General features: G+C 35.4%; 1 protein-coding gene across 1 annotated transcript; it reads left to right on the forward strand.

The window, feature by feature from the left end:
* The first annotated feature begins 6,678 nt into the window (after positions 1 to 6,678).
* LOC133324489 (protein furry) lies at positions 6,679 to 59,761 on the forward strand. The gene is made up of 15 exons (XM_061533322.1): positions 6,679 to 7,585; positions 7,660 to 7,797; positions 12,787 to 13,127; positions 13,321 to 13,459; positions 13,536 to 14,660; positions 15,121 to 15,247; positions 15,325 to 15,550; positions 17,018 to 17,200; positions 42,217 to 42,384; positions 48,393 to 48,542; positions 52,636 to 52,805; positions 52,992 to 53,149; positions 53,234 to 53,344; positions 53,461 to 53,615; positions 59,581 to 59,761. Exons 1-15 carry the CDS (start codon positions 6,686 to 6,688, stop codon positions 59,759 to 59,761), a joined length of 4,272 nt encoding a protein of 1,423 aa, XP_061389306.1. The 5' UTR covers positions 6,679 to 6,685.
* Positions 59,762 to 63,184: the final 3,423 nt, after the last annotated feature.

Below are 63,184 nucleotides of genomic sequence, written 5' to 3' on the forward strand. Positions count from 1 at the left end.
TATTGCAGATATTTTCAAATGCTGGTGGTGGTAATGGTGGTTCTGCCGACGGAGGTATTCTGAAATTCTAATTCCAATTCTTTGATTGTGACATTCGAAGTATATTTAGGCTTTTGAAGTATTTTGGTTTCATTCTTCTTCTTCTTGTTCTCCACTGATTATCGTTGTTAATGTAATTTGTCCAATACTGTTTTGTTTATCGCTAAAAAACAAAAATTATATACGATTACTGATATCACTTTATTAGTTGAGTATTTGTTGTAATGTGTTGTTATTATATTATTCAATACCATTGTCATTTCGTTGTATTTCATAAACATTCAATCAATGTCATATCGCAAGACACACATATTGTTAAATATCATAAATTTATCATCACCATACAAATATACGTATATATGTATATAGAAAAGACACACAATATAAATTTATATACCCCAGGGTCATGAAATAAAATATACAGTCGAAAACGCTTATAACGACGGTCAAGGAAACGGCGAAATTGGTCTCTAAAAACTATAGTAAAAAAAGCATAACTATTTTCGGGATATTTGGAATTTTTGAAAACTTTGGCAGATATATTGCATGTGAAGCGACTTCAGAGTAAGAGACATAGATACTCTATCCTTACAGATATTTCCCCATAAATTGCAGCGTATATTAAATTTCCATTTGTTTTTCCAACCCCTCCGTAATATTCGATACCACTGCCCATTTTCGTTACTTTGATCGTTTTGTTCGCAACTCCAAACCGAATGGATTATTTTGTGTATTTGAAATACATCTTTGCAAAAAAATTTCAATATGAGTTCAAAATTTTAATATAGCCATGTTTTAATATAGGTCTCATCCCGTTATAAGCCTTTTGAGAATTCCATCTCGAAAGAGAAATTTATAAAAACACTAGAAAAGTGCCCGCTACTTCGTATGCGGAAAGGAATACAAAAATAATAATATTTCATATGGAAATCGTGAATACGGTATAATTTGTTGTACCCTAGTTCTATATAGTTCCACTTCTATTCCTACAGCTAATAGCATGTTTATTAACATTCAGTACTCTTCATACACATAATCACTATATTCCGAAATCTCATTCCTATTTCCATTACACATTAAAAATAGATCAGAATTCCTATCAAAATGTAATGCATTTTATATTTATTTCTATTTATTTATTTATATTTATTTCTACTATTCGTACACATAAATTTCCAATGTTGTCTCCATAGCGTAATACCACACTTTAAAGTAATATAAATCCCACATCTAAGGTTTCAACCAATTCACATCCATAAATAAAAATGTTTAAAACTACATTAATCCTACACTCCAACAGTAATCTTAATCCCACCAAAGTCCAAAGTGTACCATTCTGTACTTTTCGTATCCATATTTCAAACCTACCTCAATATTCCAAACCTGCTTTTAAATAGTAATCAATAAGTCGAAATTTAAAAATTTCAGTTCTGTATTTTCACTAAATTGTACCAGATTTGTAACATTCTGTAATTTTCCTACACTCCCAACCTAAGTTGCAACTTTCGGGATTCTAGTTCTACCCGTTCACCAAAGTAAAATTGTACCAAATTTTGTGCTTTTCGTACCCATAAGTACGAATTTCGATAACTACCTTAGTCATGCACTCCAATAATACCCTTAAGATTACGTTTAAAGATTCCAGCTCTATCCGTTCACAAACATCCAAATTGTACCAAATTTGGTACCATTTATTACTTTTCGTAGACATAAGTACGAGTTTCTAAAACTGCCTCAATTCCACACTGCAACATTAATGTTAATCATAAATTTCAGGATCCCAGCCCTATCTTTTCACATAGATCCAAATTGTACCATATTTAGTACCATTTAGTACTTTTCCTATTTATGAGTTTTAATTTCCAACACTGTCTTAATCCTATACTCTAACAGTAATTTTATTTTCAATTATAAGTTTTCCATATCCATCCTTCACTCAAATCTAAATTGTACTAAATAATTACGCATTTTCAAAACTACCACCATGTCTCAATCCTACACTCCAACCTTAATTTTAATTCCAAATTTTAGGATTCCCGTTCACACAAAACGAATTGTACCATATTTAGTACTATTTAGTGCTTCACGTATCCATAAGTACGAAATTCCAATAATACAATAACCCTGTCATTTTCATTCCAAATTTTATTCAAAATTTTCATCTCTATCCGTTCACCCAAATATAAATTTTGCCAAATTTAGTACCTATTAGTACACATATTTACGAATTTTCAATACTACCGGCATATCTCAATCCTGCTCTCCAACTGTAATTTAAAATCAAAATTGCAATTCTCAGCCCTATCCGTTCACACTAAAACATTTTGTAAACCATTTGGTACCAATTAGTACTTTTTGTTTCTATAATTAAAAATGCTCTAAACTACTTCAATCCTCCAACAGTAATTTTAATTCCAAAATTCTGGAGTATAGCTCTATCCGTTCACACTTAGTCAAGTTGTACCAAATATAGTACCATTTAGAACACATAAGTACTATGCTTCCATATCTCAATTCTATATTCCAACAGTAACCATTATTCCTAATTTTAGGTTTCCAGCTCTCTCCGTTCACCCAAATCCAAATTGTACCAAATCTAGTGCCGTTTAGTACTTTTCGTACACATAAATACGAACTTCCAAATATGTCTCTATAGCTTTATCTTCAACAGTAACCTAAATTTCAAATTTGAGGTTTTCAGCTCTATCCATTCAAACAAAATCAAAATTGTACTAAAGTTAGTACCATATAGTACTTTTCGTACCAATAAGTACGAATTTCCTAAACTACCTCAATCCAACACTCCAACAGTCATTTTAATTCCCAATTTGAAGACTACAGCTCTATCTGTTCACCTAAATCCAACTTGCACCAAATTTAGTACCATTTAGTACTTTTCGTACACATAAGTACGATTTTTTAAAGCTAACACATTCCTGTACTCCAATAGTAGTCCTAATTCATATTTTCAGGATTCCATCATTTTACACTCAACTAAATGCAAATAGTACCAAATTTAGTACCATTTTGTACTCTTTATATATGTAAAAAAAATTCGAATACGAGTTTCTTAAACCATTTCTATACAACAACATCACTTTCCAACCTGAATTCCACATAAAATTTCATGATTCTAACTATATATGTTCAATATATATACCACTAGTACTGAATTTAGTAATGTTTAGTACTTTTAGTACACTTATAGGTCGAATTTCCAAAAACCCTTTTGTACATCTTTCTAACTTTCCATCAGTGACCCACATTCCAAATTTCAGAATTCTAGCTCTCCCCGTTCGCCTAATACACAGGGTACCATTTTTGGTACATTTTAGTACTTTTCGTACCCTTCTAGTTCGAATTTCCAAAAACCCAGCCTTATCTCACGCCTATACACCAACAACAACCCACACTCAAAATTTCAAGCTTCTAGCTTTTGTCGTTTCGTCTGGGCGATGATCTGTCAGTCACTCACTTAACACTAAGCTCTTTTATATATATAGATATAATCAAGTTGTACCAAATATAGTACCATTAAGTACACATAAGTACTATGCTTCCATATCTCAATTATATATTTTAACAGCAACCATTGTTTCAAATTTAAGGTTTCCAGCTCTCCCCGTTCACCCAAATCCAAATTGTACCAAATCTAGTACCGTTTAGTACTTTTCGTACACATAAATACGAATTTCCAAATATGTCTCTCGGTATAGCTCAATCATTAACATAAATATTAATTCCAAATTTCATGTTTTCACATCTTTTCGTTCAAGCAAAATGCAAATAGTACTAAATTTAGTACCATTTAGTACTTTTTGTACCAATAATTACCCATTTCTTAAACACCTCAATCCTACACTCCAACAGTCAATTTGAAGACTCTATGTTCACGTAAATCCAACTTGCACCAAATTTAGTACCATTTGGTACTTTTCGTACACATAAGTACAATTTTTTAAAGCTACCTCATTCGTGTACTCCAATAGTAGTCCTAATTGATATTTTCAGGATTCCATCTATATACACTCAACTAAATGCAAATAGTACCAAATTTAGTACCATTTAGTACTTTTTAAAAAACATAAGTACGAAAATCTTAAACCATTTCCATACATCAACACCACTTCCCAACCTCTATTCCATATAAAATTTCAAGATTTTAGCTATATATGTTCAATATATATAAAATTAGAACTAAATTTAGTACTTTTAGTACACTTATAGGTCGAATTTCCAAAAATCCTTTTGTACATCTTGCTAACTTTACATCAGTGACCCACATTCCAAATTTCAGAATTCTAGCTCTTCCCGTTCGCCTAATACAAAGGGTACCATATTTGGTACATTTTAGTACTTTTCGTACCCTTCTAGTTCGAATTTCCAAAAACCCAGCCTTATCTCACGCCTACACACCAACACCAACCCACACTCAAAATTTCAAGCTTCTAGCTTTAGCCGTTTCGTCTGGGCGATGATCTGTCAGTCAGTCACTCACTCACTTAACACTAAGCTATTTTATATATATAGATTTACATGAATGATCCTTCACCCTAAAAAGCCATAAAACTCAAAAATTCTGCTGAGCCCGGCTGGGATTTGAACCCTGGTTCCCATGGCATCTGTTGATTGTTGTCCGGCGCCTTAACATTCAAAGCCACCCCCTTATCTTCCTAAGGTTGCACAATATGTAGTTGTATACCATTGAAGAAAAAATATTGTAGTCTGTATGGAAAAAAGTCCGTCCGTCACTACAAGAAAAATCTGCTCTGAAAAGGAATGTTCTGTATGATGCCAAATGTCCGAATCTTGACACGGTTGAATTTAATTCGTAGAAGCAATTTCGCAACAATATTCGGCGAATCGCGTCGCATAATGGTGGGAATGTAGTATCTCTCTGTCTTTCATTTTCATTGCAACTCCGATCATGTAGCTCATCTCGAAAGATAAATTAATAAAAACATTTACAGAGTCTTTTGACTGCAGGCAGGCCAAGTTCGAAGATGGCCTACATCAGTCCACCTTTAGGCATACCTCCCATATAAGGGTATCCCCCTATTTTCGGTAGTTTAAGGTTCTTGAGCGCATTTTTCAACCGATTTCTCTGAAATTTGCTAAATTAGGTTCTTAATGGGTACCAAATTTCTCCACTAAAAGTTTTAGGTCCACTTTTTTCTGATAGCCCACATATAACGTTACCCTACCATTTTCAGTATTTTGGAGGTTTTGATCGCATTTTTCAACCAAATTGGGTGAAATTTAATACTTTGAGTTCTTATTGGGTAGCAAATCTTTCCACTAAAAATTATAAATATAGACCCACTTTTTCCGGTACACCCCATATAAGGGCACCCCCCAATTTTCGGCATTTTGGGGTTCTTGAGCGCGTTTTCAACCGAATTCGCTAAAATTTGGTACATTGTGGTTTTTTTGGGTATACTTGGTACCCAAAAAAAAAAACATAGAAATAGGTCCACTTTTTCTGGTAGCCCTCATATAACGCTACCCCACAACTTTTCAGTATTTTGGCGGCTTTGATCGCATTTTTCAACCGAATTGGCTGAAATTTAGTACTTTGAGGTCTTATTGGGTAGCAAATCTTTCCACTAACAATTATAAATATAGGTTAATTTTTTTCTGGTAGCACCCATATTTTGGGGATCTTTAGCGCGTTTTTCAACCGAATTTGCTGTAATTTGGTATTTTGTAGTAGTATATGGTAACAAATCTCCCTCGCATTTTTTAGTATTTATATCATAGCAATTGTCAAATTTCATTATCTCAGTCAAATTATGATATATTCCATCATCAATGTATGTGCGAATGTTTGTTTGTAGCTCATCGGTCATTAGAACCCCGCCACATGAAAAACTACTTATAATTTAGATCATAATCTACAACTGATGTTCCCTTGTCATTTGTTCCTATATAACTATATATATATATATATATATATATTTCTTTTTTAAATCCTGTAAATTTACATTTTAATTTCACTTCTAAAAATTGTATCTCTTTGTTAATTCTTTTAGGTTTAAATGCAAACCAAAATGAAAATATAAATACCACATTGGGTAGTCCAACCGCCACAAATGCTCCTGAATCTCCGACAACCAGCAGTCCTATTATAGCTGGTGGATGTACGGCGGCTGGTGTTGGTGGATCAGGAGTTGCAACTATTTCCTCAGCTCCTGCTGCTGCTGCAGTATACGATGATACCCAATCTGTGACTACCACAACGACCACCTTGCCAACCGACAACAATGAAGTATGCGTAACACCACCGCAACGACATTCGCTTAACTCCAATGATTATCAAACATCGACACCAAAATCCTCAACTCGCAACTCATCGGCAGCTGCTAACAATTCGGGTGGTGTGGTTTGTTCAACATCGCCGGTAAATTGTGCCACTGCTGGGGATACTGTAAATAATAATACTGCAAATATTCTGACAAATGAGGAAAGTCCTTTGCCGCAACAATTCATGAACGTCGAGTGCAGCACCTTAAATGAGTCACAATTGATGGCAACGGGGTTGGTGGGTGCGGGTGTGGTCGAAACAGGTGGAATTACCGCCACTGCAGCAATCAGTGGAAATACTACCAACAACAACCAAATTGTAAATACGGCTGCGCCATCGACCATGCCGCCCACACAAAACCAACAAATTCTTAATAACTATCCTGGACTGGCCAATAGCCAAAATGGCTCAAATCGTAATTATAATCCCATACTTATACCCCAACGCCAATCCTTATTGCCCTGGGGTAGCCATTCAAGATCCTCAATAATCAATATTATGCCCTACAATACCTCGACCAGCACCAATGCTTCCCAACTCGACAACAATGCGGATAACAACATGTTAAGGCCCGGCGAAATTGTTATGCGTAATCTCTTTTCCGATTTCACCCAACAGGCTGAGAAGAAAATCGAATTGGTGATGTTGGAAAGTGCCGATAAACCTCTCTCCAAGCTATTGCAACGTGGGGAAGATCAACAATTCGATCAGCTACTCTCCGCTTTGGGCAATGTGGCCGAACATTGTTTGCCATCACTACTGCACACACTCTTGGCATGGCACAGACGCCAGTTGTCCGATGCTGAAATTAAAAATGATCTCAAGCGCATGGAGAAATCGGCCAATGCAAATGCCAAACCGCTAAGCTCACAAGAGCTTGAATTTCAATTGCAACGACGTGAAGCCGCAGTGGAGTTTATTTTCTGTCTAGCCCTCATTGAGATTCTCAAGCAACTTCCCTTCCATCCTGGCCACGAGGATTTGGTGCGTAGCATTGAAAATTTGGCCTTTAAACATTTCAAATACAAAGAAGGCCTACAGAATAATCCCAATGCCCATAATATACACATGATTGCCGATTTGTATGCCGAGGTAATTGGTGTTTTGGCCCAATCACGCTTCAGTTCGGTGCGAAAACGTTTCATGAGTGAACTCAAGGAGTTGCGCGCCAAAGAGCCATCCCCACATACCACACAAAGTATTATAAGTTTACTGATGGGCATGAAATTCTTTAGGGTTAAGGTAAGATTTGAAATATGGAAATTCTTAAAATTGAATGAATTCACATTTCTTATATTGTTTGTGTTTTTCATTAGATGGTGCCCATTGAAGAATTCGAAGCATCATTTCAATTTATGCACGAATGTGGCCAGTACTTTTTGGAATTAAAAGATAAGGATATTAAACATGCCTTGGCCGGTTTATTTGTGGAGATTTTAGTGCCAGTTGCAGCGGTAAGTTTATCATTTAAAAATTAAAAATTAATGTTACTTTCAGTATTCTTTTACAAAAATTATCTTTTTTATTTTCTGGAAAAGGAATAATAACTCAAAACTTGAGAATTCACCTTGAGGGCAATACGAATTCGAACTTTAATGAAGACCAGTATATTTTTCAGTATGTGAAGGAAGAAATGTCGGTTTATACTGACATTTATAATATGAAATCGATTGTTTAGTTAAAGAAAATATGCTTTTATTAAAGAAAATATATTAGTAGGATTTTAATGCTCAACTCAGGACCTTAAATATTTGCCAAACTGTAAAATAGTTTTCTCTTCCAGGCTAAAATATTCTAAATGGACATTATTCTATCCAGAAAACATTATTGTAATTTTAAACATATTTTAAGGGCCTTAGTTGAATAGTGTATTAGGTTTGTATATCATCTCTGCCTGCTCATTCTGCTGTGACTCAAATCGTAGATCATTATACATCGATATTGTCTAACCCACCTCATTTTTTAGGCGAATTCGCAACTTTCAAGTTTGTATTTAAATTTTTTTATTTGTTTTAATAAATATTTATTCTAAAAAAGGCCTCAATCGCCTAAAAAGGGCCTTTAAAGACTGAACAAGTCCTTCCATCGTCTAAGAAGGCCTTTTAAGTTTCCTATCGTCTGAAAATGTCCTTTAAAGACTTCTATCGTTTAAACATGCATTTAAAGTCTCCTATCGTTGTTAAAAGGCATTTAAAGACTTCTATCGTCTCAAAATGGTCTTTAAAGGCTTCTAACGTCGAAAAAATGTCTTCAAAGGCTTCTAAATGTCTTTAAGGCTTCTGTCGTCTTCAAAGGTCCTCTTAAGGCTTCTATCGTCGACATATAAATTTGGTACCTATCATAAATTGTAATGTTTATGATAAATATATAGACCTGCTTTCGCACCACTTTGTTAGGTTTGTTTCTATTTTTTGTGCCCCTATATATATATATATATATATAGGGGCACAAATATATATGGGCAATATTGCCAATTTTTTAATATTCCATTTTCAAAAAATCAGCTTTTTTGTTTTTGTGGCACATCAATGATTTTTGGTACACATATAGGGAAAAATGTTCTGACTCCGAAACCGTTCGCGATCAAATTTTTGGTTGATGCGCGCAAAAGTTATCGAGGTTTTAATTTTGGGCATAAGAAAAAAATCTTAAAATTACGCCGTTTATTATATAGACCAAAAACTTTGATATATATCTTCCTCCGTAAAATAAGAATATGAATATATTATAAAAATCGCGAAAAAGTTGCACATCTTCGCGAAATATGAGAAAAATAATGAAAATATAGGAGATTACGTAAATATTTTCATTATATTAATGACATACACACACCTAAAAATTAATTTAAAAATATCTACATAATCTAAACACCATGGTGAATCAAATGATATCAAAATCACACAAGTCCGTGTAGCTGTTTGTAAATCACAGCGACAACAAAACAAGATATTGAGGAAAATTATTTGTTTTTGGTTCGAAAAAATAATGTCATCACATTTATGTTTTTAATTGTATACAAGAAATTTCAGAAAAAAATGTTGGGGTTATTCTGCTATTTTACCCGAATTTCGCTGAAAAATTGACATATATAATAATAATCACTTTTTGTGTATAAGTATACGCCTTGCGGATTATATCAAGACCCTTCCGATAAATCTTAGGGTTCTATAAATAGGAATAAATCTTAAAATAAAATAATATTATGAAATATACATTTTAAATTGCGTCTAAGTCGCGTAATTCTCATAATCATTTGATGCGCATGCGGTTTCCAGGAAGTACTGAAGTTTATCTTCCAATCCATATATATTTTGCGAAATTTCATTTGACGGCTAAGATGTGCCGCACGTTACATTGAAGTACCCAAAAAACCGTAAAACGCGAATAATTTCCGAAAACTCCATATGTCATTAACGCGCATCCGATTTCAGTGTGCACCCAAAAAAAATTCATCGATCTATACCGATTTCAATGTGGTCCATTAAGAACCATGGATGTGCCAGCTCACACTATTTTTGAGATAAATTGCGTCTACATCGCGTAATTCTCAAAATCATTTGATGCGCATGCGGTTTCCAGGAAGTACTGAAGTTTATCTTCCAATCCATATATATTTTGCGAAATTTCATTTGACGGCTAAGATGTGCCGCACGTTACATTGAAGTACCCAAAAAACCGTAAAACGCGAATAATTTCCGAAAACTCCATATGTCATTAACGCGCATCCGATTTCAGTGTGCACCCTATAAAAATACATCGATCTATACCGATTTCAATGTGGTCCATTAAGAACCATGGATGTGCCATCACAATCTATTTTTGAGATAAATTGCGTACATCTCTCTTTCGGCTGAAGTTTTTAAAGTTCTCTTTTCGAAAAAGATCAAAATCCGTATGAGGTCATTTATTGAAGCGGAAATGATACACAGAAAACGCAAATAAATCCGCGATATTTTCAAAAACATTTTTTGCCAAATTTCGTGTTTTTGGAAGGCCAGTTCCCGCCGTTCTAGTAGATGGATTTTCACGAAGAAGATTTTATATCATCCGAAACGGAAAAAACCTTATTGATCGCGGGTACCCATATCATTCAGTTGACAGATCTAAAAATTTGGCCCGAAAAATAGGTTTTTTAGAAATTTGATCGCACAAAATTCGCACCTTCGGATGAGTATTACTCTGAAGCTGTGCATGCTACATACACAAAATACATATCAAATTACGCAGATTCGCGACTACAATAATCGTATAATCGATTTTTAGAAATTCCTGTTCGCGTATTAATGCTAGAACTAAAATTCAAAAAAAACTCAAAATCGAGCTTCAAAATGTCAGCATCATTTAAAGGTAGATGCAGTTAAAATTTTGAAAAATGATACATAAGGGGCGTAGTCCCCATTTTGTTGGCTTCTAGTTTTATTTTGACACGAAGGCCGTGCAATGAGTGGCTTAGTCACAAATCGATAGAGAATATAAAAAAATTGGTTCGCCTCAACCTGTTTTTACACATTTTTTTACATTAAAGTAGACACAGCTTCCACTGAAATAAAGTTTGGAGGTCAATATCATGAGCAGTTTGCAACGACAGATCAATTAACCCAAAACTATTCACTTTTTTTCATATACTTAAGTAGTTCCCGAGTTATAAAGGTGTGAACCTTGAAGCTGAGATTTGCAAGGTTATAACGCGCGAAATATGAACATATTGCATATAATTTAAATTCAATTCTATAAAATGAAGTGTTTTTGTCAAAATCTTAAAATATTGGTAATAAATAATAAGTTCGGTGGAAGTTGTGATGGTGGTAATGTAAAAAAATGGGTGAAAATGTGTTGAAGCCAACGAGTTTTTTTGTGTTCGTTCCTGATTTGTGACTAAACTACCCAACGCACGCACATGTGATCAGTGACTAAGTTGCAGAATACCCCATGGACAATATGGTTCTAATGTATGATTTTTCAATATAATCACTGCATCCACCCAAAATGGATGCTGACATTTTGAAGTCGGGTTTTCCGTGTTTTTTTAATTTTTCTTATAATTAGGATGCGCATCCAGATAATCGAATAAACTAATTATAGGATTGTAGAACTCGTGATTCTGCTTCGTTTAGTGTATATCTCATGAATGTGCTCACTGTAGCTTCCTTGCAATTGGGTTCCAAAGACGAAAATTTGGTGCGTAAATTTTCATAAAAAACATATTTTTTGAGTCTAAAATTAAGAAAGTCCATTCAAATTCCGTGGAACCCCGCGTGATTTTAGTTTTTTTACGTGCCGATTCTAATGAGCCCATCCATGTTCAATTCCGCCCAATAAAACGGCGGATATACCTTGAATGTGGGAAAAACTGCAAAAACTTATTTTGACAAATTCGCGTAAATAATCGCGGTTTTCTTCGAATTAATTTTACATGCATTTATGCTTGTATTGTCAAATTCGCGAATCTGCGTGGAAATAGTTCAAAAATACATTGATACGCGAATAATATGCGTATTTTATCCAAAATTGATTGTGGAGGCACATCCGCGGTTTTTAACCGATCCTTTTAAAATAGGTGTCCTTTTGTGTATTTTCATAGGAGATTACTGAAATCGGATGCGCATAAAAATCGTATGCACGTTGCGTGATTTTTAGCCATTTTTAGGGTTTTTGCATAGTAAAGTGCATCGAGCGGCACACTTTGACCGCTATATTAAACCTCGAAAAATTCATAATTATTGGAAGAGATTGATTTGGTTTATACGAAAAACGCATGCGCATTAACTGATTTCAACTAATTCGCGAATTGCAAGCTTTTCAATATTGATCATTTTTATGTATTGTAAGTGCAATATATTTAGCCATTAATGACGTCGAAACTCTTATCAGATGAATCTATCGATATTTAACAATCATATAAAAGAATTTGCAGAAGAAAGCGTCGTATATTTTAGAAGATTAAGGCAAAACCGTATCCTCTTAACCATACTAAAAAAATCGAAAATTTAAAAAAAAAAAATTTTTAATTCAAAAATTAATTTATTTTATTTTCCGATATCTTTATGTTTCTATTTGTTTTTCGCGACTATTAAACCGTATTTCAGTGTGATTTGACTAGTATGCAAAGAAAACAATGGTGTTTAAGCATTTGTGAAGAAATTCGCGAATTACAACGAATAGGAATCCATTTAATTTATATTTGAAATACAAGATTTAAAACCGCTATAACTTTTGTGCGCAGCATCCGAATTTGTGAACGCGAACAGATTTCGAATCAGCATATTTTTCTAAACCTATGTACCAAAAATCATAAATGTGCTCGCAAAAAAAATTTTCAAAATTTTTTTAATGGAATTTTAAAAGAATTTTGTAATTTCCCATATAAAGTAATTTGTAGAAAATGTCACTCCTAATATCAAAGAAAAAAATAATTTATTTCTATTTTTTCTTTCCATTTTCAGGCAGTTAAAAATGAAGTTAATGTCCCATGCGTTAAGAATTTCGTAGAATTATTGTATATGCAAACACTGGATGCTTCGACCAAGTCTAAACATCGCCTTGCCCTATTTCCGTTGGTCACCTGCCTACTGTGCGTGTCACAAAAAACCTTCTTCTTATCGAATTGGCATTATTTCCTCGCGATGTGTTTGAGTAATTTAAAGAATCGAGATGCCAAAATGAGTCGTGTCGCCTTGGAATCGTTGTATCGACTTTTATGGGTCTATATGATACGCATTAAATGCGAATCGAATTCGGCAACACATTCACGTCTACAAAGTATTGTGAATTCATTGTTTCCAAAGTAGGTATTCTAAAGGTCTGTTCTTGTGTTGCAAGAATCTATAACTTTTAGTACTGTAACGAATTTTCCTTATGATATCGAAGAAAATAGTAAAATATAGTAGATTCTTGCAGTACGGGAACAGACTAAAAATGTGATAACTAATAAAAAAACCAAACAACTAATACAATTTGAATTTTCGCAAAATTTTCAGAGGCTCAAAGGGTGTGGTACCACGTGATACTCCATTGAATATTTTTGTCAAAATTATACAATTTATTGCTCAAGAACGTTTGGATTTTGCCATGCGTGAAATTGTCTATGATCTGTTGTGTGTGGGTCGGCCAATAAAGGTGAGTTTAAAATGATTCCTCAAAAGAATCGTTAACCCATATTAACATCATATTCTCTGTTTGTTTTTGCTTTCAGTTAATCCTCAATCCGGAACGCATGAGCATTGGCCTGAGAGCTTTCCTTGTAGTTGCCGATTCGCTGCAGCAAAAAGATGGCGAACCCCCAATGCCACGCACCGTACCCGTCCTACCATCCGGCAATACACTGCGTGTCAAGAAAACCTACATCAATAAAATGCTAACCGATGACACAGCTCGCAGCATTGGCATGTCGACATATTTCCCCCATGTGCGTCGTGTTTTTGTTGATATTTTACGAGCTCTCGATGTTCACTATGGACGACCTCTGATGATGACAAATACCCAGAATCAAAATAAGGAACCTGACGAAATGCTATCGGGTGAACGTAAACCTCGCATTGATCTCTTCAGGACTTGTGTGGCAGCTGTGCCACGCTTAATACCCGACACAATGACACCGCAAGAACTTGTCGACTTGCTCTCGCGTCTCACCGTACACATGGACGAAGAGCTGCGCATGTTAACGCATCAGTCGTTGCAAACATTGGTTATAGATTTTCCGGATTGGCGTCAGGATGTCGTGCACGGTTACACACAGTTTCTGGTGCGCGATGTCACCGACACTTATCCGCAACTTTTGGAGAATTGTACACGAATGTTGTTTGTATTTTTGAATATATGGCGGTGTGCCATCAATGTGAATGGTAGCAATGGCAACAATGGCATGCTGAAGACACCCACCACAGCTACAAGTTCCCTAAACACCAATCAAGGGGCGACTGGCGCAACTCAGACAGCAACAGGTATTACTGCAACCGGTGCCAATAATATGGTGGGCAAAGATACCGCCACAAGTCAATTGTCCAGTGCCAGTAATGTCAAGAGTATAACAAATACAAATTCAAGTGCTACATCCAGTATTACCTCGAGTGGCATGTCAAGCATAACCCAGGCTACAGTTATTAACTTGGCTGAAAGTGGCAAGAAAAATGAAATTCCCCTGGCTACTACGCTGCATTTTGTTGAGGGGTATGCTTTGGTTCTGCTCTGCAATTATCGTCCATATCTGCGTAAATTAGCAGCTATGATTTTGAAAGAAGTAAAAAATCTTATGAAGGCATTGGGTATACCGGAAACTGAACCTCCGCTACTGGATGTTATTGATAAATGTTGTCCGCAGGTATGTTTATTTGTAATAAGTATTTATTTAGGAGATTCTGTAGCATTGGAATTAATTTTTTTATTATATTAAAAATTCAGAAGATGTTCTGTTTTTTCTCTTACTATTCAATCCCACACATCAAGATGTCATCCGAAAATATTAAAGATTCATTTGAAAGTCACTATACATTGCCTTTCAGATGAAACTCACATCAAGCCACTTGTCAGACTTGGTAATTTTAGTTCGCGATATTCTCCCAGGGATTCATTTATCATAATCTAATAATTGGATAACATCCCAACATTTTCCCATTTAGTTAAAAATTGCAATTGATACCTTCTTCGAATTGTATGTTCAAATCTGTACAACAAATTCCATGAAGATGTACATTTTGTCAAAACACACATCTACTTTCCAATCAGTGGTATTAATCCCTGCAATTATAATTACATTCATTTGAATTTGAATTCCATTTTAGGTATTGGATAAGTGTCTACCGCATCTACCTCAAACAGAAAAGACTGCTATTCTAAACGCTACACAAATTGATTTACAATGGATTGTGGAACGGTCAAGCGGTGTGTGGTTGGGTGGCCTAACCGATGGTGAGTATAATTGATTTAATAACATGCATCATTGTTCATTGTGCAACATTATTCTTATCGTATCGTTCGTTTTGCAGACAATTCTAAATCATCAACATCCACATTAAATCTCTCACAATCGAGTGGTGGTGGCGGCGTTGGCGGTTCACCGCAAACACAGCATCAATTCGATCCATGGTCGGTGTGTTTGTTTGGATTCTTGGAAAGAGATCGTATATTGCAAAAGTGTCCATCGGTAGTGGCACAGGCCTGGCCCATATGTTATGCACGTCTAACAACTCTGTACAGTGTTATTGATCCAACGTAAGTTTATGGATGTTAAGTAAGATTGTTTTGTTTTTTTTAGTTCACTGTACTTACCCACCGTGCAAAAAAAAAAAAAATATTTTTTTTTCTGATAATTATGGGGAAATTACAAAAAATTGAATATTAGACGTCAATTTAGGACAAACAATTCGAAAAATATGGGCAATTTTTTCATAGAAATTTTACTGTACCTTTTTCAACGAATTGTATGAAAGCAACATGAAACCTCATTTTTGTCCATAGTGTCAAAGGATGAAATATTTTACGTCAAATTTCACAAAGTATAATATTTAAATTCATCAGTTTTTTTTAGGAATTTAGGTAGAAAATGACCAATATTGCCAAAAAATTCTTTGTTGACTTAAGTGTTTATTAAACACCTTGCACAAATGTGTAAAAATCTTCAATGAGACTGCGTTATAGGAGTATTTCGTCAAAGACAAAATTATATATCAAATTTTACTATTAGTTGCAAAAGAAAAGATTTTCGTAAATTCGATATTTATTTGTAAAAAATTATCTCTAAATTTGGGTATGTACAGCAAATTTTATATTTTGATGAAATTTCGCACTTTTTGTAAATAAATTGAAAAGCATCATTGTAGAATTTGCATTTTAAAGATTTTAACCGCATTTCCCCAACGAATGGGTTGTAATTTGGCATTGCGGTTTCTTGTAGGGTGAGAAACATATTTGCAGTTGATTTTTTGATGTAGGTCTGCTTTTTTACATAGTCTCCATAAAAATGTTCCGCCCAATTTTCAATAATTTCTAAGTATTAGCTGAAAAAAAAAAAAAAAACTTCTGTCCACAACGTTTTCAATATAGGTCCACATTTTTGCATAGCCCAACGTTTTAGGCCAAGTTTCCAACATCTGCGATTTTCTTAGAACATACACTATTAACTAGCTGACAATTTACAGATATCAATTTATAGTGATATTAATATTAAATTTCTTAAAAATATAGATTAAGTTAGGGGTGAAATTTATGTGCATATATCACTGTCGGCAATATCACAATTACTTGTTTTAGTAGACTCTGAAGAAATATTTTTATAAATCCATTCCTATGTGTAGACCCTGAACATATTTTTATAAATTCACGCCTATGTGTAGACCCTGAAAAAATATTTTTATACTCCTAAGCCTATGCGTAGACCCTGACAAAATATTTTTATAAATCCAAGCCTATGTATAGACCCTGAAACAAATATTTTTATAAATCCAAGCCCATGTGTAGACCCTGAAAAAATAGTTTTATAAATCCAAGCCTATGTATAGGCCCTAAAAAATATTTTTATCAATAAAAATAAAAAATTAATTCGTTTTGATAAATTTGTCAGAATTCTTCATGGTGGTGGATGATATATAAATTTCGGCAGGATCGAATGTATTACTTTATTTAATTTTTTGTTTTATTATTTATAATTTAACTCTTAATATTTTCTATTTCATTTATTAGGCCGGTCAGTGATAATCGTGCCTCGTTGCTGCGTTCATCGGCACCAACAAAACGTGTACCCACCGAAAGTCAAAAGGATCTGTATCTGCGTATCTGGCGTAATCAGGTGGCAATGGCAATGCGTTTGGTACCACAAATATTGAGTGTGGCCATACGTTGTGCCTCGCCCGATTTAAGTTTAAGGTAAGTTCAACTACTTGCTAATGTAATTTGATTTCTACCTTTTTGTTTGTATTTCTTTTTTTAAATTAATTTCTAACATTCGTATGCCATATGCGTTTTTTTACATTCAAATCGATAACTATTGTTTGTACATTGATTTTCTATATATATTTATAGTCCATACAATATTATATATAAGTTAACATAATAACAAATACATTTTGTCCGTTGTATACACACCCACCCACACTCCAAACACAAAGTATATTTACCCCCCTTTATATGTATTCATTCTGGGAATTTTGTTTCGCTACCACATTTGTTTTTTTTTTAACCAAATCATAACATTGAGTTTATATTATTGTTCATTTGTGCATAACTTTTTATGTTCTTGTTTTAGTCGGATGTATTTTCAATTCATATCTGTTCACTTCAAATTCATTCTACATTTAATGAGTGGGTCTTTTTGAAAGTTGCTTTGATGAATATAGGGTTTGTCAATTATTATTTGTTTTTTTTTGTGTTTGCATGTTTAAGAACGAAATAAAGATGCAGTATAGTGGCTATAAACCTATTATAGTAGCATCGTACTGCGAGATGGGTGTGGCGAAGAACCACTCCACCCTTGAGATGGTTGTTATATTTAATATCTGATTAGAATGTGTATATCCTTATGTGTAGGGAAAATATCGAAAGACAATTGGCCAATAAACTTTACATTTTAGACAAATCTAAAATGCTGTGAGTTCCATGTTATATTGTTGTCTGTTCTACTTTGGAATCAAGTATTTTAACCACATTTTATGGTTGACAGATTGTAAGATTCATTAGAAGATAATTTTAGTACTGGATAATTGGTCTGTAATTTCGTTTCTGACAAGCCGCTTTGGATTGGAATTTCGTGCGAGGACTGTAGGATAGTACACTGATTGGTGGCTACATTCAAATTTTACACATACATTGAGATATATGGATTAGGGTGTAGGTATATGGATTAGGGTCGAGGTGTAGGTGCGAATGTATATATAATTGCAGTTGCAGCCGTCAGATTTCCTCCGTGATGAGAATCATTTGGACTAGCAAATGAATGTGATAAGCTTCATTGCTTCATAGTGGCGTTGAACCAATAGCAGATGACGGCATAGATTGTATACCACCTAGACAAGATGAGATCAGAATAACAATCGATCAGCTGAAGAACAATAAAGCAGCAGGTGCCGATGGATTACCAGCCGAACTATACAAGGCCGGTGGACAGATGCTGGTCAGAAACATACACCAGCAAATTAGTACAATTTGGCTAGAGGAATGCATGTCCAACGATTCGGCATCCTGTGTTCCGTGCACAAAAATTGAGACAAGACGATATGTGCCAACAATAGAGGAACTAGTCTCATTCCCATTGCATATAAAGTGCTATCCAGCGAACTGTGTGAACAACTGAAAATAATGGTCAATGACAATATCTATGCGGCTTTAGGCCAGGCAAATCCACCATTGACCACATTTTTACTTTGAGTCAGATCCTGGAAAAGCCCCACGAAAAACACATCGACACATTCCAACTATTCGTCGACTATAAAGCCGCATTGTTCAGAGGTGTTTAAAGTCATGACAGCATTCCGTCAAAATTAATACGGCTATGCAGGATAACTTTAAGTGATACAATGTCAGCAGTTAAAGTCGGAAAGGACCTCTCGGAGCCGTTTAATACCGAATGAGGAGTCAGACAAGGTGACAGTTTGTCATGTGACCTGTTTATCGTCCTGCTGGAAAAGGTCATAAGAGATACAAATGTGAACAGAAATGACACTTTGTACACCAAACGAATTTAGAAGGAGTTTGCCAAAGTGGGACTGGCAGTAAATGGCGAGAAGACGAAGCTGATGGCATGAACGCGTAAGGCATCCAGTAGACTCGGAACTTGAAAACTACAGTTTCGAGGTAGTGAACGATTTTATATACCTCTGTGCCGCAATAAACAAAACTAATAACATCAGCTCTGAAATCCGAAGGAGAATAGTGCTGGCCAACAGATGCTAATACGATCTAAGTAAGCAATTCAGAAAAAAGGTCATCTCTCGCCAGACCCATCTCGCACTCTACAAGACGCTGATACAACCCGTATTGTTGTATGGATGAGAGAAAAATTCTCCGAAATATCTATGGGCCCAACTGTGTTGACAATAAATATCGCCGTCGAATGAACCATGAGTTGTACTATCTATTCTAGGGCATCGACATAGTCAGACGGATCGAGCTGCAGCGACTACGTTGGCTAGGTCATGTTGCTCAAAAGTCATGTAAAAGCGAGCCAACTGATGGATCACGTAGAAGGGGAAGGCCACAAATTCGATGGAAAGATCAAGTGGAAGACAACATCTCGGAACACGGTCTTTCAAATTGGAAGGACTGCGTCTGAAAATATGTTTTAAGCTCGGCTTATGGAATAAATGTTCTGTCACAAGCCAGCTAAGTAAGTAAGTAAGCCTTAGGACGTCAAGAATACCTCTGGCCAAGTTAAAGACGTTATATAATTAATTATATGTGTGGACGCCATATGTGAAGTTCCGGAATAAGAGTTCAAAACTCATGCCATACGGCATTAAAATCATTAAGTATGCAGACCGTGGCGTTGAGTGATGTCGTTGATTTGACAGTTTTGTCCGGATTGTGTAGGTCTGCGACAATTAATACCAAAAACTATCCCAAAAATTCTCGGGCTAACATTCGATAGTATGTTTAAAATGTTCGCACAATATTACAGCTATCTACGAAAACTTAAAAAGTATGAACTAGGCCATCATGCCGTTTGCTGCTAGCTGCTAGATCGGTATGTGGCCAACTATGCGCTGCCAGTCTGCGAATACTGGTGCTACGCAATGGTGAAGAGAACTGCAAAAGTGCGCCTCCTCATTACACCATTTACGTGAGGAGACGTAGATCCTTCCCCTTTCTCAGCAATATAGGTGCTATAGAGAGAATATTATCAACCATCATATGATGGATAGAACTACCCCATCCAGGCAAGTCAGGAAGGATCTACATGATCTAGAGTGAGATCCAACGATAGAAAAGGAAGTCCTTAGATGTTGTCGAGAAGATCTGGATAGTATTCGCACTTATGCAATTTTCGATGTGTCACATGAATACAAAGTGAATGTTGTCTTCGGAGCTCTGCCCCACTCATCACAGATGAAGAGTGTCAGTTGTCTACTATTCTAATTAGTCAGCTGTCTACAATTCTAATTGGAGTCTATAAAATGTTCATTGAAAGTTAGCGTTTATGGTTTCGTGGTTCTAGCCGAATTTTCTAAGCAATGTGGCTATAGAAGATAAAATACGTCTTGGCAGACATATTTATCGCTAGGAAAATTGGATCCGGTATTTTAAAGTTTCTAACAGAATTTTCATACAGAAGTGGTTGTAATTTGGAATATTTGTTTCTCAGAGAGTGAAAAAATACCTGACCGACAATTAATAAACTTTGTGATCTCGTATTTCAAATTTTATGCGTAAACATTTTACGGTTGGGTCATTTTTTATTTCAAAACATTATTTGTCATATTCACATTGACACAAGTATTACGTTGGAATCAACTCAACTGGTTTCTGTCTCGTTACCTTGTATAATTCTGACATGGATTGATGTTGTATACAGGTCCAATCACAACATTTGTTCAACATAAATGGATTATGTATGAAATATTTTGAATGTGTATTCATTTATGCTTTGATACGGAGAGGGAGGGAGAGAATATTTAATAACGGATTTATATGGAAACGTGTCCTTTATGTTATACCAACACACATACACTATCCGTTTCACTGCTGGATTAAAAGTTCTGAGTTGAGGAATTCATAGACAATTTGTTTACATTTAGTAGAATATCCAATGTAAAAAATGTATGTGTATAAAATTATGTATTAAGGTTCATTGCTACGCACTCTGAGTCCACATTATGACAAATATAAAAATATGCATGTAAATATTCTTAAAAAAAATGATAACTTCTTAGTAGGAAGATTTGACACTAAATGAGATCTCAAAATATCAAAATATTGAAAATTCGGTTACAAAAAGTTCCCAAAATCCCTAAGGTATAGGATTGGATACTTCAGCCAATATTGATATATTTGAAAACCTATACCAATAAAAGGGTCAAGTGACTGATATACATAGACGAAACGGCTGAATCTAGAATCTTGAAATTTAAGATGAGGGTCACTCTTAGTCCAAAGGTGTCAGATAAGGCTTCGTTTTTTGAATTTCGTACTAGAAATGTACTAAATATGGTATCGCTTGTATTTGGCGAGCTAGAATTCTTAAAGATGGCGTATACCAAGGGTTTTTTAATTCGAACTAAAAATATTCGAAATGTTCTAAATTTGTTACAATATCATAGCATTTGAACGGATAGAGCCAAAAACTAGAAATTTGGAAAATTGAAATTTGGAATTAGAAAAGTACTAAATATGGTATCGCTTGTATTTGGCGAGCTAGAATTCTTAAAGATTTTTTTAATTCAAATATTTAATTTTAACTAAAAATATTCGAAATGTACTAAATTTGTTACAATATCATAGCATGTGAACGGATAGAGCCAAAAACTTGAAATTTGGAATGCGAATCAATGTTGATATAAAGAGCTGATTTTGGAAGTGCATACTCATGTATGCGAAAAGTACAAACCGTATACGAAATGTACGAAATGGTACTATATCTGCTATCTGGATTTGGATGAACCGATAGATCTGGAAAAATGAAATTAAGATTACTGTTTGAGTGTAGGATTGGTATATGGATGAGTGTTTTGGAAAATTTGGAAGAATTGAGTTATTTAGGAAGCAAACTCTTACTTATGTGTACTAAATGGTACTAAATTTGATACGATATTGATTTAGGTGATCCGTTAGATCCCGTGGAATAAGAAATTTGAATTTGGGAATTAAAATGACTGTGTGGTGTAGGGTTAGGGTGTGGATGTAGCTTTCAAAATGCTCACTTATGTGTACTAAATGGTACTAAATTTGGTACAATTTGAATTTTGGATGAACCAATTGAGCTGGAATCATACACTACGGAATTAGCATCACTTTGGGGTGTAGGATTGGAGTATGTAGGAAGTTTTGGAAATTTCTACTAATGTGTACTAAATGGTACTAAATTTGGTACAATTTGAATTTTCGATGAACCTGAACTTCAGAGTTAGGAACACTTTGGGGTGTAGGATTGGAGTATGTAGGAAGTTTTGGAAATTTCTTCTAATAAATTTGGTACAATTTGAATTTTCGGTGAGTCGATACAAGTGGAATTCTGAAACTTGGAATAAAATTACTTTTGGGCTGTACGATTGTGGTATGTAGAATGTTTTGGAAATTCGTTCTTATGTGTGCTAAATGGTATCAAATTTGGTACAATTTGGATTTGGGTGAACCGTTCTGGAGACAAGGAGACAAGACGATATGTGTCAACTATAGAGAAATAAGTCTCCTTTCTATCGCATATAAAGTTCTATCAAACGTGATGTGTGATCCACTGAAGCCAATGGTCAATGCTTGGTCATGTTGTGAGAATGGATGCGGATGGCCCAGCTCAAAACACATATAAAATCGAGCCAATTAGTGGATCACGTAGAAGGGGAAGGTCACGTATTCGATGGAAAGATCAAGTGGAATACAACATCTCGGAACATGGCCTTTCAAATTGGATGAGATTCGCACAAGATCGACGGGCTTGGAAATCTTTTTTTGACTTCGGCTTTTGGAATAACCTTTATGTCACATGCCAGTTAAGTAAGTACAAAAACATTTTGGTGAGAATTTTCCAGAAAAAAACGTTATTCGTGATGGAATTCAAGCGTGATAGTGTAATTTCTTTATATTTTGCTGGAAAACCACAAGTGGCTATCGTTAAATGTGAATAAATCTTTTGTGTCTCGTACCATCGCTCGTTACTAATCGTGATATTGGTAGCGTAGCCCGACGTCAAGGATGTGGACGGAAGAAAACACCAACATCAGCAGAAATGGTTCGACTTGATCGAAACCCTCGTCGCAGTGACCGTAAAATTGCTCGTGAGCTGAACATATCGCAATATTCCATTCGGCCAATATTGAAATATGAGCTCGGGGTAAAGCCATTGAAATTCCAAAAAGTTCAAGAACTTACACCGCAACAGAGAGAAACTAGACTCAAAAAAGCTAAAGAGTTGCAAAGTGTCGATCACCTCAAGCAAGCGCTTCGCCGGGAATGGGCCAAAACATTCGGACAGCGTGTGACGGGTTTATTGGCCGTTTGAAGGCCAAATAGCATAATTTGTTGCTATTTCCGACATTTTTACTTTCATTCAATAAAATTAAAAAAAAAAATGTAAAAATTATGGCGTTTGACTTTGATGCAGTTTTTATCCCACCCTATACAGGCTAGCTGAAATTAGCCAAGTTTGGTTAGTCCGGATGGTCCGTTCGCATTATATTACAATATTAATTGCCATCAAAGTTTTGACCGTTTTGTGTGGTATATACTAGTAGGAGTGGACCGATAAGTCCCATCTTACAACATTGTACAGGCATGTATAAAATATTAGGTAGAACAAAGTTTGGTTCAAATAGGATAAACTTAATTGTGGACCAATATCCTCCATCTTCGACCTTGATTTATTTTTATAGGAAATATAACGTTATGCAAATTTTGGACGAAATCGGTTACTTCCTTTTAAGGGGACCCCCCCCCATTCTCGGGGTCAAAATTTTTGTTGATATAATTCGAATCTACACTGATTAAAGAATGTCTCTACAAAATTTCAAGTGAAAATCTCAAGAACTCTTGAAGATATATCCGATTTATTGTGTCAGCATCAAGTGACGGCTGAAGGGCTTCTCAAACTTAAAACGCGTTTTTCTCTAAATATTTTTTTGCGAATGGCGGGCACGATAACTCAAAAACTAATAATCCAATCGGTTCCAAATTTTGCAACGTTTCTCTGGGAGTGTATAGCTCTCGTATGAACTAGGATAAAGCCAATCGGTGAAGATCTTCCTTATTTTTTAACTTGGTTTTTGGTAAAAAATCGGCGATGTTCCAAAAATATTTTTTCAAAGGTCCGCCAATTTGTTAGTTTTAGAGCGAAGTCAATAATCCTAGTTCATACGAGAGCCAGACATGTACTCTTTCTAACACGGTTGGAATTTTCGGATTCCGATGAGTCAGTGAGGAGTTATCATGCCCGCCATCAAATATAATGACTTTTCTTTAATTACAAAAAACAACAACAAAACAATAACTAAAATTTTTTGTAAATTATTTTTCTTCTCTTTTAAATCTTCAAATATATATGTGCAAAGTTACAAGCCTTAACAAGCATTGGTATTGATTTCCCAGCCCATTGAAAATCTTGAAAAATTAAAATCGAGAATGGGTGGGGTTCCCTTAAGGTTATCGTGGGCACCAGCCCGGCAGACGGACGGACATTTGTAAGTCGACTCAAAATTGTCTGAAAACGAATTGGTACAAGGAAACATAGGGCTTAGAACCAATTATTCAATGAGACAAATTTTTGCATAGTTGCACATTTAGCAAAGTGTATATGAGCAATATTGCCAATTTTTGAACATAGCCGAGGCCGAGGTTCGCCCCTTTATAACTCGGGAATTACTTAATTATATAGAAAAAAGCTAAATAGTTTTAGGTACATTGATCTTTGTTGCAAACTTTTCATAATATTGATTTCCAAACTTCATTTATGCGGATGCTCTGTCAACTAAAATGTAAAAAATGTGTAAAACAGGTTGAGGCGAACCAGTTTTTTATGTTCTCTATCGGTTTGTGACTAACCGGCTCAGTTCACGGTCTTCGTGCCAAAGTACTACTAGAAGAAAATATTTTAACTGCGTCTACCTTTAAATGATGCTGTACACGGAAATCAGATGCGCGTTAAAGGCGGAAATTATTCGCGTTTTACGAGTTTTTGGGTACTTCAATGCAACACATGTTAGCCGTCAAATGAAATTTCGCAAAATATACATGGGTTGGAACATAAACTTCGGTACTTCCTGGAAACCGCGATTTAGGCGCAATTTAAAATGTAAATTTCATAATATAGTTTTATTTTAAGATTTATTCGCATTTATAGAACCCCAAGATTTATCGAAATGGTCTTTCTATAATACGCAAGGTGTATACATATACACAAGAAGTGATTATTTTTATATATGCCAATTTTTCGATGAAATTCGGGTAAAATGGAAGAATAACCCTAACATCTCTATCTGAAATTTCTTGTATAGAATTAAAAAATAAATATGATGACATTTTTTTTCGAACCAAAAACAAATAATTTTCCTCAATATCTTGTTTTGTTGTCGCTGTAATTTACAAACCGCTACACAGGCTATACGTATACTGAGAGAAACTTGAAATTAAAATATAGCGAACATACCAAAAAATGAGCCTATACCGATAATTCTACAAACCGGTTTATGTAAACCATTGTGTACACCATATACAAATTTCAGCAATTTTTAATGAAAACCCCAAACGGTGGACTGATACTAATAACGGCTGCTAGAATATACAATCCTCAAGTTATATTACTTAGTGTTGAAATTAGCGATTATTTGGGGTTATACTTATATGAGGGCTATTCCTAAATAATGACCGACAAATGTCAATATCGAACCCAATATGGAGATATAATTATATAAGGGAGATGACTAAATGCTGGCCGATATATTTCCTTATCGTCAGGTTCGAGTTTTTTTTATCACGATTTCCTTAGAAAGCGAAATGATTAGAACCGATGGCTAAAACGTCTTAGAATTCCAAACTGACTATTTCGCCTATATGGGGATAACCCATACACACGGAACTATTTTAATATATATTAGAACTACCCCTAAAAGGGGGGCGAATACTAATAATAATTGTTGGTAAGAAGATTAGTTATCATATGCGACTACAAGATACCAAATTACAACGAATTCGGTTGAAAAACGCGCTCAAGAACCCCAAAATACCGAAAATTGTGGGTGCCTTATATGGGAGCTACACGAAAAAATGGGCATATATTTATATTTTTTATTGAAGAAATTTGGTAACCAATAATAACCCATTGTACCAAATTTCAGCGAATTCGGTTTAAAAATGCGCTTAATAATACCCCCAAAATGTCGTAAATTGGGGGTATCGTTATATGGAGGCTACCCGTAAAAGTGGAGCGATATTTGTAATTTGTAGTGGAGACATTTGGTATGCAAAAAACCCCAATGTACCAAATTTCAGCGAACACGGTTGAAAAACGCCCTCAAGAACCCCAAAATACCGAAAATTGGGGGAGCCCTTTATATGGGGGCTACCCGAACAAATGGACCTATATTTATAATTTTTAGTGGAGGAATTTGGTACCCAATAAGAACCAATTGTACTAAATTTGGGCAAAATTTCAGCACCCTATCTCAATTCCTTCAGAAGATAGCGTGATTACAACAGACAGACGGACGGACATGGCTAGATCGTCTTAGAATTTTACCCTGATCATATATATATATATATTCTTTGAAGGATCGGAAATGAATATTTCGATGAGTTACAAACGGAATGACAAAGTTAATATACCCTTCATACTATGGTGGAGGGTATAAAAAGCAAATTTTTTGAAAATGGAATATTAAAAAATTGCCAATACAGTAGACCACGGATATAAGAACATCCAAAAAAAAAAAATCGAGAAATTTGTTCTTATAAGCGGGTTTTTCTTATATGAATGTATTTTATATAATAAACCGCATTCTTATATGGGTGTAACCTTTTCTTATGTCCGTATTTTTCTTATATAAGATGTGCTTATATCCGTGGTCTACTGTATTGCCATATACTTTCATACGCCATAAGACTGTGGGTATTCAAAAACCTCTCGTCATAATTCAAAAACTTGACCTACAGTAAATTTGTCCTTTAAGGTTCTCATGTACACAATATTTTACACAAAAGACGAATAATTCATTTTATTTAAATTAAAATTTCCCCCCCAAAAAATACCCTCAGATTCGCGAACCTGTAGCTAATTCCATTTATTTATTTCTTAGTCGTCTCTGTGGTGGGTTCAAATCAATGAAATGCTAATATGTGAGTGTGTATGGTTTTTACAGATGTGTAACTCATTTGTTTATCCTTTATTTTGATGTTTTTATTTTTTTGTATTTTATGAGCAACCATGTGTATCTGCTGTCTGTCTCGTTGTTGTCATTGTTTTTCTCCATTAACACTTGCCTCCAAAGCATTTCAAAGGCATTACTTTGACGATGCTTTGAAAATGTTCGACGTCGTGAACAACTTAAATGACAAATCGTGTCTGTTTTTATGGCTACACGTTTGTTTTATTGTGGGTTCGTTCATGGCTACATCCCTCCGGCAAATGCGCATTTCCAAATACCCATTAAGCAGGATACGAGCATAAGGATTATTTACAGTACAGTGATTACAAATACGCTATGGTTTTTCTTTATTTGTATTTTTTTTTCCTTTTTTTCGTTAAATTAGGTTTTTAAAGAATTTAACTTTCTTAAACATCGGGAAACATTAATGTGCCTGCTTAGCGAGCTTGTAATCAGATAATGTGAATTATATGTAAAAACAAGTTAAAAGTTAATTAGGTGTGTGTGTTTGAATGTATGTGTTTGTGTGTGTGTGAGCATAAAGTAAAAGCCATATCTGTCAAACATATAAAGTTAAAACAAATTTCACTCACCCTGAACATTTATTCAAGAAATAAGTTCTGTGTGTGTCACATTTATTATTGAAGTTCTTTTTTTTGTTTGTTTCTTGTAATTTGCAACATGAGCTGAGATGATTGTCTTTTTTTATATTTTAATTGGCTTTCCCCGTTTTCAGAAATTTTAATGTGTTGCAACATTTTTATCTGTCTCTGGTACCTTTAGATAATAACTAACAAGTAAAAACAAGTGAAAAAGCGTTAAGTTCGGCCGAGCCGAACTTTGGATACCCTCCACCACAGCTATGCTAACAGATACATGCAATGAAAATATAGGGAACATACCAAAAAGTGGGCATATACCGATAATTCTTCAAGTGGGCATATACCGATATGTAAACCATTATGTACACCAAATACAAACTTCAACAATTTTTAATAGGGATTTTTCCTAAAATCTGTAAGATCCAAAAAGTGGACTGATACTGACAATGCATGGTAGAGTATAAAATCCTCAAACTACTGTAATTTAGATTACAAAGTTATATGAGGCTACGACTAAAGGGGGACCAATATTGATTACATAGTTTAGGAAATAGTGAATATTTGGGGATGCCATTATATGAGGGCTATGCCTAAATAATGACCGGTATATGCCAATTTTGAACCCAATATTTTAATTGTTTATCTCAATTCTTTCCTTCATGTGGTATTACTATATTGAGGAGATGCCTAAATGTCTGCCGATATATTTCATTATCGTCATGTTTGAGTTTTTATGACAATATCTTTAGAAGGTAGAATGCTAACAACAAATGGCTAAATAGTCTTTGTAGGGTAAAAATTGACTACCTATCCACACACGTAACAAATCAAATAACTATTTTAATATAAAACCAGTAAGGAAAGTAGTAAAGTCGGACTGGGCCGACTATATGATACCCTTCACCACTTTGGGTATATTCTACATATCCATCCGAAAAGACGTCGCCTTTTTGAAGGAATTTTGACATGAAATAGAACGAAATTAAAATGTGATTTTTATGTCTTTCTGGAACCAATGCTAAATTTCATTTCGTTTGGGCAAGTTTAGAGTCGTTTGCGCACAGTGGGACAGATTTGTGTAAATCGATTTAAAGCAAACTTGACACACGCTATTCGGTATGCTGCACTGTTTAAAATTTAATCTCAATAAATAAGTCGAAATTATATATGGAAGCTAAGATATATCTATATCTGAACCGATATGAAGCACACTTGGCAGAGATTAATTTATATTAATTTCAGTACGTTGTGTCAATCGGCCTAGCTGTGGATCTTTAGTGCACAATTTACTTAAAATCGAACGAAGATATATATAGGAGGTGTACACATCATTCTACACTTAATTCAATAAGCTATGCCAAAATTCTTCCAAATCGAATGTTTTTCAGAGACTTTGGAGCACCATTTACCTAAAATCGGGCGAAACTATATATGGAAGCTATATCTAAATCAGATCCGATTTTCACGAAACTTAGCACACGCTATATCTAAATCTGAAGTGATTTTCACGAAACGTAGCACACATCATTATAGACCTTATTCATTACGCTGTGCCAAAATTCGTGCAAATCAAAAGATTTCCAGGGACTTTAGTGGAAAATCGGGCGACACTATATATGGGAGCTATATGTAAATCTCAACCGATTTTCACGAAACTTAGCACACATCATTCTAGGCTTAATTCAGTACGCTGTACCAAATTTCGTGCAAATCGAAAGCTATTTAGAGACTTTGGTGCACCATTTACCTTAAATCGGGCGAAACTATATATGGGAGCTATATCTAAATCTGAACCGATTTTCAGGAAACTTAACACACATCATTGTAGACCTAATTCAGTAGGCTATACCGAATTTCGTGCAAATCGAAAGATATATAGGGACATTGGTGCACCATTTAACTTAAATCGGGCGAAACAATATATGGGAGCCGTATCTAAATCTGAACCGATTTTCGCGAAACTTAGCACAAGTCATTCTAGACCTAATTCAGTAGGTTATACCAAATTTCGTGCAAATCGAAAGATATATAGGGGCTTTGGTACCCCATTTACCTTAAATCGGACGAAAATATATATGGGAGTTATATCTAAATCTGAACCCATTTTTCCCAATTTCAATAGGGTTCGTCCTTGGGCCAAACAAATGAGCTGTGCCAAATTTCATCCAATTCGGATCATAAATGCGACATGTACTTTGTTTACAATTTAACATGGACAGACGGACGGACGTGCATAAATCGACTCAGAAAGTGATTCTATGCATATTCTCAAAAGGAACCATGGGTCTATCTCGATTATTGTTGCCGGTTACAAACATATGCAGAAAGACATAATACCCTGTACCACAGTGTGGTGAAGGGTAGAAAAAGGGGGTTATATGGAGACTACCCCTAAAAAGGGGTGAATATTAATAATTTTTGGTGGGGAGATTTGGTACTATATACGACTACAAAATACCAATTTTTAGCGAATTCGGTTAAAAACGCGCTCAAGAACCTCAAAATATCAAAATTTGGGGTAACTTTATATGGGGCCTACCCGAAAAAAATTACCTATATTTATAATTCTTTGTGGGGAGATTTGCTACCCAATAAGAACTCAAATCACTAAATTACAGCCAATTCGGTGAAAAAATCCGGTCAAAACCCACCAAACACTGCAAGTTGGGAGGTACCCTTATACGGGGGCTACCAGCAAAAGTGGACCTATATTTATAATTTTTAGTGAGCAAATTTGGTACCCAATAAAAACCCAATGTACCAAATTTCAGCGGATTCGGTTGAAAACCGCGCTAAAAAACACTAAAATACCGAAAATTGGGGGTACCCTTGTATGGGGGCTACCCGAAAAATTTGCCTATATTTATAATTTTTAGTGCGGAAATTTGGTACCCTATAAGAACTCAATGTACCAAATTTCAGCGAATTCGGTTGAAAAACGCGCTCAAGAACCTCAAAATACCAAAAATTGAGGGTACCCCCAATTTTTGGTATGGGAACTATGCCTAAACGTGGATCTTCGAACTTGACCTGCCTGCAGACAAAAGACGACTCTATGCAAAATTTTGGCGATCTATCTCAATTCGTTTAGACGCTAAAGTGATTACAACAGACAGACGGACATGGCTATATCGTCATAGAATTTTACGCTGATCAAGAATATATATACTTTATAGGGTCGGAAATGATTATCGATGCGTTACAAACGGAAAAACAAAACTAATATACCCTCCATACCAGCAACGTACTCAGGATTTCATTTCGGGGGGGGCCGGTAGTACAAAATGGAAAAATTCGCTGCTGCGAACATAAATTTTCTGTGGTGGAGGGCATCCATACTATGGTGGAGGGCATAAAAAGAGGGGTAAGGTTGACTGGACCGAACTTTTTAAACACTATACCATGTGAGGCTATACAAAAACTTGGACCAGGAAGATTTTACACTAAATAAAAAACGAGTTAAAATTTGTAAAAACCCGTATATTGGCGGATATCGTTAGAGCGGGGCTACCCCGAATCTTGAGATATTTGAGATATTTTTTTATATTTTTTGTGATATGATTTTATATTTTTTGGTACAATTCCAAAATATACAATTTCAGCCAATTTGGTTAAAAACCCCTGAGCAAAAATATAAAATTCAAGCCAATTTGGAAAAAAAAAACTGGCCAAAATATCGAAATTTGGGAGAGGTACCGTGCTACCCTTAAAATGGGATTAATGTAGATAATTGTTGGTAAGAATACTAGCTACATAACGAAAAACCAAAATATGTAATTAAAGTCACATCTATTGAAAATAAAACGAACCCTAATTCCAGAAAATCCATGTGTAAACGTATCATTATATAGGGTGATCCTGTAACTTGGGCCAATGTTAAAAAAAAAAACTATTGGTACGAAAATGTACCAATGAGAACCCAAAAAAACAAAATAAAGCCAATTCAGCGGAAAAATGTGCCAAAACTCCCGAAAAACACCGAAATTTTAGAAGAGAATTAATTTTAAGAGCGACACAGACAACGCAGTTTACTGTTACAGACACCTTACACAGAAAGAGAGATCGTGCAATAAACTAAAATAAACTCAGTGCAATATTTACATCCGACGACGATAGTGAAGTCTATCATAGTTTTAAGTAAACTTGACACTAGTTTATTTGTAAGCGATTTTGTCACTTCATTCTGTATAATTAATGTCATTAATTTCAAAATTGTTTGTAGATTATCCTGAAGATGCAATTTAAAACAATTGCGAAATATTGATCCTGAAAAATAAAAAAGACCTCAAGCTCGAAAAAATATATTGTTTTATTATATAAGAATCAAAAGGTCGAACAAAACAACACAGAACAAAGTTTCGGTTTACCCTAAAAAGGGGAATAATAAATATAATATTTTACAGGCCCAATGAGAATCCTAAATTCAAAAGATTTGTCACCCAGTGGGACTATAATACCAAATTACAGCAAATTCCATGACCAAACATGACCAAACTCCCCAAAATGCAGAAAATTGAGAGGTACCATTGTATGAAGGCTAATTCGTCGATGTTGCCGACATATGTACAGGGTTGCCCATATTCGACGGACCCATCTGGCAACGCCATAACTTTTGACAGAGATGTCACATCGCTTAATGACATACCGCGTTTGAAGCGTCAGTCCAAGCAGATTTTTACCATGAACCTATACACGCCACGCGAGCGCTCTGAAATAGTTGAAATTTACATTCAACTGAAGAAGTCAATTGTGAAAACTCAACGTGCTTTTAAAACATTAAAAAATGTGAGAAGTACGCCTTCTAAGAAAACCATTAAGCGTTTATACGAAAAATTTTCGACTGGTAAGGCTCTTTCTAATCCGAAGAGGCCATATAAAAGTCGACCAAGGCGATCGGCCGAGAATATCGCTGCCGTACGAGCCAGTGTTGAGAGGTCCCCAAGAACATCCCAAAAACGCCGTTCTCAGCAGTTGGGCATGGCTCGGTCCACTTTACAACGGATTATTCACATTGATTTGCATTTGTTCCCGTACACAATTCAATTGACGCAAAGAATGTTGCCTGCGGACAAGCCTCGTCGATTGGAATGGGCCCAAAGAGTCATCGAAATGGCCGAAGATGACGAGCAATTAAAAAAAAAAACATGGGTCCGCCGAATATGGGCAACCGTATAACACCAGTCTATAGTTTGCGGGTGTCTGCGGAATTACTACACACTAGTTTTATTATTTGCCTTTTATGAGGTAAATATGTTTATCAAATAGTTGAGCATCTGTGGAGAGGTACCAGAAGAGGTTGCTCTATATAAATATGTGCTTGAATTTTTGTGGGGACCGATGGGTCCCATCTTTGGACATGATCCAGTTTTGGTACAAGTGTTGCGATTTACAAGGTTTGGAACAAGTAGGACAATCTATTCGTTTGATATTCAATTAACAAATTTTTCAAAAATTTTACATTTTGTGGGGGAGGTACGAGAAAGAGTGTACCGATTTGTCCCACCTTAGGACTTGATTTAGCCAAGGTAAAAATATTACGATGTGTAATGTTTAGGTTAAATCGGACATTCCATTCTTTTGATATTCAATTAACAAAATTTTCAAAATGAATACACTTTGAATTGAATTAACAAAATTTTTCAACATTTTGACATTTTGTGGGGGATGTACAAGAAGGAGTGGACCGATGGGTTCCATTTTCGGATTTTATCTAGCGAAAGTAAAAATATTAAGGTGTGCAAAGTTTGGATGAAATTGTACTTTCCATACGTTTGATATTCTATTACAAAATTTTCACAATATTGACATTTTGTGGGGGAGGTACAAGAAGGAGTGGGCCAATGGGTCCCATCTTCGGACTTTATCTAGCCAAGATGGATTTATAAAAATTGTAAAATTGCATTCTTTGTGGGAGAGGTACTGAAAGGAATGCGCCGATAAGTCCCACTTTACAATAATGTACAGTCTTGGTAAAAATATTACGTTGTGAAAAGTTTGGTTCAAATCGGATAATCCGTTGAATTGATTTTACAAAATTAATTTTCAACAAAATGTTGACCATTTTGTATGGGAGGTACCAGATGGATCCCACTTTCAAACTTGATTAAGGTTTGAAAGAACAAGTGAAAAAGTGTTAAGTTCGGCCGGGCCGAACTTTGGATACCCTCCACCATAGGTGTACTGACTGATACTTGAAATGAAAATATAGGGAACATACCAACAAGTGGACCAATACCGATAATTCTACAAACCGATTTATGTAAATTTTTAATAAAAACCCCAAAGCATGGACTGATACTAATAACGCATGGTAGAATATAGAATCCTCAAACTACTGCAATTTAGATTACATAGTGTAGGACTTATCGAATATTTGGGATTATAATTAAATGAGGGCTATGTCTAATTAATGGCCGATATATGTCAATTTCGAATCCAATATGGAGGTATAATTAAATAGGGGAGATGCCTAAATGCTGGCCGATATATTTCATTATCGTCAGGTTCGAGTTTTTTTTATCACGATTTCCTTAGAAAAAATGATTACATCCGATGGATAAATCGTCTTAGAATTCAATACTTCGTAGGGTAAAAACTGACTATTTCACTAACCAGCTAACTATTTTAATATATTAAGGGGGTTATATGGGGACTATCCCTAAAAAGGGGCGAATATTAATAATTTTTGGTATGACGATTTGTAACCATATGCGACTACAAAAATTGAGGGTGTTTTATATGAGGGCTAATGGGCCTATATTTATAATTTTTACTGAAGAAATTTGGTACCCAATAAGAACCCATTGTACCAAATTTGGACCGATATTTATAACTTTTAGTGGAGGCATTTGGTACCCAAAAAGAACCCAATGTACCAAATTTCATCCCCCACCAAATTTCAGCTCCCCGTTTAGGCAGATCCCCCATTATATGGGGGCTATGTCTCAAACGTGAACCGATATAGCCCCAAAAGACTCTATGCCAAATTTTGGCGATCTCTCTCTCAATTCCTTCAGAGGACAACAGACGGATGGACGGACGGACATGGCTAGATTGTCTTAGAATTTTACCCTGATCAGAAATATATATATATATACTTTATAGGGTCGGAAATGAATATTTCGATGAGTTGCAAAAGGTATGACAAAATTAATGTACCCTATGGTGGAGGGTATAAAAATGACGCTGAGCTAATTTTGGAGAGGTACCAGAAGAAGTTGCTCTAAAGACATGTATGCTAGAATTTTTGTGGGGGAGCTATGCTTCAATTTTTGTGGACGGACGGACATGACTAGATCGTCTTAGAATTTTACCCTGATCAGGCATATATATACTTTATAGGGTCGGAAATGAATATTTCGATGAGTTACAAAAGGTATGACAAAATTAATATACCCTATGTTGAAGGGTATAAAAATGACGCTGAGCTAAATTTGGAGAGGTACCAGAAGAAGTTGCTCTATAGACATGTATGCTAGAATTTTTATGGACCGATGTCCTATCTTCGGTCCTATCATATATTTAAGGTTTGGTAAAAGTATTACGTGGGAGAGGTATCAAATTACAGTCAATTCAAATGAAAAACGTTGGGGGTACTACCATAAGTTGTAGGGTATTAAAATGATGAAAATTGATCGACTTCTATAATACTGCAAACCTATTAAAATATCTATAAAATGGCCTACATATATCAGGTTTAATTTATACTATAAATGTCCGACTATTACAACTTTCAATAAATTTCTATACTCTTCATCATAAAAAAAGATATATCGGTCCACATTTTGCTATAGCTCCAAATTTCAGGTAATTAAATGGTCCTAGGCGAATTTTATAACCATTGTGGCTGTAATTGGACATGCGGGTTTTTGGTGGGTATGATAAATTCTTCGCCGAATGCTTTGTAATTGCCTCATATATAGAGATTCCGGTCCATTTTAGGCATTGCTATGGTCCTAGGAGTAATTTCCAAACAAATTCCCTACAAAGTGGTTTTAATTAGGTATTTTGGGTTTTCATTGAGTAGCAAATAATATTCAAGCCAACAATAAGCAATATTGTTGCAACGGCAACGGCACCTCCTGTACGTATTCGATTTTTTATTTGCATAATTAATTAGTAATGTCTATATGAAAACTCAGTCCAATGTTGATATTTTTGTGGCAGGAAAATTTGGCATTCAATGAAACATGGACCCAAACTATCATAGATAATGGCTGATAAAAATATTTGCTGCTATATACCAAGAGGAGAACCCCAAATATGAAATTACAGCAAATTCGGTTGAAAAAAAGAGCACAATTTGCAAAGAACCTGAATATTAGTGGTGGGTTTCAAAAAGTTCGGTCCGATAGAATTTACGCGATATTTTGTACTTATATTTAATTAATTTGTATAATTTGTTAGACATTTGACTAAGCAAAGCGGCATGATCTACATTCGTTATACCTCGCATGTTACATCCCATCATTATTTTTTTTTTGGGTTTCACACATTACGGATCACCTGTTTTAGTTTAGATCACAGTCAGTCTAACATTACATACGATCGCCCATGTCAGTCCCAAAAGAAGTAGTTTTTTCCGTCATCAATTGTTTCTCATTTTGTTGTTGTTTTTTTTTGTGGATGTTTTCATTATTTTTGTAATTTTTGTTTTACGAACAGATTTTGTTAAATTGATTTCTTTGTGTTTTAGTTTACAAGATCAATCGGATTCACGTTCACTATCCGATTCTTTGGACAATATACCGTCAAATGTCTTTGGACCGGAAGGAATTGTGACACGTTTTACGCTACCCCTGTCGTATGGGCGTAAAGAGGCGCGACAGAAACGTTTGGGGTAAACAATTTTTTTTAAGATAATTTTATTTTGTGTTGTTGTTTTTGTTATTTTATTTTTTTTTCCAATTTTTTTTTGAATACTAAGGACGTATGAATTGCTTGCGTGTGAACACTGCATATGTACATATTATGTATGTATGCAAATTTAGTTTGTATTGGAAATAAATCCCCCACAGTGCACAGTTCTATTGGCAGTATGGTGTGTTTGGCTGTGTGTGTGTGCATGGAGGGGATTTTGAGATTTTTGATTGGGGATTTGCTTGGAAAACCTCCCTGAAAATGCCAATTAGTTTTTTTTTATTTTATTTTAAATGACCAACCTTATGGGTTGTTTGTTTGCCAGAACCATTAGTTTATTGGCCAAGTAGTTAAGTTAGTGTATTCGAAAGAATAGTAGGTGTTGTTTTTTTATTTCGCTTCCCATTCTTTTCGTTTTCTGAGTTTACATTAATGCTTCCACAAAAGAAGCCACAAGTTACCATTTAAATATAAACGAGTTGAGTTTAGCATATGTACTTATGATTACCATATTTGTTTGTTTGTGTTATGTTCTGCAAATTTTCCACAACTTTAAATTTTGCCTGAAAATCCTAAGCTATTTAATTGCTTACATAAAGTGCGAAAAACGAGTAGTTTATGCAGCAAAGCTTCTTTGAACTTGTGGGAGATTCGATTTTTTTTTGTGTGTTTTGTTTGTTTTTGAAGTGAAAGCATGGTTTTTATGAAAAGTGCATAGTGTAAAACAAATAAGGAAAGGTCGTCTAAGGGTATCATGTAGTCGAGCCCGAACGACTTCCTTCTTTGGATATATACGAGAGATGCTCCAAAGATTTTTATGCAGCCAGGAAATGTGTCTTGCATGCAATAAAGCCATATTCGCTCGAATGGTGTGCATGTGGCACCATGTTGTTGAAACCACATCTCTCCAACCACATCTATTCTTCAATAACAGCAATATATGTTCCGAATAGGCGCTGAAATTCGTTCTATTGTCTTTTTCGAAGATGTAAGGCACAATTACATCTTCGGATCAATAAGCACAACAAACATGGACTTTAGCTGTTTGCATGTAGTTCTAATATCCAGTGAGAATCCAATATATCAATGTAGATATTTTTGAATTAATTTTTAAACCTCGACAACTTTTGCGCGCATCAATCAAAAATTTGATTGCGAACGGTTTCGGAGTCAGAACATTTTTCTCTATATGTGTACAATGCCACATTGATGTGCCACAATAACAAAAAAGCTGATTTTTTGAAAATGGAATATTAAAAAATTGGCAATATTGCCCATATATAATAGAAAAACATTTTTGTATGTATGTTACCGATATGTATGTTACAGATACTAATGAGATTTACACAGTATGTCATGACATGCCCTGAAAGTAAAATAGGCTAGATAAACTTTAAAAATTCCGCGTGGATGAAGAGTTATATCATCAATAGTGAACATACCTTCAAAATTTCTGAACATGTATATATGGGTATATCTTCAAAAATGAACGGTTACATATATCGTCTTCAAAATCTATCAAAGTTTTGTTTGAAGAGTCAAAACCTGCTAAACAGATTTTACTGATATTTTTACAGTACCTCATGCTATCCGATAGAAGTAACATAGGCTAGATAAAATTCTAAAATTCAGCGTGGATGCGTGGATAGCATCAAAAGTAATCACACATATCACATAATGTACCTATTCTATTCTTATATCTTAAGAAGGGTTACACATTTCCTCTTCAAAATTTCTCTGACTATCTTCTATACAAATACGCATCATCCCTATAAAAATTGGCGTGGTACAATGGCGTAATGTACTCTCCATTGCATTACATCTATTTATACATATGAAATAGACAAAAAAACGCTGAATAGACTGAACAAAAAATTCGCAGTCAGTCATGTCATCGCATTGAAGTGAGATAGGTAAGATAAGGTCAATGGATTATTAAGTTCGGTAATGCATTCTTTAAATTCAAACTTAACTAGGATTATACAGCAGGGATCTATGCTATATTATTCAGAGAGAGAGAGAGAGAGAGAGAGAGGGGAGGCATGCCAACCATAAGGGAAACAGCTGAGGATACAGACATAACGGCAGACATACATATTTAACCATTTCCAACCCCATGTTGCAGTAGGGTCAAATACCATCAAATAGTAGATTTTTAAACTAAATGAAAAAGTTTTCTTTTTGAACTATCCTATGTGAATCACTGTAGTAGGGGCAGCGAAGCGCCACGGGTTCGGCTAGTAGTATATAAATGTCAGGATAAATGTATAATATATTTGTCCGACTTTTACCTCTTTTAATAAGTTTCTATACTCTTAGTTATGAAAATAAGATATATCGACCAAGATGCACGAACGGCATACATAAATCGACTCAGATGGTAATTCTATGCATATTCTCAAAAGTAACTATATACAGGATGAGATGAAAAAACTCCAACCAACTTCAGACTGCTGTCATTTCTAAGCCACTCTTCCGACAGCTGTTAAAATTATTCCATTGACAGCTCATTATATTGTTTACAAGCGTACAAAAGCATTTTGGTGAGAATTTTCCAGAAAAAAGTTATTCGTGATGAAATTCAAGCGTCATAGTGTGATTTCTTTATATTTGGCTGGAAAACCACAAGTGGCTATCGTTAGAACACTCCATCGCTTGTTACCGTGATTCCGACGTCAAGGAAGTGGACGCAAGAAAACATCAATATCAGCAAAAATGATTCGAAAAGTAAAGAAGCGACTTGATCGAAACCCACATCACAGTTTCCGAAAAATGGCTCTTGAGCTGAACATATCGCATTATTCCTTTCGGTAAACATTGAAAAATCAGTTCGGGGTAAAACCATTGAAATTCCAAAAAGTGCAAGAACTTACACCGCAACAGAAAGAAAATATACTCAAAAGAGCTAAGTAGTTGCTTCGCTTGGCCGAAAGTGGTGAACTGCCGAATTTGGTTTTCTCCGATGAGAAAACATTCGTTGTCCAGCTGTTTGTAAACAAACAAAATGATCGTGTTTACTTGCCAAACAGGGCAGCTGAATATGTGCACCTTCGGTGGCCATCAGAACTCAAGCGCCGGCCGTGGCATCAGAAGAAGTGCCGAAGTATTAAAGCCTAAAGCCTTGAGCACGTAAACATTTTGGCCGCCGACCTTGGACATTCCAACAGTACTCAGCACCATCGCACTCAGCACGCGCCACCCAAGAATGGTTACAAAATGAGGTTCCAGCGCACAATGGCCACCAAAATCTTCGGATACCAAACGTTGGGCTATCGATTCTGGGTAATTTTGGAAAGCAGGTTGGCAAACGGTCGGGCAGCGTGACCGTTCACAGTCTGGTGCCCCACGGTATCACTACTATCCTTATTTATAAATTTCTTACTAAAATAAATCCTACCCACCTTACCATGTTATACTTTGCAACATTTTATGGTCTACGTAAGTAACTTCTCTTTTTTTTGGAAAAAAACATGTAGTAACTATGTTCTGTCGGTTGATTTACTTAAGCCGCTTTGATAACTTCAATGGAAGGTTTAAAAAAGGCATAAGTCATTTCCAATTTTAGTTTTAAAATAAGGTCAATTAAAAAATAAAATACAGCTAAGCGGTCACACTGAATGTGAGCCACTGAATATTTAAAATGAAAGGTATTACACCCACCCTTCACCATAAGGTGAAGTGTATATTAACCCGAGCTGTGACAGCATGACCATATGGTCACACTCATCATAAATCATCGAAAAAAACTGTACCCGAGCAGTGCTATATATTATCCTGATAAGAGAAAAGGATACAAATCAAATTTTTGGATACAGTGACCCAAAAGTCTTGGGACGCTAAAAGTTTCGTCCCAAAATTCGAAAAAATACTTACAGCTCTATTCGGATTAAATTTGGTCATTCCGTTTGCAATATCTCGAAATATTCATTGGATACCCCATCGGAAGTCTGAAATAATTGCTTGGGTACCAAAAACCACCATCAAGAAACCCATGGTACGATCAGGAGTGTCGTACCAAACCGTATACTTTGGTGCAGGCACATCCTCCTGTAGAGATGAAGATGGAAACTTGGAATAGTGGCGGTAAAGAAGATACCCCAGAACCAATATACCACCTAGCCAAGATGAGGTCAGAGTAGCAATTAATTAAATAAAGAGTAATAAAGCAACAGGTGCCGATGGATTAACAGCCGAACTTTTCAAGACCGGTGTTCAGATGCCGCTAATTAGTACTATTTGGCTAGAGGAATGCATGCCCAACGATTGGAACCTCAGCATATGTGCCGATATGTGCCAACTATAGATTAATAAGTCTCCTTTCCATCGCCAAGGCAATGGTCAATGACATTATATGACATACCAATGCGACTTCAGGCCTGGCAAATCCTCCATTGACTAAATTTTCACTCTGCGCCAAATCCTGGAAAAGACCCATCGACACATTTTACCTATTCGTCGACTATAAAGTCGCATTCGACAGCCCTATCCGTTCAGAGGCATAACTTTAACTGGTGTAAGGTCAGCAGTTAAAGTTGGACATGACCTCTCAGAGCCTTTAATACCGAACGAGGATTGAGATAAGGTGACAGTTTGCCGTGTGATCTCTTTAACATTCTGCTGGAAAAGGTCACATGAGAGGCGAAGGTGACCAGAAATGACACTCTGTACACCAAACAATTTTTGGATATTGTGGAATGTCCATCTCATGGTGCACGCTATAAATAGTCCTTCCCCGTCGACCTTCACGACGTTTTTATATACATTTAAAATTCTATTTTGTCATAAAATCGCATTTAATTTGATCGGAAATAATTTATGACAGATCCATAAAGAAATATGAAGCTAGTTATTAATGGCGGATTAATAGATTTGGATTCTTATTATATTTGAAAAAATCCATTCCCTAATTTTTCTTCAAATGGAATATTCGTAATGTCGGTTAATCCGATATCCTCGGAATTTCATTTATTAACTCTCTCTCTCTCTCTCTCTCTCTTTTGTCCGATGTTTGGTTGGATGTTTGACGTTTACATAATCCAAATGCCACAAATATGTTTCCAAAAAAATTTTAAATATGTACATATATATTTCTTTGTTTTTGTTGTTGTTATTTTATTATCTAATTTCTAAACTATTTAAACAATTCCACAATGTGAATGCATTTCTTACTTTTACCAGCTCCCGCACACCTACACACACTCCTATCCTTCGGCAATTTCTGTTTTTGGAATTTCTTAATTGTGTAAATATTCAAATTTTAATTACAAATTGTTTCCATTTGCTCTTCAAAATTATATTGTGTGAATGCAATTTAATATAAAATATGATTGTGTTTGAAATATAAACATTAAAATAAATCAAACGATTCGAAAAAACAAAATTGAAATAAAATTTAATTTTCTTTTTTATCTTCATATTTCAGTTCATCGCCCGATTCTCTAAATGCTGACCGCAGCGACAAATCAGCATTGGGCACTGCCTCGCCACAGGCATTATACAAATTGGTTGTACCCTTGTTACGCTGTGAAGTGGCCGATGTTCGCGATGCTGCTGTCAATGCTCTGGGAATGATTAACCATGATGCTCTCAAGTAAGTACATTATATATAAATAAAATATTATTTTCCAAATAACCTTTGGTTTAGGGATCATAGAAAAATAGGGAGATTATAAAATTAAACGAAAAAAAAACAACAAAAACAAAATAAATAGAAATACCATGACCATTGACTTATGGCGTCTGCAAATTATACGAGATCCGGTTAAAACCCCGTAATTTAAATATTTAAAAAATCTACTTATTCTTGAAATATTCACCGAATAAATACGAGGACAGTTCGAAACGTTCATAGCCTAGCACAAAAAGCGCGGTATAAACCGAAAAACATTAAGTGTTTTGGTGTAGACCCCATATAACGGTACCCCTCATATAAAATATATATATATATATATATATATTTATAAATATCATTCAATCTTTAGGTATAGCCAGCCACTCAGTCTAGGAACTTGTTCGGTTAACAACATCAAAGAAGTCCTTGTAAGTCCGTATTTCTACATAGCCCCATATAAAGGTCACACGTCATTTTCAAGATGTTTGGAAATTCTTGCCGAATTTCCCAACCTGAATGTCTGTAGTTTGGTATTTCGTTTTCTGAGGGCAAATACATACCAGGGCATCGGCCCGTATATGAAAATATTCCGATCGATTTTGGTCGAACTTTACGATCGAAACATCCATCCTATACACATTTCTTAGTGGATAAAAAATTGATAAATATAGGTCCATGCCTCCCATACAAAGGCCGTTATATTTAGGGTTTTATTCCAATTTGGCGTCTCTGATTCTTGGATTCATTTTCTGAATTCCCTCCCCCACATTTAATTCATTTTAATAGTCTTAGACATATTGTAAACTCATTAAACAGCAGACACATGCACTGCGTCACAGTTATCCCAGCATAGAAGTGTGTCATCCTCAAAGGCTACCAATGGTTGTGTTCACATGGAAACTCATGGAGGATAACATTTTCGAAATTCAGTAAATATTGTGAATGAGTGAGCGTGTGTCAATAAAAATTTGATCCTTGCATCTTTGTCATCAACAGTAGAATACTTTGAATTTGGAATGCGTACAAATACATTTTCAGAATCAGACATAGATACGAAAATCATATCAACTTGCCTTACTTGGAATGATGCCAATTAATCCACTTCCAAGTAACATAACCTGAGAAATTAATAATTGGGTGGTAAAGTAAAAGAATGCGATAAGAGGAGAGTTAATTAAATAATTTTCCCAAAGATGGGATATATGATGAGACTATTAGAAGCCATTTTGTTATCAGATCAATAACGGCTATATATATATATATACAGTGGTGGTCACAGAATTAAAACATTTACTGTGGTAAACGTTTTTTGATCAGCCCTCGATTCGTTTGAAGTATTTTTGAAAATTTTTTAATTCAGAACACTTCGATATACTGCACTCAAGAGATTTAGTGTGAAAATGGAAAATTATTTCATGCAATTTTTCCATAAATAACGGTTTTTATGAAAATACATCGACTTTGAAGTGACCATATAATTAAAACATTGTGTGATTTTTTACTTGACTGCATTTTTTTAAAATATTTTTTAAAAAAGCCCTTTAATTTAGATAAATTATGTAAACTAAGCACCGATAAAATCATTTACTGATAAAATTTTTTTGAAACAATCTGTAAAATCTATCAAAAATGCCAAAAATGTGTTCAGTACACCTTACATTCAGAAAATAACCCTTATTATAGAAAATAAAGGTCCGAATGCACCAGAAATTGCTAGAATTAGTAGAAAACAATAAATAATTCTCAAAATAAATAAATATTTGAAATAAAAACTCAAAAAATTGGAATTAACCTAAAAGAACGATTCAATTTCGATAGCCTTTATTGAAGAAGGCCGGAATATTTTAGCAGTATGTGAGGAAATATCGATTGATATTGGCATTTATTATATCAAATCGATTGTTCGAGTAGTACAGAATATATTTCATCAAAAAAATTATCAGTCACAACAGAACGAACAGAGATCAACACCTATGTTGACGAGAAAACGTTTCTGGTATACAGCAGCATGTTTGATGGTTAACTCTTGACCCTTAAAATCTATTGAACATGACAATATTTTTCCAAAATAATATTTTTTGAATAGAATAATGCCCATTTAATCTATTTTAGCCTAAAAGAAAGAAAAATTTTACAATTTGACAAATATTTAAAGTCTTGAGTTGAGCATCAAAAATGCTGCTGTGTGCAGAAACTTTTACTCGACAACATAGGCGTTGATCTCTGTTCGTTCTGTTGTAACTGATATATTTTTTGATAAAATATATTCTGTACTACTCGAACAATCGCTTTGATATAATAAATGCCAATATCAATCGATATTTCCTCACATACTGCAAAAATATTCCGGCCTTCTTCAATAAAGGCTATCGAAATTGAATCGTTCTTTTAGGTTAATTCCAATTTTTTGAGTTTTTATTTCAAATATTTATTTATTTTGAGAATTATTTATTGTTTTCTACTAATTCTAGCAATTTCTGGTGCATTCGGACCTTTATTTTCTATAATAAGGTTTTTTTCTGAATGTAAGGTGTACTGAACACATTTTTGGCATTTTTGATAGATTTTACAGATTTTTTTCAAAAATTTTTATCAGTAAATGATTTTATCGGTGCTTAGTTTACATAATTTAACTAAATTAAAGAGCATTTTTAAAAAATATTTTCAAAAAATGCAGTCAAGTAAAAAATCACACAATGTTTTAATTATATGGTCACTTCAAAGTCGATGTATTTTCATAAAAACCGTTATTTATGGAAAAATTGCATGAAATAATTTTCCATTTTCACACTAAATCTCTTGAGTGCAGTATATCGAAGTGTTCTGAATTAAAAAATTTTCAAAAATACTTCAAACGAATCGAGGGCTGATCAAAAAATGTTTACCACAGTAAATGTTTTAATTCTGTGACCACCACTGTATATAAATATATTACTCTTAAGAATATTACAATATTCAATTCAATTTCTATTCTCCACCTTTTTTCATATGTTATTCAAAATACATAAAATGTAATTCCAGAATTCCATTTATAATTCACAACTTCCATTTGCAATTCACAACATATCAGTTGTAATTCCAGAATTTCATTTGTAATTCAATGAACACCTTTCGAAATGCAAAGAATTTAATTTAAAATCCGTATATTTCCATTTGAAATGCAATGAATTGCATTTGAAATTCAAAGGGTTGCATTTGAAATTCAAATAATTCCATTTGAAATTCATAACATTTTATTTGAAATACAAAACATTTCATTCGTTTATTAACATTCGTTACATAACATTTAATTTTAAATTCGCAGAATATTATTGGTAACGAATTGTTACGAATTACAACTGAAATATTTTGTGATGTACAAGTGAAATGTTATGAATTTCAAATTGAATTCTTTGAATTGTAAATAAATTTCTTTGAATTAATGGCAAAACTTTAAAATTTCAAATGAAATGTTGTAAATTACCAATTACATACTCGAATTACAATCGAAATGTTATGAATTGCAAACGGATTTTTCGAATTACAAATGAAATTTTTGAATTGCAATTGAAATGTTTAAAAAGCTTTCCATGAAAAACATATAAAACACCAGTAAGCAGAGCAGTATAGTCGGACGTGACCGACCATACGATACCCTACACAACTACCACAAAACTCTATCTCTCTGCGGACTTTTATTCCGAGCTTGGGTAATATTTCGTGATAGTTGCACCCTCTTGCCCGATTAGAGGTCAACAGCACCTCTTCCTTACACTGACATATTTTCTTCCTTACACTGGAACATTTGAAAGCGATCCGCGCTATATTTCCGCCCTCTAGTGTGGTAATGGTTTATTACATAATATCTGAATACGTAAGCTCCTGTAAATACTTACCTGTAACTCCCACATCCGAGTACATACGACAATATAATTTGTATCAATTTAAAGGTCAACCACTATACTTGGATATACTATCAACTTCTTGGGTCTATGTAAATACATATGCTATAGAATACTAATTTTGTCATTATTCACACAAAAGTCAGGGTCCATTTGACCCGCTAAATATTGACCGATCTTTATCAAAACAGGCATGCTTATTCCTTGGTCCGATCCCCTTCTCCATATAAAATTTTAAGATGTTCAGACCATAACTGCAGCCTCTTGAGCGACCAGAAAAACCGACAAAAATTAAGTATTTGGTCCATTTCATCCCCTAAAAATTAACCGATATTTACCAAAAACAATAGGGGTCTTCATTGGGCCGAACCCTTCCTACATACAAAATTTCGTGAAGATTGGTCCATAACTGTGGCCTGTTGTATTGTGTTTACAAATTTTAATGGACAGACGGACAGATGGACGGACGGACACACATGTCTAGATCGACTCAGCTAGTCGAGATATGATCGGTATACTTAAAGGTGTGTCTAGGACCAATATATTTCGCGGCGTTACAAACTCTTGTGGCTGCACAAAGCTATAATGATGATTGTTGGCGATGGCGATGATTGTTCACATCTCCTCGAATATCGGAAAAAGGAAATATTCACGATATTCAACAGAATTTACAAAAATTTGATCATGACATTGTCCACATTACAATGTACCGATCAATTTTTGGTATTCCGAATGTCTTTCGTCCTGACTGAACTAAATTTCTTGTGGAAGGGTGGAAATTCCTATTGCGGATGAAAGACCCTCGTGAGTATATGAATATCCCAGAAGGAAAAATTCGCCATTGGTTAAAGTTCGGAGATATGGCGTGATAATTTTGTTTGCTGGCGACCCTATTATAATTGAAGATATAGCTTCACATCTTGATTTGTAACTATTGTATGTATTCTGTAGTAAAATCAAATGAGGAATTTTTTTGTAAAACATTTAGTCCTTCTAACTCGATTCCTTGTATGTCCTTCTTGTTCTTAATTTATTGAATCGCACTACAATTATCTCAAGTTGTGATTTTTCATCCTCGCATTGTTCTACAAAAATGTTGCTCATAAGATTTTATGTGCGTTTCTCAAAGACGATAAATCGTTATTTTAACATTTACAAGGTCTATACTCAATTTTACCCGTTCCTGGTCACTAAAACCCTATATTTATATAATTCAGTATAAAATACATATTATGAAGAACCGTCGGATACGTCCGAATTATTTATTAAAAACATATATAGATAGACAAAATATGCGAGTAAGTATGGAAGCGGGCTTCCAAATTTTTTGAACCGGATATTTAGATAATAAGAGATATTCGTTCAAATTTTTTTCTAAAACTATATTTTTATGCGAAATACGTATGAAACTAATTTCGAGGTAGAAGGAACCGGGTTTCTAAAATTTTGAACCGGATATTCGGATAATAAAACCGATAATTTTACGGTTCAATTTAGTACGTTTTAGACTTTTCCAAGGAAATTTAATCCCAAAAAATACAAATAATAGCTTTTAAAATCAAGTATGAAGCTACCTCTTCGTGTATCTTAGGGGGTCACGCCATATCTCCGAACTTTGACCTATGGTGAATTTTTGCATCCTGGGGTTTTCATATGCTCGCCAAGGTCTTTCACATCCAATAGGAATTTTCAACTTCCCAAACGATGACCTCCACTTTGTCTCACAGTGTTAGCTACAATTATTAACCAATGTAATTTTTCACATTCAGATAAATTATTATTTTATAATCAATTTTCAAAATGTCCTCTAAATTGTTTGGGTTTCAACAATGTCATTAAAATTATGCAAAGCGACAAATTTCAACATTCATCATTATAATATTATTTTGGAATTTGCGGAGAATATTTTTGTTTTTCTATTACTACAATTTTCCGCTAACAATGTATTTGGCACGTGAGTGTATTTTTCTCTGCATTCCCAGAAATGCACTATCATATGTGTCTGATTGTAGAGTACCCTTAGTGTTGATAACATTTTGTTGTTTTGTAATTATACAACAATGACAACTAATTCTATATGTTTATTTCTTTATTTTTCTTCTTCAGAGATCTAATGGAAGAGCTGGTTGTCTATATTCGTGAAGCTGTTGACCGTAAACAGGAAAATATGCGGCGTCGTCGTAGACGAGATGCTTTGCGTTTGCAGTTGGTAAGGGTTTTGGAGAAAATCGCTGAAAATGGAACATTTGGCGTTAGGTAAGTACCGAATGAATAGATGTGATGTGATGAGAAAAAAGAAAATAATAAAATATAAATCAAAATGTAAAGCAAACGAAGTAAAAATGGAAAAAAGTATATAGAAATTTGTGTGGATAAAAAATTGTATGATAAAAGATGTTAGTGGTAATATTTTGACAGTCGAGTTGGTGGAAATTAGCAAGTGATATGTCAATACTTACTTACATAGCTGGCTAGTTACAGAACCGTTGTTCCATAAGCCGAGCAAAAAATGATTTCCAAGCACGTTGGTCTTGTGCGCATCACCTCCAATTTGAAAGACCACGTTCCAAGATGTTGTTTTCTACTTGGTCTTTCTATCATATTCGTGGCCTTCTCTTCTAAGGGAATCATCAGTAGGCTCGCTTTTATATGCCTTTTGAACTGGGCCATTCTCATTCATTCGCACAACATGCCCTAGCCACCGTAGTCGGTGCAGCTCAATACGACTGACTATGTCGATGTCCGTGTATAAATTGTAAAGCTCGTGGTTCATTCGAATTTAAAAACCTCCGAATGGATAGGGTTGTCGAATGCGGCTTTATAGTCGACGAATAGGTGGTATGTGTCGATGTGTTTTTCCTGGGTCTTTTCCAGGATTTGGCGCAGAGTGAAAATCTGGTCAATGGTGGATTTGCCAGGTCTGAAGCCGCATTGGTATGGTCCAATAATGTCATTGACCATTGGCTTCAATCGTTCACACAGCACACTCGATAGCACTTTATATGCCTGATTCCTCTATAGTTGGCACATATCGTCGTATCTCCTTTTTGGTGCACGGAACACAGGATGGTGAGGTTCCAATCATTGGGCATGCATTCCTCTAGCCAAATTGTACTAATCAGCTGGTGCATGCTCCTTACCAGCATCTGACCATCAGTCTTGAATAGTTCGGCTGGTAACCCATCGGCTCCTGCTGCTTTATTGTTCTTGAGCCGATTAATTGCTTTTATGACCTTATCTTGGCTAGGGTGGTATACACTCTATATCATCATCTCATATTGTTTCTGTGGTAACTTCTTCACCGCCACTATTTGATAACAGAAGCTTTTCGAAATTCTTCTTCCATATCATCAACGCGACGTCTGTATCCGTTACCAGATTTCCTTCTTCATTTGTACAGGAGGATGTGCCTGCGTCAAAAACCTTCGTTTTGGTGTTTTACTCGTTGGTAAAATTTTCGGACTTCATTCTGACACCTGTACATCTCGATTTGCTCACGCTTACGTTTTTCTTGTTCTTTCTTCTTTTTACTGAAAACACGTTTCTCCTCTCTCCTTTTCTCCCGATAATTCTCCATCACATTAAGTTTTGCTACTGTCTGCAGGGTTGCCCTATACGCTGCGTTTTTCACATCAGTAGCATTACGACACTCCTTATCGTACCATGGGTATCTTAGTGGTGGTTTTTGGTACCCAAGTGTTGCTTTTGCTGCAGTGTGTAGGGAGTGAGCAATTCTTTGCCAATGTGCTTCTATACTTTTATGGGGACAAAAAGTGTTTGCGTCAACCAGGTGGGTAAGTTGAGCGGAGTAGGCCTCGGCTATTTGTTGTGTTTGCAGCTTTTCCATGTCGTGTTCCCGTGTTGTGTTAGATCGCACCTTTGCTGCAACATTAAGACGAGTGCGAACCTTGGCTGCAACAAGGTAGTGGTCCGAATCGATATTCTCTCCTCGGATCGATCGAACATCTAATACACTGGATGAATGCCTTCCATCTATCAAAACATGGTCAATTTGATTTCTTGTTGCTTGATCAGGAGAAATCCGGGTGACCTTGTGTATATCGAGATGTTTGAATCTGGTGCTGCTAACTACAATGTTTTTTCATGCCGCGAAGTCAATCAACCTCATGCCGTTGTCGGATGTTTCTTCGTGAAGGCTGAATTTTCTGACGATGGAGCCAAAAATATTTTCCCTTCCGCATTAAAATCTCCTAGCAGAATTTTAATGTCATGGCCAGGGCAGCGATCACATGCTGTTCCTAGGCGCTCGTAAAATATGTCTTCGGTCTGCTCATCTTTGTCTTCGGTTGGAGCGTGGGCGCAAATAAGTCTGATGTAGAAGAACTTCGCTTTTATGCGGATTATAACAATTCGCTCATCTACTGGAGTGAATCTGGAGACGAGGTCTTTTATTCTCCTGTTAACCATAAATCCGCAGCCAAATTCATGTCTCGTTTCATGGCAGCTATAATACAGTGCTTAATCGTTTAATTTATTTACGCCCGTCCCTTTCCATCGCATTTCCTGTAAAGTAATAATATTGGCATTGTACTTCTTGAGATTCGCACATCGTGGTCCTTTATACGTTTGCGGGGGTCATCAACATAAGGGGTTTGGTTTTCTTTTGCTTTTCTTTTTCATAGTAGGAGGGGGTTTCCGAGTGTGGGCAACTAAGCCGACGCCTCAACCCATTTTTTATAGTTCTTATGGGTGAACTCACGGTACATATCAGCTCACTATTTCAACGGGTGATGGGGAGGTCAGTGTCCACAATTGTGATGAGAGAGACACCAAGATAAGCCTGTGCTTCGCCATATTAAAGCCAATCAGAGCCGTTGCTTGGTATCTATCATCCTCTATGCCACCCAGTAATTTGTCAATAGGTCCATATTTTGACTTATCACACATAAAAAAAATTGTATCATACATACAAATTTTCCCAACCCTTATTATGAGAATATTTTCCATAATTATGCCATGCTTTGTAACATCGACTGATATTTTTTTTAATTAGGTTTGTTGCACTCCAATAATCAAATGTATCCGCTTGGCACTCATTTTACTGTCCAGCTTCAGTAAAAATAAAAAAACAACACACAAAATATATTTTCACAGAAATTAATTTAAACCAGTAAGGAGGAATGTAGTAAAGTAGGTCTGGCCCGACTATATGATACCCTTCACCAATTTGGGTATATTCTACATACGTATCCTAACAGGCGTCGGCTTTGATATGAAATTTAACGAACTCAAATATGTGATCTTTATCTATAAGTGAACCGACTAACATCGAACCATACACATCCCATTTTACAACCTATGACAAATTCAATTTCATTCGGGCAGATTTAGAGTCGTTTGCGTAAAATGGGACAAATTTATATAAATCGATGTATAGCAAACTTGATACACGCTATTCGGTGAGCCGCACTGTTCAAAATTAAATCTCAATCAGACACCCGTTCGAAATATATATAGAAGTTATGTCTGCATCTGCACCAATTTCAACAAAACGCAATGACATTATTCTAGTCTCAATTTACATTAAATCGGACGAAAATATATATGGGAGCTATAACTAAATCTGCATCGATCTTTACGAAACTTAACACACATCATTCTAGACTTAATTCAGTATGCTGTGCAAAATTTTGTGCAAATTAAAAGATATATAGGGACTTCAGTGCATCGTTTACCTAAAATCGGACGAAAGTATATATGGGAGATATATCTAAATCTGAACCGATTTTCACGAAACTTAACTCACAGCATTCTAGAATTAATACAGTACGCTATGACAAATTTGGTGCAAATTGGAAGATATATGGGGACTTTGGTGCACCATTTACATTAAATCGGACGAAAATATATATGGGAGCTATATCTAAATCTGAACCGAATCTCACCAATTTCATAGGGTCAGTCCTTGGACCAAATAGATGAGCTGTGTCAAATTTCATTCAATTCGGATGATATATTCGACCTGTACTTTGCTCACAAAAATACATGTACGGACATGCATAAATCGACTCAGCCTGTACCACGGTGTGGTGAAGGCTATAAAAGACCTGATGAAACCCAAAAACTATTATTTCCAAATAACTTTGGATTTAATGTTGAAAGTTTTATGTCATTCCACATTAAAAAAAATAAAATACAAAAACTCATTTAAAGTTAACAAAAATTATTTCGCAGCGACCTAATAACATGTTTGCTTTTTGTACTCCTTCAACATTTATCTTCCGCCTGACATGTTCGGATGAGGGTGTGCGTGTGTGTTCCTTCTTCCGCTATTTGTTTGTCATTTCATTTCATTTTTTTTTACATTTTGTCGATTTATTTTTTGCAGCACTTGTGTCCTGGAACGTGATACAATGTCGTTACATCCGACATTTGTTGAGTATATAGACGGTGCGATGCAATATCTTTTGGCCGAAACGGACAAGGACAACATCAGCATTCGTGAGGTCAAGGCGCACTTTTGCAATTTCATACGGAAGATGATAAAGAACTTTTCTCGTAAGTAACTGCAAACATAATCTGGTGTTTATATGTGTGTATATATGTAGTTAGAATTGCCAAAGCTCACGAACAAATAAATTTGATAGTTATATAAACCTTTTCATGAATTTAATGGTATTTTTACACGTACTTTCTTTTATTCTCCTCTTATGGTCCTTTTGATCTCTCTCCCTCTCTATCCAGTTGAATCCTGTGCCACCCTATTGACACGTGATTTAAAACGTAATTTATTCAATTTATTTGCCACCTGGTCCGGTAATTTTGCCAAGCCATTGGGCATAGCCGCTCAACAGATTGGCCAATCGCCCGAAGAGGAAAAGTTACAGTTCAGCGCATTACAAGTAAGTGTTTACATTTATCCTTTGCTAGCTCCTTCACAGTGTAGTCTTTATGCCACTCCTTTTTTTCTACGTTCTTGATTCCAGGCAATGTCGGCTCTCTTGTGCTGTGGTCATGTTTTTTATACGCCCTATTTATCAGACGATGGCATCATTTACAAATGGCTTGACATGTTGTTGGCCTCCAAAGATGAAAAGGTAAGAGGTTGGCGGTTTGGGGGTTTATTTCCGTCGTACATCACTTGCTATGTTAAACCTTTAGGGGTTCTTAAATCGTTTACATCTGAATTTTTGTCCTTTTGTCATATTTGCAGATTTATCAATTGGCTCGTGATACGGTCGTTCTACTATTGGAATGCAATCCAGATATGGGCCAATTATTGGAATGGGTTATTGATCGTTGTTATACCTCAGCACCCAGAGAGGCGGATGCTTGCTTTCTGGCATTGGCGGCTATATTTAGTGCAAGGTAGGTATTTAGTTATCCGTCGATAATACATGTGAAGAAAATCGAGGAATGGAAAATTCCTTATGGCGATGAAAGCCCTTAGAGGGTATAAAACGAAAAAAGGTGTGTCTAGGACCAATATTTCGCGGCGTTACAAACTCTTGGGGCTGTACAAAGCTATAATACCCTGACAACATAGTTGTGTAGGGTATAAAGAACCCAGAAGTGAAAAATCCATCAGACTGAGTGATTGACTGACTTAACGATTCATCAACACCCAGACGAAACGGCTGATGCTAGAATCTTCAAATTTGGGGCAAGGGTAACTCTTAGTCCATTGGTGACAGATTTTTGGTGGTGGATTTTTGGCGGCACGAAAAGTACTAAATATGGAACCGGTAGAGCTAGAACTCTGAACATTTGGATCATTAATGGAGTGCAGGATGTTTTTTTCTTTTTATACCCCACACAACTATGTTGTCAGGGTATTATAGCTTTGTGCAGCCCCAAGAGTTTGTAACGCCGCGAAATATTGGTCCTAGACCCCCCTTTAAGTATACCGATCGTCATATCTCGACTAGCTGAGTCGATCTAGACATGTGTGTCCGTCCGTCTGTCCATTATAATTTGTAAACACGATACAGGCCACAGTTATGGACCAATCTTTACGAAATTTTTCATGTAGGATGGGTTCTGGCCAATGAAGACCCCTATTGTTTTTGGAAAAGATCGGTTAATATTTAGGGGATGAAATGGACCAAATACTTAATTTTTGTCGGTTTTTCTGGTCGCTCCAGAGGCCGCAATTATGGCCCAAACATCGCGAATTTTTACATGGAAAAGGGGATTGGGCCGAAGAATAGTCATGCCAGTTTTGATAAAGATCGGTCAATATTTAGCGGGTCAAATGGACCCTGACTTTTGTGTGAAAAATGACAAAATTTGTATTATATAGCATATATATTTGCCCCTGAAGGACATAGAGATGAGTAGTTGGTAGTATATCCAAGAGGAGTGGTTGACCTTTAAATTGATACCAATTATATTGTTGTATGTACTCGGATGTGGGAGTTACACTCAAATATGTACAGGTGCTTACGTATTCAGACATTATTTAGTAACCCATTACGAAATTAGAGAACGGAAATATAGCGCTGATCGCTTTGAAATTTTTCATGAAGTTCCAGTTGTGGTCAAGGACAAGGCTTATAATTTTCGGTGATGATCAGATTAAAATTTTGAGATGAAATGGACGGAGAATATAATTTTTTGTGTGTTTTCGAGTCGAATATAATCCGAACATCACAACACAACCCACCGTGAAGGGAATCTGGACAAGTAATTAGAAGGGCTTTACTGAATATTCGAAAATGCAAGGAAAAGGTTCTGTTGACCTCTAATCGGGCAAGAGGATGCAATATCACGAGTAAACATCGGAGTAAACTTCCGCAGAAAGTTAGAACTCCGTGGTAGTTGTGTAGGGTATCGTATGGTCGGCCCCGTCCGACTATACTGTTTTTTTTTTTGGAAATTCGAACTTTTGCTTTGTTCCATATGCCGAACTTAAAAAAGATTTCCAGGCGCGTCGGTCTTGTGCGCAGCTTTTCCAATTTGAGATGCTCCAACATGTTCCGAGATATCTTTCACTTAATCTTTCTATCGAATTCGTGGCCTTTCCCTTCAGCGTGAACCATCACTTGGCATGCTTATATATGCCTTTTGAGCTGGGGCATCCTCATTTATTCTCATAACATGACCTAGCCAACGTAGTCGCTGCAGTTAATGGCTCATTCTACGGCGATATTCACCGCCGACGTAGATCGGTGTATAGATCTTCTGGAGAATTTTTCTCTTAAACACCCCAAGAGCTGTATCATCTACTTGCGCAAGTAGATGATGCACACCAACAATGGTAGTTTCGGCATCTTGTAGAGTGTGAGTTTGGTCTGGTGAGAGGTGGCCTTGGTTTTGTATTGCTTACTTAGACCATAGTGGCATCTGTTGGCCAACACTATTCTTCTCCGGATTTCAAAACTGATGTCGTTAGTTTTATTAATGGCGGTACCAAGCTATATAAAATCTTTGACTACCTCGATGCTTTAGATCTCAAGTTCCACAGTTGGTCCGAGTCTACTGGACCACTTAAGCGTTGATACCATCAGCTTGGTCTTCTCGGCATTTACTACCAGACCCACTTTGACAGACTCCTCAATTTGTTCAAATGTAGCAAATGTACCGCTCGTAATTTTCGACCCATTATATCGATGTCATCGGCGTAGGCGATGTGTTGTTTGGTGTACAGAGTGCCATCTCACATATGTTCTTTTCCAGCAGGATGTTAAAAAGATCACTCGACGGTCACCTTCTGAATCATTCTCGTTGTCTGAATCGTTTGGTATTGAAGGGCTCCGAGAGGTCCTTTCCCATTTTAAGTGCTGATCTTGTGTCGGTTAAAGTAATCCTGCATAGCCGTATTAAATTCGTAGGAATGCCTAACGCAGACATGGCTTAAAGCACCTCTGAACATGGCTGTCGAATGCGACTTTAGAGATGACGAATAGGTGGAATGTGTCCAGGTGTATGCTCCAATAATGTCATTGACCATTGCCTTCAGTCGTTCACACAATTCGTACTGTAAGTATCCGAAATTTAGTACCTCTTAAATTTGGTACAATTTCGTTGCATGTGAACGGATAGAGCTAAAAACTTCAAATTTGAATCGACATAAGGAGATTGCGTTAGAAGTATGTACTCATGTATACGAAAAGTACTAAACGGTACTAAATTTGATACAATTTGAATTTGGAGGAACGTATGAAGCTGGTATCCTGAAATTTGAAATCAACATTACCGTCAGAGTTTAGCATTCGGATATGTTGTTACTTTTTGGAAATGTATACTTATGTGTACAAAAAGTACTAAATGGTACTATCGCCCATGTGCTGCATTCCGAGTTTGCTCGAATGTGAAACATTTTCCCAAATTTTGTGTGCTCCATTCCGAATTCCCACTTTCGCTCGAAATTGAGCACACCATTTTGCACAACATGGGAATTTAAAAAAGTATGGGAATTCAAAAACTCTCGGAACATGTCACATGGGCGAATATTTCTATTGGTTTGTATGATATAGGTAATAATAGAAATTTGTACTTATGTAGGAATTTTTGGAGATTCTTAGTTACGTGTACTAAATGGTACAAATTTTCGTACAATTTGGATTTGAGTGATCCAATCGCATGGAATAAATTGTGTGCTCAGGAGTCATTTGCTCGATCCGATTTTTACGACTTTGAACGAAATACGGTTTGATGGTTCTAGAAATTTATATAGAGCCAAGTTTTGGTATAACCCCCATATAACAGCAATTTTTAATTATCAATATTTTGGCGTTTTGGAATCATTTTTAGACCGAATGGACTGTAATTTTGCAGTAGGTTTTCGATTCGATATTGACAAAATTTTCAACCAATGTGAATGCAATTGGAAATTTTTGGATTCTTATTGGGTAGCAAAGTAGCACACAAACACACATGCATGTAGCGTGATAATGCCAAGTAATTCTAGTGAAATATGATTAAATTTTGAAAGGACGATTACACCACTACAATAAAACAGAAATGCATTCTGTTTCCACAATATGTACTCACTAAATATCACCCATACGTAGACATCTACACACACGTATGCACATAATTCCCTTTCGCCAATGAATTATGAAAATCAGTACATATCGTATATTAAGTGTGTTTGTGTTTTTGTGGCATCGGCTGTTATCTCAGGTGTTTATTTGCTAATAAATATCTTTTGGCACTTTTGACACAGTGTAGTGGCGAAGAATCTGTTTACCCAGCAATGTTCCGGAATACCATATTAGAGCAACACCGAATGCTAAAATATAGTCATGTAGACTGGAAAATGCATCGAGGATAAAGTCAATCGGTGAAGATCTTCCTTATTTTTTAACTTGGTTTTTGGTCAAAAATCGGCGATTTTTCAAAAATATTTTTTCAAAGGTCCGCCATTTTGTTAATTTTAGAGAGAAGTCAATAATCCTAGTTCATACGAGAGCCAGACATGTACTCTTTCTAACACCGTTGGAATTTTCGGATTCCGATGCTCCAGTGAGGAGTTATCATGCCCGCCATGTACTCTTTCTAACACCGTTGGAATTTTCGGATTCCGATGCTCCAGTGAGGAGTTATCATGCCCGCCATCAAAAATAAGGACTTTTCTTTAATTACAAAAAACAACAACAAAACAATAACAAAAATTTTTTTGAAAATTATTTTTCTTCTCTTTTAAATCTTCAAATATATATGTGCAAAGTTACAAACCTTAACAAGCATTGGTATTGATTTACCAGCCCATTGAAAATCTTGAAAATTTGAAATCAAGAATGGGTGGGGTTCCCTTAAGAGGGCTAAAGATTGTTACGCAGTTTATACCTAAAGATATATTTTTTTTGGTTTGTAAATTTGGCACCGAATGATAACTCAGAATATCAAATTAGAGCCTAGCCTAACTCGTTTTAACTAACAAGTGGAAAAGCGATAAGTTTGGATACCCTACACCATAGATATACTGACAGGTACTTGAAATGCAAATATAGGGAAAATACGAGTAAGTGGACCTATATCGGCATTTCTACATATCGATTATGTAAACCCTAATGTAAACAAAAATAAAAATTTCAGAAAATTTTAATGGATAGTTATACCTCCAGCCTTATGGCTAATGAGGGTACATACACTTTGACATGGTGAAAATGTGCCTTATCGAAATATTGGTTCTTGACCCCATGTTTCTTTGAACCAAATTTGTTTCAGAAAATTTTGATTTCATCCAAACATTGCCCATCTTATTATTACTTCCAAACTTAGTTCCAGTTCGAAGATGGGGAATATCGTTCCACTCCTTTTGGTACCTCCCACACAAGGGGTAGGCCTAAATGCAGGTTATAGTTCATGTATAGCTCATTATCGAACCTTACGTTCTTGTTTTTATCTCGATATTCTCCGCAGGTGAAAACATTACAACAGAGTCTTAGAACCAAATCCAAAACGCGGAACAAATCAGATAACTGTTTAATATAAAAAAGGCGGTTATATGGGGACTACCCCAAAAAGGGGGCGAATATTAATAATTTTTGGTGGGGAGATTTGTTACCTTATGGTATACTATAAAATACTACAAAATGCAGCGAATTCGATTGAAAAACGCGATTAAGAACCCCAAAATACTGAAAATTGGGGGATACCCTTATATGGGGCTATCCGAAAAAATTGACCTATATTAATAATTTTTTGTGGAGAGATTTTGTATCCAATAAAAACCCAGTGTACCAAATTTCAGCGAATTCGGTTGAAAAACGCGCTCTAAAACCTTATATGGAAGCTATGCCTAAACGTGGACCGATATATCCCATCTTCGAACTTGACCTGACCTGCAGACAAAAGACGAATCTATGCTAAATTTTTGCGATCTATCCCATTTCGTTTAGAGGCTAGAGAGATTACAACAGGCCGACGGACATGATCACACTTTATAGGGTCGGAAATGATTATTTCGATAAGTTACAAACGGAAAACAAAATTAATATACCCTCCATACTATGGTGGAGGGTATAAAAACATATCTGAAATACACACAATAACGAAACATAGGCCGTGCTATCATCTGGAGTCTATAGATGATCATGGACCGATATAGGTAATTTTTACGCTGAAAATTTTTGCCACACAATGTATTCCGAAAATATGTTTAGTTACAGACAATTCGTTTGAAAAATGTTTCTGAAATCCATAAAATACCAAAATTTGCGGGTACTCAAAACATGGGCGTTCGATTTATAAAAAAATTCATACTTTTTATTTACGCAAAGTTTGTTTTGTTCAATATTTAAAATTTTCCGATACCTTTGAACACACTTTTTATACTGAATTTTTATTTATTGATACTCTTTTTGTGTGTATTTCTTTTTTTCAGAGAATATCCCTGTGATCATTATACATCCGTTATAACCGTCACATTACTCATGACAGGATGTCCTCGTGTTGAAGTCCATTCTACGGCATTGTTGCTACTACAAATTCTCGATAAACGTTTCTTTGGCAGTGTTGGACCACTGCATGCGGACAATGAAAAAGGTATGTTTCATCCATACTAATCAGCAATTAGCTGGAATAAAAACAACTCGAATAAAAAATGAAAATAAACTGCATATTGTTCATTTATATAAAAACTAGCAAAGTACCCGCTACTTCGTATGCGGAAAGGGAATAAAAAAATATTTCATATGGAAATGGTTAATACCGTATAATTAGTTGTACTATAGTTCTGAATTCCACCTCTATTCCTACATTTAATATCAAGTTTATTACCATTAATTACTCTTCATACACATAAGCACTATTTTCCGAAATCCACACTTTAGCAAAAACGTACAGGTTCCACATGTAATTCCATTTAGAACTTTTCGAACACCGTCACCTCCACTAAATTTAGTACCAAAAACCCTTTGGTCCTTCTTTCTAACTCTCTGTCAATGACCAACATTCTAAATTTTAGGTTTCCAGCTCTCTCCGTTATCCAAGTTTAGTGAATTTTCTATTCTATACTATTGGTACACATAAATTCGAGTTTCCAAAGTTGTCTCCATAGCTCAATACTACACTTCAACAGTAATCTAAGTTCCAAATCTCAAGATTCAACCAAATCCAAATTGTTTCAAATTTAGTACCATTTAGTAATTCTCATACTCATAGGTAAGAATTTCTAAAACTACATCAATCCATCAATCCTAACCTTACTTCCACCAAAGTCCAAATTGTTCCAAATTATTTTTAAGTCCAAATATTAGGATTCCCGCTCACACAAAACGAATTGTACCATATTTAGTACCAATTAGGTCTTCTCGTATCCATAAGTACGAAATTCCAATACTTCCTTAATCTTGCAATTTTAATTACAAATTTACGTTTACTATCTCTATCCGTTAACTCGAATCAAAATTGTACCTATTTTTTTACCATTTAGTACACATAATGACGAATTTTAAAAAATTACCGACATATCTCAATTCTGCACTCAAACTGTAATATTAATTAAAAATTTTAGAATACAGCCCTATCCGTTTACAAATTTGTAAGATTTCCGGACCCATTTAGTACTTTTTGTTTCTATAATTAACAATTTCCTAAACTATGTCAATCTTACACTCCAACAGTAATTTTAATTAAAAAATTCGGGAGTCCAGCTCTATCCGTTCACACATAATCAAGTTGTACGAAATATAGTACTATTTAGTACACATAGGTACTATGCTTCCATATCTCAATTCTATATTTAAACATCAACCATTAGTCCAAATTATGGGTTTCCAGCTCTCTCCGTTCACCCAAATCCATCTAGTGCAGTTTAGTACTTTTCGTACACATAAATACGAGTTTCCAAAGAAGTCTCTATAGCTCAATCTTCAACAGAAATCTTAATTCCAAATTTCAGGTTTTCAGTTCTATCCTTTCAAGCAAAATCCAATTTGTACTAAATTTAGTACCATATAGTACCTTTCGTACCAATAAGTACGAATTTCATAATCTACCTCAGTCCTACATTCCAACAGTCATATTAATTCCCAATTTGAAGACTTCAGCTCTGTCTGTTCACCTAAATCCAACTTCCACCAAATTTAGTACCATTTAGTACTTTTCGTACAAATAAGTACGATTTTTTAAAGCTATTTCCGATTATCAAGATTCCATCTCTACACACTCAACTGAATGTAAATAGTACGAAATTTAGTACCATTTTACACTTTTTATACACATAAGTACGAATGTACTTATTTCCGTACATCAACACTACTTCCCAACCAGTATTCCATTTCATATGTCAAGATTCATGCTATATATGTTCAATATATATACAACAGGAAGTAAATTCAGTAAAGTTTAGTACCTTTAGTACACTTATAGGTCGAATTTCCAAAAACCCTTTGCACATCATTCTAACTTTCCATCAGTGACCAACATTCCAAATTTCAGAATTCTAGCTCTTCAGTTCGCTAATAAAAAGGGTACCATATTTGGTACATTTTAGTACTTTTCGTACCCTTCTACTTCCAACAAAACTTCCTGCATACCCCGATCCTACACCCCCATAATGACTGTACACTGTAGTATGAATTTCCAAAACTTCCTACTTAACCCAAACCTACACTACACAGAGATCCTAATTCCAAGTTTCAGAATTCCAACGCTATCGGTTCACTCACAATCCAAATTGTACCAAATTTAGCACACAGTAGTATGTATTTCCAAAACCTCCAACATACCCTAACCCTACAAACCCACAGTGACCCTAAATCCAAGTTTCAGGATTACAACTCTATCGGTTGACTCACAATTCAAATTGTACCAAATTTTGTACACAGTAGTACGAATTTCCAAAACCTCCTACTTACCCCAATCCTACACCACCACAGTGATCCTTACACCAAGTTTCAGGATTCCAACTCTATCTGTTCGCCCACAATTAAAATTGTACCACATTTAGTACACAGTAGTACCAATTTCCAAAACATCCTACATACCCCAATCCTACACCCCCACAATGATCCTAAATCCAAGTTTTAGGATTCCAACTCTATCGGTTCACCCTCAATTCAAATTGTACCAAATTAAGTACATAGTAGTACCAATTTCCAAAACTTCCTACATACCCCAATCCTACACCCCCCAGTGATCCTAAATCCAAGTTTCAGGATTCCAAATCCATCGGTTTATCCCCAATTCAATTTGTACCAAATTTAGTACACTGTAGTACGAATTTCCAATACTTCCTACAGACCCCAATCCTACACCCTCACAGTGATCCTAAATCCAAGTTTCAGGATTCCAACTCTATCGGTTCACCCTCAATTCAAATTGTACCAAATTTAGTACATTGTAGTACCAATTTCCAAAACTTCCTACATACCCCAATTCTTCACCCCCACAGTGATCCTAAATCCAAGTTTCAGGATTCCAACTCTATCGGTTCATCCACAATTCAATTTGTACCAAATTTAGTACACTGTAGTACGAATTTCCAAAACTTCCTACATACCCCAATTCTACACCCCCACAGTGATCCTAAATCAAAGTTTCAAGATTCCAACTCTATCGATTCATCCACAATTCAATTTGTACCAAATTTAGTACACTGTAGTACCAATTTCCAAAACTTCCTACATACCCCAATCCTACACCCTCACAGTGATCCTAAATCCAAGTTTCTGGATTCCAACTCTATCGGTTCACCTACAGTTCAAATTGTACGATATTTGGTACACAGTAGTACGAATTTCGAAAACTTCTTACTTACCCTAAACAGAGATGCTAAATTCAAGTTTCAGGATTACAACTCTTTCGGTTCACTCACAATTCAAATTGTACCAAATTTAGTACACAGTAGTACGAATTTCCAAAACGTCCCACTCCAAGATTTATGATTCCAACCTACGACTCACCCACCGAAATTGTACTAAATTTATTAGTAAAATTTTTTTCAAAAAATGCCTCTCCCAACACATCCACTCTACACCCACACT

Source organism: Musca vetustissima, unplaced genomic scaffold (genome assembly GCF_032173495.1).
Source record: "Musca vetustissima isolate MV318-11 ecotype Yass unplaced genomic scaffold, APGP_CSIRO_Mvet_v1 utg3405, whole genome shotgun sequence".
Classification (NCBI taxonomy): domain Eukaryota; kingdom Metazoa; phylum Arthropoda; class Insecta; order Diptera; family Muscidae; genus Musca; species Musca vetustissima.

Bases quoted from the DNA above. Each gene is read 5' to 3' on its own strand.
- LOC133324489 (XM_061533322.1), top strand. From the start codon at position 6,686: ATGCCGCCCACACAAAACCAACAAATTCTTAATAACTATCCTGGACTG. The intron at 14,661-15,120 runs GTATGTTTATTT...ATTCCATTTTAG, and splicing joins TTGATAAATGTTGTCCGCAG to GTATTGGATAAGTGTCTACC. The intron at 53,150-53,233 runs GTAAGTGTTTAC...TCTTGATTCCAG, and splicing joins TACAGTTCAGCGCATTACAA to GCAATGTCGGCTCTCTTGTG.